We start from the raw sequence: 61,349 nt of genomic DNA, 5'->3' as shown, positions 1-61,349 counted from the left end.
GCTTGAAATGGTGAGGTTATTTGTGGGAGCAAACTAGCAATTGCACTCTTCGGTGACTTTGGTCATCAAGCATGGGTTGAGTTTTTATAATGGTGTATGCAATGCTCTTCTTACATCATATTCTGAGTGTGGATCGCTGGAACGTGCTGAGAAGGTGTTCTATGGTGTTTTTTATGTGCATGATTTGGTAACTGGAAGGGAATAACATGTTAAGGCGTAACTTCTGTATAACAAGGAAAGGCTTGCTCTTAAATTCTTCTTTAATATGCAAAAGATTGGTTTTGAACCTGATTTATATACATATACTAGTATCATCGGTTCATCACTGCCTGTTTTGAAGAGTCATTTTAGGTGATAAATGTTTTCGTTGCTTGGTATTAAAGTGAGGGCTAGAGTCTAGAGAGTTCTGCGACAATATCAAATTCTTTGATAGCTATGTATATGAAGTCTAATGAAAAAGTCATGGTTAATCTGCTGAGGTTGTTTTGAATAAATAGACCTGAAAGGTTCTGTCTCGTGGAAGTCTGTTTTGACTGGTTTTTCACAGCATGGCTTGAGTGAAGGTCCCATAAAGTTCTTTGGGGAGACGCAATCACATGATGTTGGGATTGATCGCTTCTCTTATTCTGCAGCCTTGAGAATGGTGAGATCTTGTGCTGACTTAGCAGCCCTGCAATTGGGTCAATAAATTTATGTGTTGGCTCTTAAATCAACATTAGATCAACTGAGCATGTATCCCTGAAATGGAATTTTGAATTACGCCTCTGATTTATAAGTTCCTATAACATAGTGTGTTCTCCTGGATAGTTTCTGTGGTTGATTGCTGATGACTCTGGCAATGTCCTTGCGGCTACTTTCTGGAACACAGTCACAGATAAATATGTAAGTTAAAGCATGCATATATCTCACATAATGTGCTTTGAATAATATGTCAATCAATTGATCTTTATATATGAGTGATCTATATGAGATTTACATGTTAGTGGCATGATAAACTGTGTCATAACTTGCAATATAATCAATCAATCAAAGCCTTAATCCCATAAGTGGGTCGGCTACATGAACCAAATTTGATTATTTCGTGTAATCATCAACAAAGATCCTTCTCCTTGGTAACTTGCAATATACATTATTATAAATATAATTGCTATCTTACTAGCCTAGTTCGAGACATAAACATCACATACAAACAAATTTTCTCAAATGTTTGTAATACTATTGAATAATAGTTAAAAACATCATTATTTATGCTTTTTTTTTTTTTTTTTTTTTGTGTGTGTGTTTAATTTGATTGTATTGATAATGAAATGCATTTATTGTGGCGCCCATTTGATGAGTATGTTTAATAAAGATGATTAGCATGAGTTTCAAACTTTATGTAAAACTAAGTCAACATTGTTAAGATGGATGTTCTTTATGCCATCAGCTACTGAATTCTGTGTCTGGTGGAAGCTGTTTTTGCTACCTCAATTATCATGAAGGTTGGCTGGACGGGTTTTTTGCCTCATGTAAATAGCATAAAGTGGAGATTTATGATGCTCATCCGAGGCATAATATGGTTTTTATTTGTAGTATCTATTCTTTTATGGCTTTTATTTGTAGTATCTATGCTTTTTTAGGTTCTAGGTGGATTTTTTGTATAGGAAATTTTTTAGTTGTTTGCTGCTGCTTTTTATTGTTGTATGTTTTTTTTGTTGAGTTCATGCTTTTTATAGCTTGCTGCATCTCTAAATTATCAATCAATAAGGACATGATTCTTGAGTTACTACTCGTACTTTCTGTTTTAGCGGGTTTCACATCTCTATGAACTATAGGCGGGCTGCAACCATGATGCAAGTAATCCAGTCCTATATATAGAGTTACACAACAAATTTTAATATACTGAGTGATCTGATAAAAAACTGTTGCCTAATTACGAACCTCAATACTAAATTGCTTATGGGCCTCTGTCTTCGAGAACACCTTAACTGCTAATGACATCCCAGAAATGGTGGCAACTTAGTTCACCTACAGTGCATGAATCTGGTGCTTTTGATCATGTCTTTTGTCGGTCAGCAATCTTTTGACTACTACTAAGTTCTATTTCTTGTTGGTTATTTAGCTAGTACTTTGTTATATTCTTGGGTGCTATTTTGTTTCAGACTTGGAATGTTTATCTTTTGGTAATGTGGCTATTGCCACTATAAATTAATAATATTTTCCTTTCTGTGTAAAAAAAAAAAAAAAAAAAACTTCTTTGTTGCCATCTTTTAAACAACCATCATCTGTGCGTTTTGAACTTTTCTCATGTTGATTGTGGCCTTGGTCTATTATAATTTATAATTTAGTTCAATTATATTTCTATTATTTTTTTCAATTTTACGTGTAGGTGCATGAGGAGTTAAATGCAGCGGAAGAATAGTGACTAGCCATCTAATAAATGGTGCATATATGTTGGCGACTCTTATTCAAGTTCCGGCTTTGTGAAGATTTAGAAATTTCGGCTTATATATATATATATATGTTGACAATTTGTATTTTGGACGATTAAATGCTTTATATAGTATGTCATACCAAAAACAAGCGAGTAATATTTTGTAATGTACGTATTTCGCATTATAATTATTATATATAAATGATACTTTATTTTGTTTCTGTTATTATATTTAGATTTGTACTGACTAATTATACATATATTATATTACCATTCCATCCCAACAAAAAAAAAAAAGATCAATCCGTTGCAGTAGATACGTACTCCTATCATTGTATTAATTAGCTTCATCTGTTGCAATAGGTTCAATTTCATCATAATAATTAGTCAGTACTCTATTACCACGGATAAGTTATGCCGTTGCAACAGGTATTGGTCTATTGCCACGGATCAGTGGTGCCGTGGCATTAGGTGTCATAAGCTGTTGCATTAGACCTACTGCAACGCCAGCAGATGCCACGGTACATGGTCGTTGCATTAGGCCTAATGCCACGGATTTTGACGCCTAATGCAATGGATTTGGGGGTTGCAATAGATAAAAAATGTAGTAGTGATTTGTGGAGTCGTTTTGGGGGAAATGATATTTGAATTCAGATCAATTTTACATTAGTCAATTTTACTTTACATTACAACTATTTTAATGCAATATGTTTTTTTTTTTTTGTTTTTTTTTTTAAATTTTCATGTATTTTAAAATCTTTTAGTTTCATGTAATTCCATTATAATTCATTTTTATGCATCATCTATATTGCATTACTGCATAATGTGAATTTTAATATTAAAATATAATATGTTAAAGGAAAAAAAATAATAAATTTTTTAACGAAATCTAGAATGAGTCTTAGGGATGAAGAGATAAATCTGATTGAGTCTTAAGGAGTCTTAGCATAATTTTAAATTAAAAAAAATTAATTAAATTTAAGTTAATAGCAAATGTGGCAATAGATTTAAGTCTTAAGACTACGCTAATCTTGCTCTTGTCAAATGTTAATAATTAATTAATAATAATTATTAATAATGATAATTAACTATTAATAACTAATAACAAATAATAATTATTAATTATTAATAACTAATCATTAATAATTTTTAATTTTTAATTAGTAATAATTAATATATTAGTAAAATAAATAATTAAGGTAAGTTAATTAATAATTGTTAGCTATTAATGAGTAGTAATTATTATTATTATTATCATTATTATTTGCAATGTGTATTAAAAAAATAATAAAATATGTCAATGCCTATAAAACAACCAACAGTCAACTTTACCAAACATATTTAGCTCTTTGGCCAAAACCATAGCCATGTTAAAACTACATGGATGAGGGACTTAAAGAAAGAAGAGCTTTATCATTTTTCCAAGGGAAGCATTCTTGAAAATTATCCCTAAGTAGGCAAGGTTCATTACTATAAATATACCACCAACAAACAAACCCACATGCCCTAAGATCTCTTTCATCAACATATATATCAAACCACTTAACCCCCTCATTTTCCCAACTGAAACTACAATAGTATAGCGTTGTTCCCCAGATATTTCTATGGAATGAAAAATGCCATGCATCTTGATAATGAATCACTTGTTCACCAAGATCATCGTCACCGGATTTGCAATGTAAATTCAGATCAATTCCATTGCCTATATAATTAAAGATGGTTACTGTTGACGTGGGCTCTTTAAAAATTGGATTTCCATTGCAAGTTGATGCAACAACAAAAATTGTTGCAATTAAGAAGAATATTTGAGCACCTGAATTAACCATTATATCGAAGTGGTTTTTCTTTTTTGCTAAAATAAATATGATTCTAGATGCAAAAAATCAATAGGAACATGAAAAAAAGGCGAGGTCTATATATTGAGTACTCATGTTGGGAAAGCTTACAAAACATTTGTTCTCATAGAGATAACAAGGATAAAAAAAAAAGGTAGGATAAGATATGCAATGAATGAGTAGGATAAGGACAAAATAAAGTGTTTTTTTTTTTTAATTTTTACAGTAATATTGTTATACTATATTTGATATAACTCAGGGATAAGAATAGAATAGGTAACTATATCCTTCTTAAAGGTAAAATAAATATTTTTCATAATAAATTCTTATCCTTTCCTCCTTATATATAATAGCTTTTTTAGGGATAATGGGGTTTTTAATCCTTCTCATATCCCTCTCATTAGCTCTCTAATCCTTATCCCTAAAAACAAACATAATATTTTTAATATCCCTTCCTTATAATCCCTATACCTCTCCTTTTATTCTCATAAACAAACATAATGTAAAAGTGTTAAGATTTATAAAACATAAACCAACTATTAGAGATATTACTATACATCTCTTGATATATTGATTTTAATGGTATATAATCATATTACATTATTATTAGGCAAGTTTCTTTGATATTATCTTTTGTAATCATACCTATATTATTCGATTCATTTATATTTTTAGTGAATTATAGAGATTGTATTAGGTTGAACACTTGGTAACACTGTAAATAGTCGTGTATGTCATCATGTCATGAATATAATTAAGCTTTCCAACACTATATTTCTCACAACTAGCATCACCATCTACTTCTTCTTCTTCTTTTTTTTTTTTTTTTTTTGAATAAATCACCATTTACTTAAGCTTAGTAATAATAAGGGAAAAACAACTACCAATAGTAATTAGATTAGTAGTAACATAAGTTATTCCCTCTATTTTATATTTTGAAAAAATTCCCTTCATCTTTTTTAAGTGACATTGTTTAATTACGAGTATTATTTTTTTTCACCACCTTTCTTCTAGCAACCTACTTTTCCATCTGTCACTTGCCTCACTTTTGAAGTTTTTTTTCCAAAATTGTACAACATTCATTAGTGTATCTAAATATTTCAACTTTTATCACTCCAACTAATAAACATTGACCAATATATACATAGAGTTATGAGAAAGAGACTGTTGAAAAGCTTAGTCATATTTATGGAATGATTCAACTATATATATTGTAACAAAAGAGTATAAAATGGTAACAGATATATACATGGAAATTGTAAAGATACTAAAAAAGATTACAAATAATAATATCAAGGAAAAATTGATTTTAATAATCCTAACTTTTAATACTATCTAATAATTCGAACTTTTATACCTATTTGCTTTTAATAGGCCTAGGTGACCAGTTACCTACTACATGAGTTTGTTTTTTTTTTTTTTTTTTTGCATTTCTCCTTCCATGGCCATGGTTGGATTGCCTGTTGGCCACCACCTCTTCCCCTTCGTCCCTTCTTCACCCCCGCGTACCTGACTTGGCCTCCCTTCCTTACGACCCCTCCCTGTCCCTTTAACTTTCGGCCACCACATCCCTCTTGGCTACACCACCTCCCTACTTTCCTTCACATTTTCAAAATTATGAGTCCAGAAGTAATTTTTTTTTGCTATTTTTTCGATTGGGAAACCCTAGTTATTGTTTTGATTAATCGAAATTGAAATCGTGGTGGCCGATTGTGTTTATTGATGATGATGTGGAGTGGCAAATGTCAGTGGTGCAAGTGGAGTTTAGTGAGGTGATAGTGATAGGGAAGCTGAAATCTGGGGGGGTTAAGTGATACGCAAAAATTGAATTTTGATACATGTACAACTAATATGGAGGAATGTCTCGGTCATTTTGGACATCCTGAGCTTGCCGGAAGTTAAGGGGTAGGGGAAGGGGAGGTTGTGGCCGGAAGTTAAGGAAGAAGGAGAAAAAAGGAGGCATGGAGGGGGACGTCGGGGAAGGTTGGGAAAAAAGGGAAGGAGAAGGGGAAGATGAGGTGGTAGCGGGGAGGGGGTGGTGGCTGGCAGCCATGGTCATGGAAGGAGAGAGAAAGGCTATGGGATGGGGAGAGAGAGAAAAAAATGATAAAAATAAAAGTTTAGTCCAATTTGAAAGTGACACATGGCAAGTTTAACCTATTAAACTGGTTATTAGCAAGTTAAGGCCCATTAAAAGTGAATAATTATGAAAGTTTGGATTATATTAGATAATAACCAAAAATTAGGATTGTTAAAAGTAAATTGAATAAAGTTGGGATTATTAAAATCAATTTTTTCAAATATCTAAGCAAAGATCTAACTTTTTTTTTTTTTTTTTTTTTTTTTTGTGAACATCAAAGATATAACATAATATCCTAAAATACCAAAAATAACAAGATAGATATTAACAATAATGATACATAGAGATATCATAACTCTTGAATCTTGATATCTATATGATCTCTAATTTCCTCTTTGAATGATTGCAAAATGTTACATCGACAATTTAACACAACCTTAAAGAAAATTTAATAGAAAATTAGTCAAAATAATTAAAACACCGGTATGCGCTCATGGATACAAATTGTAAATATAAAAACGGGAGGAAGTATGACCATGTAAACAAAAAGCTTAAGCCGATGGTTGAAGCTCATAATTACTTTATCTACTCTATCATATCCCTTCACATGAGAGCCCTTTGGATTCAAAATATGGATGTATGTAGCATGAGTCTCCTCATAACTACTGCCAAATATGCCACTTGAACGTGAGGATCGGAGTGAATGAGTTTGAACTCGTGACTTTTGTGTCACGTTGACTCCGATACCAAGTTAAAGAATCATGTTAACAAAAAATTTAAGTTGATGGTTGAATCTCATGATTAAATTTCATACTCTATTAAAGTATCATATTCTAATTAATAAATGAAAGTTGTTTAATGACTATTATTCCAACTTACATTTTAAAAAAATGTAGCTACCCAATATGATACTTATCCTCCGGCCTTCAGGATCTATGAAACGACCCCGAAACAAATAAGAAACGATCCCGAAACAAATAAATTCATATGAAGTATTTATCAAACTTATTCCAAAAACAATAGTCTAGTGGAGCTTTATCGTCTTTCCAAGGGTAGCAATCCTGAAATCTATCACTAAGTAGGCAAGGTTCATTTTTATAAATGTACCACCAACAAGCATACCCACATACGCTAGCATCTCTTTCATCAACATATATATCAAACCACCTAACTCCCTCATTTTCCCATTTGAAACTACAATAGTACAATGTTGTTCCCCAAAAATTTCTACGAAATGAAAAATGCCATGCATCTTGATAATGAATCATTTGCTCATCAAGATCACTGTCACCGGATTTGCAATGTAAAGTCAAATCAATTCCATTGCCTATATAATTAAAGATGGTTACAGTTGACGTGGGCTCTTTAAAAATGGGATATCCATTGCAAGTTGATGCAACAAAAATTGTTGCAATTAAGGAGAATATTTGAGCCTTTGAACTGACCATAATGTCGAAGTGTTTTTATTATATTTTATTCTATTTTTTTGGCTAAAAAGGTGAGGTCTATATATTGAGTACTCATGTTGGGAAAGCTTATGGGAGTTGATAAGAAGGATAAAAAGGTAGGATAAGATATGCAAAATTCGATAGGATAAGGATAATTTTTTTATTTTTTTTGCAGTAAAAATCTATAATCTATAATAATAACTTAATACTAAAACAGACACCAGGAATGACGACACGTGTCACTTCCTGATACTGTTTTTTCCCTCCATAACTTCTCCCATTTTAGCAAAAAAATCTTTTATTTTTGGAATATTTGTATAATACAACTATAATAATATTGTTCCAAATCTCATATATTATCTTTACATAAAATGTATTTCTTTTTATTTTGTGTCCTTAATTCTTCCATACAAAGTTACCTAAAATATTATTCTAATTCTTTTTTATATTATAGAAAAAGTGAGCCACTAGTTTGGGTACAAGATAATATAATTACTGTCTAGACTCTTTTAGACGAAGTATTACTGAATTCTTCCCAAAAAGTAATAATAAAATTGATTCATATAATTGATATTAAAGAAATTATTTTAAAACATCACTTTAATTTTGTTTCTTAGACTAATGGAGTATTAGATATGACTATAAAATAAATGCTGTGTTCGACAACTATATCATATGTCTAAATCTAAGAAAATGTGAAATAATTAATTTTTTTTGCTATCATGTAAATTAATATCTTAGTAAATACAAAAAAAAATTATATTATCTTTTGCTGAAATATTTGGTTGGGATAATAAATTTATTACATTCGACATTCTAAATAAGTTGCATAGTAAAAGATATGTTGGACGTAGTGACAAGTGACATCTTCTTGTGTATCCTTTTTTTCGATAAATAGCTATCATCTACGAACAAACTTTTAAGGCAATAAACGAACAATGATCAAACTACATTTATTGGATAGCTTCAAATGCATTTTTATATAATAACAAAGAGCGACCATATCATGTAGTGTATCAATTCATAAAAAGAATATGTACTATTAATAATATAAGTTAGTGTTGCCTTATTGTGGATTATTACTGCCTTTAATGATCCGAATAGTATTTATTTCCATTGAAATTATTTTATTGGATATAAAGATGATATATTATCTGTAATTTATATATTTACATGTATGTTGTGTTAATAGTTTTACTATAGATTTTATTCTGTTGTTTGATTAATATTTTCATGTTTATTAAAAAGGCGTTTATAGATAAGTCTTTAGTCATATAATCACTAGATTGTATAGTTTTATTGGGAATAATATGCATCATTAATGTAATAAAATGTATACTACTTTAAAATATTTTCAACACAACTAATCAATAGTATATATATTTTTTTTTCTCAATTGTTGTTTTTAATAATTTTTTCCTTATTATTTTATTTTTCTATATGCATTATTGCATTTGTTTATTCCACATGAGTTGTCTCATTTCTATAATATATCACAATTAATTATGAAAAAAATATTATTACTGACAAGTTAAAGTCGTATCACCTAATCAAAAGTAATTCCTAAAACCACAAACTAAAATAGATAGGGAAGTAGGGTCGAATCCACAGGGAAATAATGTTCCTTTATTACTAATAAATTATTATAATCTAAATTATCAAGAAACGAGTATTTTTTTTTTTGAGAATTATAGTATGACAATAATTAAACTGAGGGAGTAATCAATAAACAAAAAAACCTAGGGTCATAGGTTCACCAATAAATAATATTCCAGATGAAAGACAACAATCAATTATCAACGCATAATTTAACCAGATTATAAAGGGCTTTCGCTATGTATTACAATCACAGAATTAATCTAGCGGTATTAAATCACATCTCTCGAATCTTGACTTAACCATTTATAAATTAACCTGCCTATTGAAACTAAGCCTTAGTATCAATTTTCATTTGTAATCTTGAATCAATATTGCGTAACTCATACAATTAAACCAGCGCTAATCTAATTGCATAGCATTATATCAATCAATAGGAAATTAACCCAAAACATTAACAATCAACAATAATAAATCATCCCTTCATATTATTTACGGATCCCCAAGAAACCTAGAATTAAACTACTCACGCATAATTAAAACTAAACTAAACAAAGCAATTAAATTTAACATAATTAAAAGTATAAAACAATAAGTGACTAAAAGCATAAAATATAAAAACTAGCTAAATTAATAATACGAAACAAAAGTGACGGAACGTAACTACAATCAGCAAAAATAAAAGTCTAACTAAAAGCAAGTTTTTTCAGAAATTAAAAAACTAAGACTAAGAAATATAAATTAGCTAACCTCTCCCCTAAAGCTGGGCATGGGCCGGGGTGGCCCGCGTGCCGCCCGGCACGACCCGCCATTTGATGCAGCACGGCACGGCCCGACCCCAGGCCCGGCCTGACACGCCCACCGGAATTCGTGCCACGGACACGATTCTGGTTTTCCAGGCACGGCCCAGCACGAGCACGGCCGTGGCCCGGTGTGCTGGCTCGCCGTGCTGGCACGTTGGCCCGACACATGGCACGGTGTGAAGCACGTCACACAGGCACGGCCCGCCAGACACGAAGTTTGTGCCGGCCCGGCACGGCCTGTGTGCTTGTTGTTAATAACGGTAATATTACCGTTTTACAACAGCCATTAACGGCGAGTTAACGACTATATTTTAGCCAAATTGCTCCCCAAAATTTCTATAAATACCCACCTCCATTCACTTCCCAAATCACAAAATCACAATATAATATCTTCTTCTAATCTTTTATATTCTCTAATAATCCTTAATCTCTTATTCTCTTATATTCTCTAACAATTCTCTAATTATTTTCTTAATATCGGAAAAAATTAAAAAGTTCGTAATCGTAATTAGTGGAGCGTTGAAGCACGGTTGTAAGATCTAAACTAATCTTTAATTTATTATTGTTTTTATTGTTATTATTAGAATAATCTTGTTTAATTACTATTGTTGTTAATTGTTATTGTTATTGTTATAATTGTTGTTATTAATTATTATTATTGTTACACTTATTGTTATTATTTATTATTGTTGTTATTGTTATTGTTATAATTGTTGTTATTAATTATTATTATTATTGTTATTTTTATTGTTAAAATTGTTGTTATTAATTATTATTATTGTTAATCAGTTTTTTTAAAAATCTAATTGTTAATTATGGCATCGAACAACCCATCATCTAGGAGGGGGGGGGGGGAGAAATGCCGACTTGGCCGTAGTAGTAGTTCTAGGGAACCTACGAGCCATTTAGGCACGATGGTACTTCCGGTTTTCCCCTCGGGCTACGAGCCATATAGGCACGATGGTACTTCCGGTTTTCCACCACCACCACCAAACCAATCCACCATCAAACCAATTTCAATCACCACAACAATTCTTACAATTCGGTCAATTTCCACCTAATTATTTTGGTGATCGACAAAACTATTATTCTAGCCAAAGTAGCCAAGAAGATACCCAAATTCCCTCCGGTTCTACCCCTTCTACTACTACTAACCCAAACACACATCATGAATGGTTAACCGAAAGTGAGATGCTACTTTTGAAAAACCGAAAGAGTGATGTATGGCGTCATTTCCTCCTAAATAAACCCCAAACACATGCAAAATGTAAAACATGTAATAGTGTATCCTCAGCACTATCCAAATCCGGGACGGGACACTTAAGTAGGCACATGAAAACTTGTGCACAACCAGCTAGTGATCCAACCCAGCCAAAAATTTCCCAGTACCATCCATACGGCTTTACCTACAACTATGAGAGGGATAGGGATGAACTAGGGAAAATGATAGTACACGCCGAACAACCTTTTCTTTTCTCGGAAAGTGACCCATTTAACACTTACATTAACAAAGCACTACAACCCCAACATAAAAGAATCTCTAGGAAAACCGTTCGTTCCGCCGCCATGAAAAACTTCCTAGAGTACAAATTGCGGTTACAAGCCGAATTGAGTAACCTTAACTGTAGAGTGTCTTTGACAGCCGATTCTTAGGATAGTGGTTATAAATATCACTATTTATGTGTGACTTGCCATTGGGTAGATGATCAATGGTTATTACAAAAAAGAATAATACATTTCAAAATGCTGGAATACCCATACACCGGCATTAACGTTGCTCACCATTTAATGCAAGCAATAGACGAAGACAACCTTCGAGATAAAATGATGTCTATGACTTTTGACAATGCAACCTCTATGACATACACAGCTAATCTTGTCAAACAAAACTTAACCGATGTAATATTAGACGGTGATACTCTTCATACTAGATGTGTTTGCCATGTGCTTAACTTATGTGTACAGGATGGAGTTCGGGCAATTGGCCCATACTACAACAAAATCAGAGATGCTATTATGTCTGTTAATAGCTCAAACATGAGGTATCAAGAATGGAAGAGTTTTCTAAGACAACAAAAGATAAGAGCAATAAAAATAAAAACCGATTGCCCAACTAGGTGGAATTCCACCTATGACATGTTAACCAAGGCAATTGAGTACAAGAATCCGTTAACAATATTTTACAACAAAAAATTTCCACAAACTGCTTGATATGATGATGATTGGTGTAATTGTGAAAGATATATGCAATTTTTACAGTTATTATATAACATGCCGTATTGTTTTTCTTCTGTTTACAATCCTTGTGCTCAAAACTTTCTTTCTAATGCATGTTTACTCGCCCAACTTTTCGCTGATCATCGCAGCCAAAGTGATTATGATCAGTATCTTCCAGCAATGGAAACAAAGTGGCGTAAATATTATAGTGAAATTCCTTTGATTTATAATTTTGCATCCATATTAGATCCTAGGCAAAAGTATGAAAACACATTTATGTTAGTTGACATTTATTTTCAATGCATGAATCTTGACGATGATGAAGAAACCTATAAGACTCATGTGAAGGATCAGCTTTTTGCTTTATATAGAGTCTATGAAATCAAATATGGCACCGTTCCTCGCTCAGGCCCTTCCCAGCCATCCAAAAACGTAAGTAAGAAGGACAAACATTTATTTTCACAAGCTACTAACTTGATTTCAAGGTTTTCAGGTGATTCATTAATCAGGAGAACGCAAAGCGGCGTCTCGGAGTTGCAGATGTACCTGAGTTACGACTTCACCAAAGGCATGGACGACGATGAGATAAATAGCCTCGACCTCCTTGCATGGTGGAAACAACAAAGCACGAAGCATCCAACTTTGGCGGCAATGGTACGAGACATTCTTGGTATCCAAGTCTCCTCTGTTGCCTCCGAACGAGCTTTCAGCGCATCCGGAAGGGTTCTGGACGATAGAAAAACAAGTCTAAAACCCGAAACACTAGAAATGTGCGTGTGTTTCAAAGATTGGTTGGATGCGGAAAATTGCTCACAAGACCGTTCTTACGAGGACAACGACAACGATGAAGGAACCTCGGCTTCCGACTGTTCGGGTTCGGCTAGTTCCCAATCTATCCAACTAGCCGATGAAGCAGAAGCCGACGACGAAGACGAAGACGAGCAACAAGAAGAATAGACAATTTTTGTATATTGTACGATTTTAATCATTATCGTTTATCAATATTATCATTATCCAATTTTCATTGTTATTGTTGTACAATTTTCTCAACTCAAGTAATAATAATATGAAGTATGCATTATTCACATCCAAAATTTGCCTTTTTTCCCCGTTTGTTATAATTTGTATATTAATATAACAAAAAGAAAATTATACCAATTAATAATACAAAAAAACATTTAATAAATCATAAACATTAAATTTTAAAGTAATATTATAAACTAAATATATAAATATAAATATTGAATATAAAAAATAATAAAACATAAATGTTCAACTTAATTTATTTTATAACTTATAATTTTATAACTTATAAGTTATAAGTTATAATTATAATTTTATAACTTATAAGTTATAAACTTATAAATTTATAACTTATAAAAGTTATAAACTTATAAATTTATAGCTTATAAAAGTTATAAGTTATAATTATTTTTATAAATTATAGGTTATAAAATTATAATTTATAAGTCATAGTTATAATTTTATAATTTATAAGTTATTAACCATTAACAAAAAATAAATTAAAAAAAATATACACAAGGTCAGCCCGCAGGCCGACACGGCACGAGCCCGCCAGGCACGAGGGCCATGCCAGGGCCGTGGATTGGCCTTTGAAATTGGCCGGCACCGCACTACACTGGGCACGCCGGCACGCCCGGCACGGCACGCCGGTGACCGTGGCCCGCTAGGCACGGCTCGCAGCGGCCCGACACGGCATGATGCCCAGGTCGCCCCCTCTTCTTACGTACTACTACTATTCCCTTTTATAAGAAAAGACGAGTTTTGCTGCCAACTCCTAATCCCACTAAAAGTACTACTCCCCTAAACCTAAACAATGAAAACCGACCCAAATAAAGCCCAAATCAGCAACAACATCACATAGCAGCAGCCTGGAACTGGGCCGCCTGTTCGGGCCCGTCAGCTTCACGCCCAACAATCTCTTGTAAGCTTGGATTGTATTTTAGGCTTTTCTTGGTCCGTTAATTCATAATTATAATTTGGAGCTTTGGACCTATCTCTTCTCTAATCGAGCCCTTAATCACCGAACTCAATTTCTCTAATTCGGCCTTGGGCTTAAATATTCGATCATAAAATACGATCCGACTCAAATGTCTTCATAGTGGTTAATAAGCTCGAGAATTATCATAAATCTTCAAATTCCTACAAAATAATACCAACTCTACAAAAACACTAGGAAACGTATATTAGTAATAAAAATAGCTCCGCAGAGCTCAAATAAGCACAAATATGACCATGGGACGGGGAATAAAAAAATATATATATATATAATAGACTCATCAATTACTACTGTGCATCACACGGGCACTAATCTAGTTATAACTAATATAATTATTACTGACATCATTAGTATCCACATGTCAACCTCTCATTAAAATTTTTCCCGCCAAAACTATTAGTAACATCATTATTTTTTTCAAGATAAATAGAGGTTTGAAAATGGTAAATTAATTATACATTTTCTAAAAGATTTTTTATATTTAAATTGACTAACAACACAATTTCCAATGGAGTGAAAATAAGGTGGTTGGACTATTTCATTTTCCTATAAACATTATCTTTCCTCATACTCCGTATATTTTATATAGATTGTATGAATTTGGGGATTTCACAATTTTTTAATTCATCAATTTATTATATTTTACCTAAATTATTTATAATTAATACGATTACGTATTACTAGAGATGTTAATGGGGTAGGGTGGGGCGGATGTTGGCCTTCCCATCCCCATCCTCACCTAATATTTTGATCTCCATCTCCATCCCTGCAGCGGGACCAAAATTCATCCCCATCTCCGTCCTGGCGAGTACAATTACAAAACCATCCCCGCCCCACCCCCACCTGATCCCCTCCCAAGACTCGCCTAATCTCCACCTCCTAAATACACAATCCTACATAATTGATATAAATTTCAATAAAAAAAATCATTATTAATATTACACACTTTTTTTGTTTATAGTATAAGTATATTACAAAGCACTATATTTTACATAATTTTTGTATAAAATAGTATAAAAGTACATAATTTTGGTTTAAAAAGTATATAGATGTGGGGATGGGGCGGGTATGAAGTGGGGCGGGGCGGGTACAACCTAAAATCCACCCCGTCCCATCACCCATGGCGGGTATGATTTTTATCCCCAACCCCACCCCACCACCCGCCAAACCGATACCCATCCCCGCCCCACTAACATCCCTACACACAACTACACAAGATTGTATAGGGCGGGTCTCCTACGACAGTCCTACTTGTCCCGCTCCACCTACATCCCTACGTATTACGCACAAATAAACCAAAAAAATTATTTTTGAAATCGTGCATCGCACGAGTCTAACGTAGTTATACTATATTTGGTATGAGTCAGGGATAAGAATAGGATAAGTAACAAAATTAATATATTCTTACTATATATATACCTCTCTCTCTCTCTCTCTCTCTCTCTCTCTCTCTTTTTTCATGCATTAAAGGCAAATATATCTTTTTCATGAATTAATTCGGTTTTGGATTTTTGTAACCGAATCCAAACCGAATTTGGATTTAGTTGGTCCAATCCAAATTGTATTGATTCGGTTTTTCAAAAGTGAATCCAAACCGAACCGAAATTTTTGGGCATGTGTTTTTGGGTCTAGTTTTTGGGCGTGAACATATATTACTTATTACAATAAACAAAAGCTTAGCAAAATAATTCAATAATTAAAGTACAGTAGTCTAACAATGAAACAAATGTGCGAATAATATTTAATAAATTTGCAGATTATAATTGACAGCATTAGTAGCATAATCCATATAAGCATTATGGGCCCAAATTCGATTTCTTATTCGGTTTTCGGTTTTTTAAAACCCAAAACCGAATCCAAACCGTAATCCATATTTTTTTATTTTTTAATCCAAACTAATCCAAATTTTAAAAAAATCCAAACCAAATTGTTCATTCGATTTGGTTTGGTTCGGTTTACGGTTTTAATCCGTATTACTTTCACCCCTAACCACCCTTATTTCTGATTTTGGGGGGAGGAATTTAACATCCCTAAAACTTTCCATATTAGACAAAAGGATTAGACGTAAAGCTTTGACGTACAATTTCATTCTATTGTTCTTAGCTTTATTTCTAATCCTATTCTAGTAATTCAAAGTCCAAAACAAGATGCGAAAGTTCTACCTTTTTGACCAAGGCGTGAAGGTATAATCCCGAGGGTGATATCAATTTTTCTAACTCTTTAATTTCTTTCGATTTATATATTTTATTGAAGTTTACTAACCGTTTATTGATGATGTAGTTGCAAGGTTTCGCAATCGAATTAAGTAGATTTAATTTTTCTATCTTTCGTTTAATTAATTCTACAATATCTATTCTTCCTAGCATCATATTTATGATTTATTTTTAATTATTTGTATTATGTTTAGGCGTTCATTAATCTTGTTAGTATCATGCCTAGGATTTAATTAATAATTATTTATTATCATGTTTAAGATGCTTTAAATTCGTTTCTTTAATTATTATTTAGTTGCTTCCAATATTTTTTTATGCATGATTATTATCTAATCTATATGATTTATTCTATATTTGTTTTGATCACCTATATTGCATGTTTATACTACTACATTTGTTTATCTATATTTATCTATATTTGTTTTGATCACCTATATTGAAAAAAAGACACAAATTCATTTTTATATTACTACATTTTCATAGTTGGACCATGGTCCAGCTAAGCTAGATGCACCAAGGATCATGGTCCATCTAAGAATTTGCGTGTAGTAGAACCTGATGTATAAAAATAAACCTTATGTAATATGGCCCATTATCTCAATGTAGAAACATTGAAAATCAATCAGAATGTAATATGAATGTATGATGTATGCTCGTGTTACAAAATATTAATGTATATAGTTGGATACTTGGGTTTTTATTAGATTATTCATCCAAGATTATAAACGTATTACTCCAAGCTTTCAGAATATGATATTTCACCTCTAGGCTTTCAGAATGTCATAAACAACCCAAATCAAATACATTTATTATTTATTAAGCTTATTCCTAAAACAATAGCCAAGTTAAAACTACATCGATGAAGGACCTAAAGACTAAGAGACTGGAGATAATTGATCAATCATTCCAATCAAAGCTATTTTCTTCGTATTGACCTTTTTAAAACAATCCACTTAACATTCTCGCATTCCCATTTGAAATTACAATAGAACAATGTTGCTCTCAATTAAAAATTATAAAACCACGGACCTTAAAATGGAAGCAATTCCTCACCAAGATCATCATCACTAAATTTGCAGTGTAAAGTAAGGTCAATTATTCACTCACTTAAATAATTAAAGATGTTAAAACTGTCTTGATATCAAAAATCATTAAATAATAAAAAACGAACTATATTTATTCATTATTTTTTATCACGCTTATTCCTAAAATAGTTGCCGATGAGCTAAAAAGGACTTAAAACTAAATCGACGAGCTAGGGATCTAAAAAAAGTGGAGAACGACTATCATTTTTCCAAGGGTAACATTTAAAATAATCAGGTCTAACTAGACAAGGCCAAGTTGAATAGATATACCACCAACAAACAAACCCACATACTTGTGCATCTCTATCACCAACATATATATCAAACCACTTAACTTCCTCGTTCGCCCATTTGAAACTACAATAGTACAACGTTCTTCCCCACCAATCACTACGAAATGAAAATTGCCATGCTTCTTGATAATTAAGCACTTGCTCGCCAAGATCATCGTCCTCAGATTTGCAGTGTAAAGTAAGTTCAACTCCCTCGCCTAGATAATTAAAGATGGTTACATGCGTTTGGACGCCATTGCAAGTTGATGCAATTAAAGCAAGTGTAATTAAGGAGAATAATACTTGGGCTCTTGCTCTTACCATTATTATGTATATGATTTGGGAAGCAAAAAAAAATCAATGGAAACATGAAATAAAAAAAAGTGAGGTCTATTGTCTATATATTAAAGAACTCATGTTGGGAAGCTAAGGTTTATGAAACATGAACCAACTACCAAAGATGATTATTGATTCTTCATATTAATGATGGGAAAGAGTGAATGAAAAAATCATGTGTTCTTTATCTTTAATATATTGGGAGGAAAATATATAATCTATATGATTGTCTTTTATTGAGATATAGGAATGTGTAGGTTAATATCATATGATATTATTGTGAAAAGATATATGTGATCTATATTGTAATAGATTTAGGAAGTTTTAAGATATTTAGGAATACTAGTATAGTGCCGCGATGCACGATTTACAAATCATTATACTAATCTCATCGTATAATACAACATAAATAAAATTAATTCAATGATTATTCCTAAAGTAATAGACTCCTTTACATTAAAAAATTTAAATTATCTATGTGGGTTCCAAAAAAATTACTAATAAACTTAGAGTAACAATAGTATTTTAATTAAAATAACACTTTGTATAAGAAAGGTAGAATCATCCTTTTACATAACCGTAAAAGTTAGCGGTCTAGCGAGTTACAAAATCATCTGAAATAATTTTTCCATACAACACTTATTTAAGTAGGCATTTTAATAATTAATACTCATTTTATTTGTCGCACTCACCAATTTATCCACCCAAAATAACAAATTGTTTATTCTACCCACGAATGGGTATATTTTTCTCTAAGCATTGTGCCATGAACTATTACGCAATAGTCATATAACTAAATGAACTGATAACATCTAACTAAATATAGTTAGAAAATTGAAGAAGTACTCGAGTTCAGGTTCAAAAATGCTTACTTAAATTAGATAGTAAAAATGATTTTATCTCTTGTATTGATAAGTTACCAACGTTTATTAAAACGTCTAGTTTATCCTTGCTTAAGGAAAATTGGAAGGAAAACAGTAACACAATACGGTGCATCACGTAAAATACCCTAATTTTAGTTCACTAGATTACGTTTTGACACCAAAATATATTAATGATCTATTTTTTTTTACTTCGTATTGTTTTGTTGTGTTTATTGTAAATTTTGTAAATAAAAGGTTTTACTACTTTTACGCTATGCTTGTGATGATGGCGGCTTGGTTGTGTGGTGGCATTGGTGTATGGTGTGGTGGGCTGGTGGCGTGTTAGTGGTATGTTGTGGACAAAAAATGGTTATATGTTGGTATATGGACATAAAGTACGCTGCTTAGCCTAAAGCCGGTTACTAATAATTTAGCAATAGCATAGTGATATGCTCGTTACAAATACTAATTACTTTCGTATTAGTATCTTTTACCTTGCGTTGTTGCATTTATAAAAGTCTGTTCTATCAAGTTACTAATGATATTTTTTTCACTCGTGGTATTAGCTTATCTTATAAATGGAGTCCTAAAACTCTTCGTTCTTCACTCTTCAGATTTGTGATTGTATATTATGCAACCAAATGGATTTTTAATCTTTCCTCGGCTCCATACCAAAGAATTCTACAAGCTCAGCTTTTCTATCTATATGTCATACTCTGAGATAGCTTTAAAATGTATTACTGAATTGACCAAAAATTGGTTTTTTTTTTTTTTCTTGTCATACTCATTTTATATAGAGTGCTATAGTTGCAATAACTTTGATATAAATGGGGGTAGGAAAAATTTAAGCACATTATGTATAAACCATGTATCAAGAAGAGAAAAATAACACTTGCATAATGATATTTGTAATGATTGTCCTCCTTTTACCATTAATCCACATCTCTTACAATGGCTTTTGCATAGAGAGATATATAATGATGAAATGTATTTATTGCTTAGCTTATTTGTAAATCTTATTCATAAACAGTTGATTGCCACATGTTAAAATTACATTGACGAGGGACCTATAGAAAGTGGAGAATCATAACCTTTCCAAGCATAACAAGTTAAAGCACCAGGTGTAACTACACAAGGTCGATTTGAAAAAATGTACCACCAACAAACCAACCCGCATACTTCAGCATCTCTTTCATTTACATATATATCAAACCATCTAACTTCCGCATCTTCCCATTTGAAACTACAATAGAACAAAGTTGTTCCCCAAAAATTAGTATAAAATGAAAAATGCCATGCATCTTGATAATGAAGCACTTGCTCACCAAGATCATCATCTTTAGATTTGCAGTGTATAGTAAGGTCAACTCCTCGGCCTCCTAAACGTAAATAATTAAAGATTGTTACCACTGTCTTGAAATAATATTCATCGTGATCACCGTTGCAAGTTGATGCAACGAAAATCATTGTAATTATAGAGAATACTTGAGTCCTTGGTCTCACCATTATATTGAAGTGTTTATTTAGTAGTAATATAAATTTGATTGTGGAAGTAAATAAATCAATGTAATGGAAACATAAAACTTAAAAAAAGGTAAGGTCTATATGTACTTCATTTAAGGTTTATGAAACATGAACCAACTACCAAAGATGATTAAATCATCACATCAATTAATCAATGATGGGAAAAGAGAAAATTTAAAAAGCATTTGTTTTTTCCTTAAAATACTACGTATAGTTTTGTTTAATATAGTGGGGGTAAGTATATAACCCTATGGGTCAGGAGGATCAATGAGAGGTTCTGATTCGGTAGGGCCCTTCTCCTTACCAAAAAAGAAAAAAAAAGGTACTTCCTCCGTTGTTTTTATAGTTACAACAGTTTGACTTTTACACTATTTATATGTTTCACTTTGACTGACTTTGATAATTTATACTTAAGTAAAAATATAGTCATGTGGAATCTTGTTAGATTCGTCTCGAGTTATACTATTTTAATATCAAATGTTTATAATTTTTACATATTAATAATCAAAGATGTCAACGATTGAAATCACGCATCGACAAATTTGAAAAAAAAAATAAGTGTTGCAACTATAAAAGGTAAGAAGAAATAAACATTAGGAAGCCCTCCTCACGGGGGAAATTCCTAATGTGTCAGAAGAAAGAATAGAAAACAAACTAGAGTTACTACCAGTGGCGTTACCAGGATTTTCGAAGTGTGGGTTCGAAACTTCGGAAATTTGAAATCGTAATTAACAAAAGAAAAAAAAATATAATAATTAAATATTCAGTACATAAATAAGTTCAAAATATGGATTACAAATAGATTACACATAGGAAAATGAAAAGAAAAAAAAAAAAGACTACAGAAGCATTCTTCGAGTCTTCATACTTTGGAAGCGTTCCAATACATCATCATCACTAACTCTTGAAAATAAATCTCTCTCAAGAAAAGTGACTAAATTATCATTCAATAATTGATCACCCATACTATTTCACAACTTATTTTTTACGTATGTCATTGATGAAAACACTCGTTCCACGCTTGCAGTTGCAACCGGAAGGATCAATGCTAGTCTTATAAGCAAGTAAACTAAGTTGTAAGTAGTATGCTTATTTGTTTCAACAAGCATCATAGAAAGCTCATGAATACCCTTCAAGTCTCCAAACCTTGCATCTTGGCGCACATCATTAATATAAATTGAAGCTCATGACGAAGTGCAGTAATAGGAACCTCATCATCGTTAGGAGACACATGTTCTTCTATTGGAGGATCCCTTGAACTAGGTGAAGAACAAGTTGAAGACTTTTGTGACTTCCCGGCACGTTTCCAAAATGACTTTAAACTCATGATATATATGCTAGTCTGCTACATACACAAACAAACCATTTACAATATCAAAAATCTATATTCAAAATTAATTTAGCATCACCAAATTAATAATAGAAGCAACCTACTATTACTTCTATTAGACCACCATTAGTACTAAACAACAAAATTCAACACAAATGACAAATCCCAAGATTAATCCAACATCCATAATCCATCCAATCCAACAAACAAACAAAAGATAACACCAAATTCAAACAAATTCCAAATCAAAGTTAATAAATTAGCTTAAAAGCCAAAACAAATTACCTTGAGGGCTTGAGAAAAATCAGCAAGGTAAAACATCAAAACGAAGAGAAACAACATCACTGAAAGTTGCATTTTCCACCATTTACAATATCAAAAAGCTATTCAAAATATCACAAAAAAAATCCCCAAATTGAGAAGTAAATTACATTAGCCAAAAATAAATCCCAAAATTCACTTACCTAGAGTCCTAGACGAGTAGACACGGGCACACGGATGTCGGGCTGTGACTGTGACTTGCTGACTTCCGCCAGTCCGCCACTGGGTTGAGTGGTTGTGGCTTGTGGGTCTGCTTTGCTTCGCAGCTTCGAGCCTTGGCTAGTCAGCCTGCATTTGCGCCGGTGGGTTGCAAGAAAAGGAGGACGAAAGAGAAGAGAGAGAGGAAGAACAGGAAGAGAAGGAGGAAGAGGTTAGGGTTTTTCAATTTGGGGGAATGAGGAAGACTGGAAGAGGAAAGGTTTCGTTCTTCAGTGTTAGGAAAACAGAAAATGAAATTTTAAAAAAAAAGTGTGAGTTATGGGTTTTGAACCCACAACTCTTGTGTGATGGGAGCTAAAAATAACCACTGGGTTACAGCTTTACTTTTTGTCATATATTACACGAATATTCTATCTAAACCTATTTTGAATTTTTTTTTTTTTTTTTTTTTTTTTTTAAAAAAAAGTTTTTAATTTTGTTCAAAAAATCAATGGGTTCAATGAACCCACTTGAACCCATGCTAGTTCCGCCCCTGGTTACTACAACCATCAATATCCATACTACTATATACTAAATGGCCTACATTAACTATCCAATCCGCTGCGCGATTTGCCTCTCAGTAGACGTGCTGGATACTCCAATTGCGAAATCGAGAAAGGAGAGAACAAGTGTTTTCGATAATATGTTCAATCTGTCAAGGTACTACCCAAATGTCTTTTATTGAGTTGATGACTAATAGGTTGTCATCTTCAATTTCAATGTCCTAAGTGCAAAGGCTGCGCTATACATATGTATGCAACTAATGCAAGTATATATGCAAGTATGCAACCCACAATTTCCAAGCATATGCCTAATTTTAGAGCCACAAATTAAGCACAAGTCACAAATTTTTTACCAAGCTAAGTCTTCATTTATTAACAACTTCGTCAGGTCACTAGGGGAGGTGTCGAGGGCAATATGAGAGCACCCTAAAAAATACAAGGGCGGGCAGGTGTTGTTAGATTCATTAAAGTGTTATTAATGAGATATTTGCTAATTATATCACCTTAATAAACTTGCAATGTAGATCAAGTAGCATTTACATGATGGAATCAACAACTTTTCATTAAATATAGGTTTCACTCTTATAGATCTTGTTATGAAAATGTCATATTGATTGGATAAAGTTGTTAACTTATTCACAAAACTACCACTTAATTAGCATTTTTTGTTTATCTTGTTGATATAATGGGGCTTCATTGGGATACACTTGTACTACTTTTCATAATCATAAGGGTCTACGATATAATGTTTATATGTATGTAATGACTAAAAGATAAGATCATTATGAGCATAATCCTTTGCCCACCCAGTGGCGGATCCAGGATTTGATTAATAGGTGGTCCCATCATCGTCCATCGACCGCATAAAGTATCAAAAAAAAGTCAAAGCTTGTATAATGAACAAAAAAAAAATTACATAAAAAAGTTCATTCCATAAAGTAATGCAAATTCGTATTACAACTAAAAAATTATTAATTTTATTACAATTGCTCTCAACGAGTTTTCATATTTTGATAACGATTTACAATATCATCCATGCTAACATTCAAAAACAAATCTCTTTCTAAATAAGTAATCAAACAATCATTCAACATTTGATCTCCCATGCTATTACGCAATTTATCTTTCACTTGCGTCATTCCGGAAAATACTCTTTCTACACTTGCCGTTGCAACAGGAAGAATCAACACTAACTTCAAAAGTAAGTAGACTCGATCATGAGTTTCAAACTTTCCCGTCTCAACAAGTTTCGTAGAAAGTTCACTTAGACTTTTCAAATTCCAAAATCTCTCATCATTTCGAACATCAACAATAAAATTTTCAAGTGAATGTTCAAAAAATAATAACTCAGAGCTTGAAAATTCATCGGGATAAAATTTGGCAAGTTGAACTAACTTTCTTTTGTCAAAAGAATGAAATCGATTTGCAGGATTAAAGCAAGACATACACACAAGTAATTCCTTACTTACCTCGGGAAATCGATTTTCAAGTTCTTGTAATTTAAGATCAATGACACTTAGAAAAACTTCAACTCTAAAATGATGAAGATTAGTCACTTGTGGACCTTTACCTCTATACATTCTTCTCCCAGGAACCACATATCGCCCCTCCATGTTTGGAACCTCAATGCCATATTTAGCCATAAAAGAAGTGACTTTTTCCATATGTGAATCCCATCCTTCATCTCTCAATTTTTGCAAATTAGTCTTGGTTACATCAACCATGACCATTGCATTTACAATATCTTGATCATGTTTTTGCAATGCCACATTCAACGCATTTGTAATTCCAAATATATCAACCATCAAGTGTGCCACAAACACAAAATCAAATGACATCAACAAGTGTGTAATAGATTGTGCTTTATTCGAATCAAGTGTATCAGATACTTCTGCAATGGAATCAAGTGACAAAACTATTGAAGGATATAAATCAAGCACATTCAAAATGGTTTTAAAGTGAGATCCCCAACGAGTATCACAAGGTCTACATAAGCCACGTTCTTGATTCAAACCAGTTCCCGATTCAATTTCACCCAAAGATAATGCTTCTACAACCCCTTGACGTTGTTTTTCTCGAAGAAATTCTTTCCTCTTAGGTGAACCTCCCACAAAGTTCAAGAGAGGTGCAAGTACATCAACAAAAAGCCAACCACAATCTGAGTTTTTCTTAGCAAGTGCAACTTGTGTCAATTGAAGTTGATGAGCAAAGCAATGAACAAAGTATGCTTGAGAACATTCATTCAAAATTAGAGTTTTAAGGCCATTGATTGAACCTTGCATATTACTTGCCCCATCATAACCTTGACCTCGAACTTGAGAGAAAGTTAAAGAGTGTTCCATGAGTAATGACTCAATAGCAGCTTTGAGAGTCAAAGAACTAGTATCAGGAACATGCACAATACCAAGAAAACGCTCACACACTTCCCCCTTTTTATTAACAAATCTCAAACAAAGTGCCATTTGTTCCTTATCGGAAACATCGGCAGATTCATCAGCAAGAATAGCAAAAAATCCACCATCAAGTTCTTCCAATATTGCTTTAGTTGTTTCTTTAGCACAAGCATTGATTATATCTTTTTGGACACTTGGAGAAGTAAGTTGACAATTACCAGGGGCCATTTTAAAAACAACTTTGGAATACTCAGGATCATGGTTTGAAAGAAGAGTTAATAACGAAAGAAAGTTACCTCTAGACAATGAACTTTCCTTTTCATCATGACCACGAAAAGGCAACCCTTGGAACAATAGCCATTTAATGGTTTCAATTGAAGCTTCTAATCTCTTACGATAGGCACTCATGGTTTCCGTTGTTTGTTTTGATAAAGCGGTGGCAATGCTACTCATTTGATTCATGAAAAAGTTCATAGCAATCACAGCATTATTGTGAGCACTCTTGTGTCCACCAACATGCTTTACAATTGTGTCTCTTCTATTCCAACATCTGAAACCTCCATTAACAAAAGCATCCACTCCCGCTGTGTTACCATCCTTAAATAGATAGCAAATGAAACAAAAGGCAGCATCTTTCTCAACACTATACTCAAGCCATGTTGGCCAAGTATCAAACCAATTAACGTTAAATCGACGTTTTTTCGGCCCAAAAAGTGTTTGAGGAAACGCATGATCTTTAGCTTGACATGGCTTTCTTTGAATGTATGTTCTCCGCACTAAATCCCTATCATCGGGATGAAAATCACACATCCTTCTTCTTTTCCCGGGGTCTTGTGGAAGATTAATAATATCAAGTGCACTTAACCTTCCTTCACCAATTTGAGCACTAGGATCCGAACCACCTTGGGGAAAAGATTGCCCATCTTCATTTTGAGGGAAATTGTGAGATGGGGAAGAATGTTGTTCACTAGCATGATGTAAAGGAGAACTTGGTTCACTTTCTTGAAAGGGTAAATCATTTTGTGGAGGAGGAGTATCATTTTGTGGAGGAGGAGGATTTAGAGTACACACTTTTTTAGTAAAAAAACTTGAAATATCTCGAGTTGTTTTTCTTTTCATTCTGATATTGAAGTTAAATGTTGAATTAGATAAATCATACAAGAAGGTAGGGTTCTCTCAAAGTTAATAAAACTAATAATATTATCAAAAGAACGCTCATTAACCTCAATTTCAATCCATCCTTCAACCCCAAATCTCTAAATTAGCAATCACCATTCTCAATAGCTAATAAGCAAGTTGGACAACTATTATCATTTATCAATTAAACAGAAATAATACTATAAAATAATAGGGCTCAAATGGTCAAATATCGGCCACAACTCACATTCACAAATCACAACATTCAACCACTAATAAAATCATACAGATAATCAAGTGACGATAATCAAGTCATAAGATTCAAGCTCTAATAAAGTCATACAAATAATCAAGCTCTAATAAAATCAAGAAATTTCACCAAAAAAAAAAAAACAACTCATACAGTAAATTCGTGAATCGTGATATACATATAATCTGATAATTTTGATAATTAAACATTTAAACTGATGATTTGATATAGAATCTAATCAATTTGCAATGTAATTATGTAAATTAAAAGTTTAAAACTAACCTCAAAACAAAATTGAATTCACGGAGTACGGAATGAAGACCTCACACTCACGCCTGAGCAGAGCCTTGCTGCGGTTGCGGGACGCCGGGACAGACGACTGAAGTTGCTGGCGAGGTCGGCGACGGGGTTGCTGGCCAGTGGTTTTGCTGCGGTTGCGGGCAGTGGACTGAACTAAGTCTCACGCTGCTCTGTTCTCAGTCTTCTCACGCTACGCCTCAACGCCGCTAATAGGACGCCGCGACGGTGAGAAGGAGCAAGAAAAACGGCTGGTGAGGCGGTGAACGGCGACGGGGTTGCTGGAGTTTGGGGATTTCGATTTAGGTGAGTTTGGGACTTAGGGTTTTAATTTGGGGGAATTGGGGTTCTGACTTATGTTTTCATTCTAAAGCAAAAAAAAAAAAAAATTGTGAGTAATGGGATTTGAACCCACGTCTCATGAGTGGTAGGATGGGAAAAAAACCACTAGGCTGCAAGCTAAATCCTTAATACATAGTGTTTTTTTTTATATATAATAATAGGTGGTCCGCGGACCCACTATGACTACACGTGGGTCCGCCACTGTGCCCACCTTTGATTGCATTACCATTAATCCACTTCTTTCAATAGGCTTTTGCAAAAAGAGAGAAATTGATCAATTACACTTATTATTACATATTAATCGTATTCCTAAAATAACTTCCTATTAATCTTATTCCTAAATTAATTTCCAAAATATCACTCATGGAATTACATCGACGATGGGCCTAAAGCAACCAGAGAACTATAAGTACTCCAAGGGTAACATCTAAAAGTATCATCTACAGCTAGGCAAGGTATAGTTGGACGAATGTACCACGTACAATTTGTCTCACACACTTTAAAATCTCTTTCATAAACATATATATCAAACCACTTAACTTCCTCGTCTCCCCATTTGAAACTACAATAGAACAACGTTGTTCCCTAAATATTAACATTAAATCAAAATTCCCATGCTTCCTTATATCCAATCACTTGCTCATCAAGATCATCGTCACGCGATTTGCAGTGTAAACTAAGGTCATTTCTCTCACCTATATAGTTGAAGATAATTACATGTATCTTGGGATCAAAAGCATTGCCATGGCCAATGCAAGTCGATGCAGTAAAAATTATTGCATTTAAGGACAATACTTGAGCCCTTGATGTCTTCATTGAATCCAAGAATTTTTATTGAAAACTAATTTTCATAGCAAAGAAATTAATGGAAACATGAAGATATAATTTTAAAAATGGAGGTTGTAAGAGGTCAATATATATTAAGGAGAGTACTCATGTTTGAGAAGGTTAACGAAACATGACCCAACTACATACCAACTAAATAGACCTGCAAAATATAGATAATTTTGATCAAATACACTTATTAATCTTGCTCCTACTATCCAATAGATCACCCTTGAAATTACATCGATGAGGGTCCTAAAGAAGACGGAAACTTAAGAGTATTCCAAGGGTAACATACATAAACAACGGGTGCAAATAGGCAAGGGCCAGTTGGTAAAATAAACCACGGGCAATGCATCCCGCAAACCCTCACATCTCTATTGTTAAAATATATACTAAACCACTTAGTTTCCTCATCTGCCCAATTGAAACTACAATAGAACAATGTTGTTCCCCATATATTCGTAGAAAATGTAAAATACCATGACTCCCTAAAATGAACCACTTTTTCTCCAAGATCGTCATCCTTGGATTTGCAGTGTAAAGTAAGGTCAATTCTCTCACCTATATAATTATAGATTATTACCTCTGTCTTGAGTTCAAGAGCACCACGATCACCATTGCAAATTGTAGCAGCAAATATAGTTGCCATTGAGAATACTTGAGCCCTTGATCTCACCATTGAATCCAAATATTTTTAACTAAAATTTGATTTTTTGGATGCAAATAATCTATGGGAAACATGAAATATAAAAAAGGGACATCGCAAGAGCTCTAAATACTTCATATATCATACAAAGTATTAAGGAGAGTAAGGTGACGAAACATGAACTATCAAATAAGATTGATTCATCAGTGATCAGGGGAAGAGAAAATGAAGAAAGCATGTATTCATTTTGTTGAGAATGGTTTTCTTTTTAACATGCTAGAGAGGTAAATATATAACAAGCAAATTTAAAAGATAATACCATCGCAAGAAAGAATTTCCTGGGCATGAAGGCTGCTAATGTAAGTGCATGCAACCCGCAAAGTAAGCACAAAGTCACAAATTTTGTACCAAGTCTTCATCATCAACAGCTTCCTCAATAACATTGATGCAAGAGCCAATAGACATCCCCTTAGACATGGCATCAGCAAGTTTCGCTCGAGCTTCTTCATGGCGGCGTAAGAGAAGGATAGTATTCAGGACTGCCCATCTCAACTGTGAATCCGCTTTCTTGTGTGTGAACCCCAAGCTCTTGAGCAAGCCATCCAACTTTTCAGAAGGAAAAACAATTCAAACGTTAGGAAAAAACAGATATAAACCCCAATAGCACAATAAAATCAAGGTTTATGAGTTAGTTTGATTTAGGCTAACAGGATCTGTTTAATTTAGGCCAACAGAATTTTACTGTGTGTTCATGAAGGAATGACAAATGCATAACAGTAAAATCGGGGGCACTTTGTTCACTAAAGGGGGGACTTTCAAGACCAATAGGGGAATCTAAGACATGATGATTAAATCAATGAAATGACCAGATAGATGAGTAGGATGAACCTTGTTAATATCAGCTAAACCTCCTTCTGCATATCCATATAATAAGTACTCTGTTGCTACACCAGCCAATGCTATACATGAGAATCTGTTCAGCATCTAATCAAAGACATAATACTGTCATAATCATAAGTAGTTTCCTGTTAATTAACATGAGGTTTCTCCAGAGAAAATTAAGTACAAGGGAGCCTCATAAAAGCTTGCACCAAGAAGAGACCATACCGTAGATGACATTTTCCCTGCGTTGGTCTGCAAATTACAGTCACAAATTGATTCAGAATTTCAAATTCAAGCAAACAAAGCTCATAAAAAATAAGCACGGAAAAGACGTTCAAACGTACCAAAGCATAAGCTAGTTGGACAAGCTAAGACAGTAAGACATGATAGTTCAGAGAGAGTGTTAAAGGGAAGAGAACTCAACAGGTCATAGAGAGAATAACTTACTTCCTCGACAAACTCAAAGTCAACAAAATTTGTTCCTGCTTGAACATTGAGAGACCCTTCTTTGCTCAAAGCTTCTAAACTCGAAAGTGTATAACTTTTTGGAAGGATGCCAAGCAAGTAGGCAATCAAAAAGTGTCCAGCTTCATGCTGCAGTTGAAAATTGATCTTGTGGTCAACTCAGGGATAGCAAAAACTTTAAGTGTGACGAAAACTAGAAAAGGCCACCCTATAAGGAAACATCTACCATATTTATACATTTAAAGATAACAAATCCAATAAGACAACACGTATTAGCTCCAGGAAACGAGAAAATGAACCATGTGCTTACTTGAATAACCCGGTTGTGGTACTTTTGACTGATGGCATGGCCAATCGTATCAAGAGCCAAGCCGGAAATTCCTCCACCAAAAGAAATCTGTTAGAAGCCACAGATTAACACATTGTTTAAATGATTCAAAGCATTTCTCTAAGCACAAAAACTTAATACAGTGACTCAGTCCATGAACAATATTTTCATGAGCCTCAACCATTAATGTAGGAAAAAATTTCTCAAGTTTGACAAAGGAAAGAAAAAAAAAAGTTACCAGATCCAATGTCCACAAGAACAACAATCCCAAAGAGATATAAAAGAGTTGCTAGGGGCTAAGTTCAAAGGCGTTCCAAGCAGCAACACCACCTAAAACCGCAGCAATCTGCAGGTTCCTTTCAATTGAACCAAGAGTCGTGTCCACAGGCGACAAGAGAGAAGCAGCTTCAATTCCATTCAGCTTTAATTCATCCAAAGTATACAGTCTCTGAGGCACCTGCACTGCACATCACACTTCCACTTAATAACACAATACTAAAGTCCAAATCCATAACATCTCAACTTCGAGACAATAATCATGTCTGTGTAGGGATCCAAACATGTCTGTCCAGAAAGCACTTCATAACATTGTTCAAATTCAAATTGTTCTAGGCTTCAAACACTCACACCCTTATCCAATGTATCATGTCAAGAGTCGGACAAAGGCCATACGGGTTACTGAAGCTCGACACAAAGATTCACATGTTCAAAAGCTTGAAATTAATGCAAGTAATACATGTGTCAATGACATATCTACAGAACCCCCAGCAGACAAAACCAAATTGAACTAACAAACTCCATGTTGAAGGAACATTAAAACTTAAAAGTCTATCATGAATCCCAATCTATTTATTATCAGGAATTCAACCTACAAAGTCTGAGGTTAAATTGGAAACACAAATCTTTTGCAATCTCATCTTTAATTAATCATAATCATATAGAGCAGCTCCATCCAATTAACCTCAAAGATGTACAATTTATACAGTATGATTGAAAATAAAATCCATTTTTTATAATGGACAAGATTCCATCTTTTTAAAAATTACACAATTTTGTTACACAGCATAGATATATACCATCATAGTTGTAGAATATAGGGAGGCATAATCTTGATTTGTATTGCACATTAATCTCATACACCAACCAGACAATTAATAGTGAATGAAATAATCAAAATCTTCAGCAGAAATTAATTCTTACAAAATCATAGAAAAATCAAAATTTAGAGAAACCCAATAAAAGAAAACAAATTAATTAACAAAAGGGTAATACTGAATTGAATTCATAATGATCAAATATAGTCGAAGTCATAAAATTGATTTAGATAGAGGGTAAAAAAGAACCTGGCGAGCAGCGCCGAAGCAGCGGAGGCCACCAGGTTGGGTAAGGGACTGTTTTGACAAGAGAAGGGCGGCTCTTTCATCGCCTTTGGCTAATTCATTGTCGAGTTTTTCCAAAACTCGCTTTCGAACATTAGCACTTCCTCTGGTTTCTGAGGTGGGGCCACATGTTATTGTGAAGTTTATTAGAGTACATGACATTGTGAATCCCATTCATTCGTTTCGTTTCGATTGTTTTCTTCAGGCCATGGTGATTGCGGGTAGAGTAAGACGACTTCTTGGTTTATCCACAAGACCAGTAGACCACAATAGATAAAAGGCCAAATTAGGACTACTTCTGGTTCTAACTGATTTTAACCATCTTTGCTGCCCAAAAAAAAAAAAAAAAAAAACACTTTTACTCTACGAGTACTAGTCTAATTGTATTTTTTTTTACTCTTGTGTTTCTCAGTTTGTTTGCAAATAATACGGTGTAATCATGTACGATTGTAAGTGTTACTCGTAGCATCATTTGAAATTGGAGGTGGTATATTGTTTTTAATTTTCCTTTTTTATTATGTGTGTTGGGCAATGATCCCTTTTTATACGGAGAAGTTCATTTTTATTTGGTGATTGTTTTGGGGCAAGTAGTATACTCTTTATCTTATGCCCAACTATAAATACTCCTTTATGAAGCTTATTTATTTTGACTTTTGAGGTGCCTTTTGCCGTGAAATTGGATGAGCAACAAAAAAGTCCTTTGTTGGCTCACTTGTAAACAATAGAATGATATTGAGAGAAAGAGAAAAACACATAAGGTTTTCAAAGTGCAGCTACTTCATGTTTTACAGTGCGAGTCTCAAAAATTACCTCTGATAAAAGCTCATTATCATGGTCCGATTTGGTCCAATTTTGACCACCTGTCAAGACATCAAGGGCTTCATCTTCAATGGTGTAATTTGTCCTTTGCTGCTACGGTTTGTGAGCTATAATTACTATGCAGAACTCTGTTTTCTAGTGACATTTTCTTAATTTCTTTCTTTATAGATTAGCTCGTATGAATGTTTTTTTTTTTTTGTGTTCCACCTGGTTCACCCTTTGGACTAATCCGGATTTGAGGCTCAGTTCTGAGTGGTTAGGTTTCAATTCCCTTCCAATTGTTATTGCGGGGATCGAACACGCGATCCCTCCTACCCTGTGCAGCCTCAATCACCACTACATACATTAGTTAACATCCAAGAAGCCTGATGTGTGATATGTAAACTAGTGAGTAAGCTCCACATGTATGTCCATTTACCCATCCACGTATGTCCATAATCAAACATCCCAACATTTACTCCGTATTTTTTTTTGTTAAAAAAAAAAAGAAAGAAATAAAGAAAAACAATTCCCGCCAGTTACATTTTCCCGCAAAAACAACACTTATACAACCCCTCCCCAAACAAACCGCCGAAAAAAGCCCTAAAAACTCAAACCCTTGTCTTTCTCTCTCCTCGCCGGCGGCAATGGCGGCGTCAGATCAAATGACAGAGTACGAACGCAAGCGGCTCGAGAATATCAAGCGCAACTCCCAAGTTCTGGCTTCTCTCAAAATTCACTCTCATGTTGCCGATCTTTCCGCCACTTCCAAGCGTTTTAGGTCTTTCTCTCTCCTTTGATTTTTAATTTATTGCCTTTTTTGTCGATTTCTTTGGATTTATGCTATTTGATGAATTTTAGATGTTTAATGTACAGTCAGGAAAGTTGGTGTATCTTTCAGTTTAATTGAAAGGTTACTGATTCAGCAATTGCAACGCGTTTATTGAACTTCAAATTTGAAATTGCGGTTATTTTCGGTTTTGTTGAATTTGAAGTTCTTTTTTGTTGCTGCCATTTGTCTGTTGATTTATTTGGTTATTATGCTTTTTGGTGAATTTTGTACTCCGTAGTTTAATTTGCATGTTCAATGAGGAAAATTGAAGCCGTTTTTAGTTTAATTTAAAGGAAAGGTAACTAATTAACATTTAAGTAATTGCAACATGTTTATTGAACTTGAAATTGCTATTATTTTCGGCTTTGTTGAATTTGGATTTTTTTTCAAATTGATGTTCATTAATTCTGTTTTTGATTGTATGATATTTCTGTGATAGTTGGATTAATAGAAATGTTATGTATTTCCTTCGGCCCAAAATTAAAGGAATTGTGTTGAAATAACAAGCTTTTACATCTTTATCATGGTGCAAAGTAGTTTTCTTGTTGGTTATCATTGTGGGAAATTTGGATAAGTTAAACATTAGCAAAGTTAATTTAGAAAGTGTAGTACTTTTTCTTTTTATTGTTATAATCTAAATTAGAAATGTGACATGTTTTAGATTTGATATGACATTAAATCTAAGTGAAATACAAATACTTACGCAATATACTCACTATTGCAAGAAATTGAATTATACAAGTATTAGGTAATACTACCTCTGTTTCAATTTGCAACGATTTGACATAAAGTGTGAGTACAAAATGTCTCATCATTGCAAATAATATGAAATGAAGGTAGTACTAGTCTAAGTTTCTCTAGCTGGGCTATGGTAGGGGTTATTAGTATTTTGTGTGGTTTGTATGGGTTTTAATATGTGAAATGGTATATATCACAGAGAGGAGAAGTCATACAAGCAGAGCTCTGAGAAGAAGCCCAAGCCTGATAGTAGTCCAGTTGTGATTCGTCGTTCCCTTCGCACTCGAGGAAAGCCTCCTGATTTGTCTGGCCTATCTGAAGGTTCTATTGATTCACCTGCTAAACCCTCTAGGCTATCCAGGTCGCCCGAATCAAATTTTGTGCCTGTGGAGGCTCCTAGTATGGAACAAGCCTATGAGGGGAAAGGTTCACCCCTGGCTCTGGTAAAAAAACTCACTAGACTTACAAGAAAGATAAAATCAGAAAATGAGGATGACCATTCACAGTGTGCCAGAAAGATAAAATCAGAAGATGGGGATGACCATTCACAGTCTGCAAGAAAGATCAAATTTGAAGATGGGGATGACCATTCACAGTCTGCCAGAAAGATAAAATTAGAATATGAGGATGACTATTCACAGTCTGCCACGAAGTTTGAAAGGGTTAAGCTGGAGGAGCCTTTTGCTCCACTCTCGCTGAAGTTAGAATATGATAACATAGCCCGTGTTGTGCCAGGGAGGATATTTTCTGTTCAGTTTTTTCCGACAACAGAGATGACTATGGTTGTTGTAGGGAACAAGTTTGGGCAATTGGGATTTTGGGATGTTAAACCACAAATGGGGGAGGAAAAAGATGTGATTCATCTTTATAAACCACACTTGGCTCCTATTTCTGGGATTTCTGTGCACCCTTTTGCTCTATCAAAGGTAATCACTTGGCATTAATGTATTTTATTTGGATTAACAACATGGTCATAGTTATCAATTGTTAGTCGTCAGTCTTTTGTAATTCCCATCAATCCCTTTTTCATGCTTGATTTAAGGTTCAAATCTACTATTTTTAGCCATAAAATGTTTTACTCATATTTTTTGTTAATGCATACATGCTATCGTAGAGTGTGTTTCTAGATTTCCAACATAACCTATTATATATTCTGTTTTTTCAACCAGTTTGTAGGCTTTTATCTTGTCTATTGGAATTTTTTTGCTAAGCTTGTGTTGTACTTAAAGGCAGAGTTATTCATCTGTATTCTGATTTGGGATCTTCAACTTTATCAGTGTTTGAACCCTGTCTGTTTTGTAATGGTTTTTGATATTTTTTTCCTTCTCATCCCTGCACATTATCTATCTATAAGGGAGATACCATGAAAAATGCAGACACCATGGATGTAGCTTAACCAACTTCTTCTGAAATTTTGTGCAATTGTTTCTAGTAAAGGGAAAATATAAATTCCATGTTGAAATTTTAAATTTGTGCTTCAATAAAATGATATCATGTTGATATTGCATACATTGTATGTTTGAAACTTGAACCTTTGACTTTTGACTGATCTTTGGGATGATTTGTGTCATTCTCCGATTCTGTATTTCAATTGAGTTTTCTTCATTTGATTTGTTGATTTGGTAATGATGTAAGTTTGTGTGCAGGTATACTCTAGCTGTTATGATGGGTTTCTACGGATGATGAACATTGAGAGGGAGAAGTTTGAACTTGTATGCTCGAGTGCTGATGGGTCTTCTTATTATTCACTTGCACAACAGCCACAGGATGTGAATACTGTTTATTTTGCTGAAGGTCCAGGGGGTCTAAATATGTTTGATGTAAGAGTGGGGGAAATCTCGTCCTCTTGGCCATTACATCAGGGAAGGATAAATTCCATTGATTTTAGCCCATCAAACACCAATTTCATGGCAACTAGTTCTACAGATGGATTTGCTTGTCTATGGGATCTAAGAAATATGAAAGTCAAAATCGAGGATAAACATCCTGATCACAAAGCTATGTGGACTGTCAAGCATACACGAGCTGTACATTCTGCTTATTTCTCTCCATCTGGTCGTTGCCTGGCAACAACAAGGTATTTGACCATTATGTTAATTGTTTACTTAGTTATAACAACTTTTTCGCAAAGTATTCTAAATTTTTTATATTTCATGCTTTAATTCTATTATGTGGAGATATTATGCATTATGTTGGCACAAATGCTATTTATGCTGTTAATAAATGCTGCGACTCAGTAGCTGAAAGCTAATTGACATCTCTACTGAAAACTTGTCCTTGTACTTAGTTACATATTTAAAGGTTATCCTGTCTGATTTGCAAACATTTTGGCTTCCCTGATGTTGGAAACTCGACTTAACTTTCTTTTTTGTCAGATTAAAGGTCTCTTCCCGATTCTTGTCTCAGGAAATTAGCTGAGTTTTGAAAAATCCCTGTTGTTATTCCATGGAGTCATGGACCATTAAAATTTAGCTTTAATACTTTGGTTTGTTTGAGTGTATGACTTGGATGCCTGTTTTCTGGAGCAAGCTGTTTTATGAAAGTGTCAAGTACCTTGTTAATCTTGTCAGCTTTGGATAATATTTGTTGCTCCTTCACTTCTTATGTCTTTTTTTTCTTCCCTGTGCAGTGTGGATGACAATATTGGTGTGCTTACCGGTGTAAATTTTGAGGATACATACATGATTCCCCATGATAATTGGACGAATAGATGGATTTCTTCTTTCAGGTATAACATTCTTTCTATCAGTACTTCAGTAGAATTGCTTGTTTTAAAAAGCAACTCTTTTTGCTGTACATTTGCAAATTTTGCCCATAAGCTGATATATATTAATTTGCGTGATATGTGTTTATTTGATGTTTAGTAAGTCCATGCATGATGCATTAACAGAAATTGACTTTTCTTCATGTAACTGCTGCAACCTGTCCTTTCCCTACTTGTATTTCAAATCATTAAAGGTAAAATTCTAAGTATATGAACTCTTATGCTGTGTGATTTGAGCAGGGCTGTATGGGGCTGGGATGATACACATCTTTATATTGGAAATATGAAAAGAAGAGTCGATGTGCTATCAGTGACACAAAAAAAGACGGTACATTCATTGGCAAGCTCTCATATGTCTGCTATTCCATGTCGGTATCATGCTCACCCCTGCAATGTTGGGATGCTGGCTGGTGCTACTAGCGGCGGTCAGGTTTACATATGGACAGCATCTTCATGAACAACCTTGTTCAGAAATTTTGTACGTAATCTGTTTGTTGTAACTCATGGGACTATGGGACAATTCCTGTGAATGATGATCTGCTGTAACAAGCACAATGCCCGGTTAGTATTAAGTTATAACCATTGTTGATTTTATAGGGGAATTTGTTTCTGTATCTTAATTCCACTAACATATTGTTGTTTGCTAAACGAATCTAAAGAAAGAATGTTAAATTAGCAAATTCACTAACAATGTTCCACATTTGTATCCATCTTTACATTTTGATTTCAATTTCGTTGTATATAATTGGTCCATTTTCTTAATTAATGGAGTCAATGGACTGAGTATCCAATCTTAAAAATTGACTTTGACTTTGAGATATTTTAAAAATAACTATGTACTTTGTATATGAAAAAGCTTGGCCTAGTAGTTGGGAAAATAGTTGGTGATTTGACTTTGAGATCTCACGTTTAAGTCTTCTCTTATGCATATAAAAAAAACACTATAGCGGAAAATAGATACTCTGTAGGTTAAACATAAAGTGTACCGATACACGTTTCTTATCCCCTCAATGAGCTTCAAGATAAAACGATAGAAACCAATAAAAAAAAAAGGATGAAGGAAAGCACTAATAATAGTAAACACTAATCGCATTAGTATTTTATATGATGGGTAGAGCACCAAAGTAGGTCTAGTGTGTAGTCTCTTTGATACTACAAACTTTGCTCATTAGTACAGCATTTCTTTTCTGAAAAAACGTGGCTAAAGGACACTGTATAAATTCTTTCGCAAAAAACATAGCATGGCTTATCTCATAAAGTAATTTTATTTTTTAGTGCTAGGGAACTATAATGGCACATGCACAACAGCACAAAGTTTTGTTAAAGATAAAATACAAGTATCTCTTTTTCAAAAAGCTTATTACAATTTTCTTCATTTTTGTAAAATATAATTGGAATAAGGCTGTTTATGTAATCATTTGTTTTAACTGTTATTAAATCTGGTAATTATTCCATGTTCCAAACTGTTTGATCTACTAGCGTATTGAGTCACGAAAGACAAATAATGTTGACTGGTGTTTTATGACTTTGATCACTGAATACAGAGTACCATCCTAAACCTATTGATCAATTGAGTTAGTTGGTATCCAAATGTTTACAACTGTTTGCGAACTTATCTTTTTGGGCTCCAGCTAAAGGAGTCCCTAGTTGGACCCGATCAAAAACGCGCTAGTCCAATAATTGGTGAAGAGGTACACTCTACAGAGCCCAAGATGGATAGATCATCGCTACTTCCACTTCCACCATAGACCTACTGGCTATGTTACCATCAATGAATTTTCAGAATGGTCCATGCAAACTATACGGAGTACTGAGTAGTACTCTCTAGGTCTCATATTCTTCCTACTTCGTGCATTAACTTATTAAATTTTGACGGTGAATTATTGTTTGTATTAAGGAGATATTATTAATTTTTTAATCGTATATTTTCTCTATTTTATTAAACTTGCAACACGTTAACTCATACGAGTATTATATTTTGATCAACTTTGACAATTTATAATTGAGGATTAATATATTCACGTTCGATTTTGTTAGATTAGTTCGATTTATACTTTCATAATATCAAATTTTTTTATTGGTTTTTTTTTATGATTAAAGATACCAATGATTATACTAATGCATATCGTGAATTGAGAAGTGTTATATGTAAAAAGAGATGCACGCTGAAAATGTATTGTTAAAATACGTAGTATTCATTTTTCATAAATTTAATAAAACGTAGTAGTAATAAATATAAAAATGGTTAATTATGTTTATTAATTTCATGCGGTGGAAACCATAAAGATTTCTATGTTAAAGAACGACTACTCCCTTTGTTTAAAATTTCTTCCCATTTTAACTACTTTTCTTTATTTCCTCGACAATCAGCATTGTGGAAATTGCAGCAGGGAGATCACACCTCTGCTTGGCTTCGGACGGTCCTTATTTCGGAGTTGGGTTTGACGATGAGCGCAAAGACTTACTATAACTTTATTATAGTGGAGTGGGGACCCAAATTGTATCTCGGCTTCCTACTAATTTTTTATAGGTTGTATGACTTTGTCTATTTTTGAGATATAAATTATTATTATTATTATTATTATTATTATTATTATTACTATTATTACTCGTATTTACATAGTGCTTTTTATTCTTGAATTAAATCAAAGTTGATACTATAAACCTTTAAAATTCTAATGGAACATTTTATTTGAAACCGAAGACGTAAACATAATTTAATTTACATATATTCAATTCATGAATATTATGAGAAAATAAAATAATACTTGTATTTTGAAAGAATTATATCTCTTAATATTATGAAGTATAGATTAATCGAGGATTTTTTATTGTGGATTCATATTAATAATAATAATTTGACAATGAATCCCATAGATAAACTATTTCATTGGTTCATTTATTGTTAAAATGACATCTATCAAAAAGAGATATGCATGTATTTGGATGATGTGACATAAAATAAAGTTCTTAACAATTTGTTTTATTACTATTGTCCTTATCTTCATGAACTTTTTAAAATTAAAAAAAAATATTAAATAAATAATAGAAAATAAAAATAAAATAAAATTGAAGTACAATTGGTAGTGGTATGGTAGTAGGTCCACATATGGTTAGCATGTGGAGAACAAAATTTACTACCATTTGATTTTTTGATTGCTCGTTTTGGGTATTCTAGATTTGTACCTTTGTGGTTTATGATCATAAATCATTAAGTGTGTAGTAGCAACTAAGAAGGAGGCTATCACGTGATCTAGTTTAATCAATGATTCAATGGTGTCAATGTCACGTGCAGGCAATTAATTTTTGGGGTGAGCTGTAATTGAGGAGACAGTAAAAATCAGTTTCTTTACAGACTTTTTATTTATTTATTTTTTAAGCACTTGCACAATTGAACGATTGTACTAGAGTTATGAGTTTATGACCCACTTGGCCGGGAGCTGATACACATAGATTTAGTCTATGTGTACACATAGATTTAGTCTATGTGTACACATAGACACCCAATAGATAGAAGACAACTCATTATTTTATTATAATGAATGGGAGAGAGTTGAGCGGGAAAGTTAAGCGGAAGAAAAACTTAGTAATTCCCGCCTAAGAAGAGAAGAGCGTTAAAAATTTAATGTTGAATTAGATGAAAAAATTATGGCGCCATTTTCATGAAAAATATTACATCGTCACGAGCAAGCTATTTCTTTTAGTTTTGGCAACCATTTGTATGACAAAGGCAATGGAAGTTCAAGATGTTCCCATAATTAAAGCTAGAGATATTAAGTCAGGTAGTTAATCTTGTTGTTCGAAGCGTATTTCGGGTATCATTGAAGGAAATGTTGTAAAAAGCAATTGAACAGGTTGAATTCCTATAATTGAACGAAAATGTCTTATTAAATTTGATATATTTGATGAACTTAGTTTTTACAATGAATTACTCCACATATAATTGATTTTAAGTAATACGATCGAAGAAGATACTGTTTTCAGTTTTATAATGAATTTGTAATTGTTGTTAGATAAGTGGATTTGATATATGTCGATGCATTTGTGTGGGAAGATAAGGGTTTGTACTGTGTTGATTATCAGTGGTGGGTAGTAACTAGATTAAAAGATTAATAATGTATATGATTTAGCTTATTAGTGTATTTAGAAATTATATTTAAGTTATTTAAGTGAGGTGTGATTTTTTTTAGTATCAATTTCATTATAGTGGTTTTAAAATATGTATAATTTGCATAACTGAAACTTTTTTTTTTATTTTTTATGTTGTGTTAAATTGGGCAGGTTGTAAGAGGTATGATATTTCGTAGTATCAAATTCATTATTGATGTATCTGATAGTTTTTTTATATGTTGTGTTAAAGTTGTAGGGTTGTAATTTAACGGAAAACGTGGAGGGTGATTCAAAAATGAACATTGATATTAATGAGATTTTTATGAATTTTGAAAAGGAAGATCCTCAGGTAGCAAATGACCCCGTCCTTCATCTCGAATAACCAAATATAGCTAGGTTCACCTAAACTCGATCTAACCCAACCCAACTTAGTACTCGACATTCGATCTATTAGTGCGCGACAGTACTTGGTTGTACCATAACTTTCCTTAATTTAAATGGTTGTACAGATGATTTTATTGTCAATCAATTCTGATGGAGTTTGATACAATTGATGATGATGAACTAAGTTTTGCAATGAATTGTAATTGATTTTACTTTAAGTTTGATGGTGATTATTGTAAAGTGATTACTTGCACCGGTAGTTGAAGATAAGGATTAATAGAGTATCAATTTATAATGATTAGTTGCATCAAAATAAAAATAAAAATAATGGTTAGTTATATGAGATTAATTTATTTTAGCTTAGCCAATTGTGTATTTATAAAACATGTTGCAATTATGTTAGTGTCACACATGAATTTTTTTAGTATCAATTTGATTAATGTGAGTATAATTGTACGAAATTTTGTATCATTAAGAGTTATATTTATATGAGCGACTTAAGCTTTCAAGTGTTTTGTGATAATTGTAGAGAATTTTTATCTTAATGAAAATCTTAAAGGCAATTTGTATTGGAAAGGACCGTGCATTATTATTATATTGATCTGAATGAAGTTGTAATGGATAGTGAGGAGGAAGAGGAAGATATTCAAATAGCATATGCCCCACAAGTTGTAATGAAGTGTGAGAAGGAGAGGGAGAGTGGTCGGCCAGTGATGGAGATGGGTCGCTGGGGGTGGGGGGGGTATTGAGTGGCGGCTCTGGTGAGGGAGAAGGGATGTTGGCAAGGAGGAAATGGTTGGCTGATGGAGGTGGTGGTGGTTTTTTTATAATTTTTTTATTTACAAATTAATTTAATAGTTAAATAATTAATTAAGTTAGAGGGTAATTAGAAGAAATAGGGGAAATTAGAGGATAATTAAGTGAATTAGAGATTCTTGTCTTCAACAAAATAAATTTACAATCAGGTTTTAACTTGCCAAAAAAAAATTATAAGGTTTATTCTGACAATAACGTTGCTATAAAAGATTTTTTTTGACAAATTTTCTTAATAAGAAAATAATATTGTAATTATAAATAAACTAATAATATTAATATCGTATTTAATATAATCATATTAGACTTGAATGGAACTTTTTAGACATGACTAAAACTTTAATGGAACTTCATTATACCTTATTTGACTGGACTAAAACTTATTAGAAGTTATTAAACTCACTAAATCTGATAAAATCCTATCTGGATTTATTTGAATTAATTAGACCTAAAACTTATTTAATAAAGGTGAATCTTCTCATAGTAGTCCAATGAAATCTCTACTCTACATTGTAATCACTGCCTTGATTTTTGTGCTCAAAATCTTCTCAATTTGTGCGCCAAGAAAATTTTATACACCCTCCATTTTTTAAAGTGTTACACTTTGACTGACACATATATTTAGGTAAATTAATTGAATTGAATATAAAAATATGTAAATAGGGTAGGGAGTATTAAATTAAAGAATTATAAGAAGAGATAGTTTGGTTAATATCTTATTGAAAAATAAAGGATGTGAGAAGGAAAACATTAACAAAAAAGTAAATGTGAGTTTGAGTGTGGACGATAAGTGGAGGGAAAATTAATATTTAAATGGAATAGGTTACCAAAAAAAAGAAGTGTAACACTTCAAAAAAACAAAAGTACATAAGAAAAGTGTAAAACTTAGAAACACGGTGGAAGTAATAGTTTACTCCCGTAGTATTTTATATGTGCTCTAATTTTATTTTTGAAAACTTATAATAATATTTTACTACTTCACTCTCTACTAGTGGTCTCCTCATACCATATTTTAACATTTGATAGATTCTCTCTCCACCCCACTTATACAAATTATTGGTTTATATATATATATATATATATATATATATATATATATATTAAGGTTTTTTTAGTAACCTATTCCACTTCAATAATAATTATTTTACTATTCTTTTTAAAAGGTTTCAATTCCCTAATGTTGACTAGTGTCACGTGTCATGTCCTGGTTGGCACTTTTGAGTGTTGACCCAGGGGACACGTTTCACCATCACATTGGACCACGTGTCCAGGGTATTTTTATCCTAAACAGGTATGTGTGAGGATTGAGAACTATAAGAGGAAAGAAATATAATATTAAATAGTATTCCTTCCGTTTCGTAATAATCACAATAGTACGTTTTGCGTAAAGTTTTAGGAAATTTATATGATAGGTATCATAGAATGAATTTTATAAAGTATAGTTAGTGGAGATATATTTAATTGTTAGGAGGAGAGAGAAATAATAATAAATAAAAAAAAGTAATATAAGTGAGAAAAAACTTGTGTGGACCTGATTCACAATAATATTATTGTGGACCTAAGTCCATACATGCGCAACTGATGTATTGTTGAAGATAGTGACCCTAATTTTAACATAGTACGAGTAACCTTTATTAAAACTTATGTGACTTTAATATTATTGCGAACATGAAATACGCACGTGTCAGCCGATGTTATGTTGGACATAATATCCCAATTTTAACATGGTGAACTTTATTATTCATAATGACTAATATATCAAAACTTTCATTAAAAAACTTAACCTCTTATGACCTTTATAAAAACACAATGAAATTTAATTTATTTTAATAAAATAACTTTAATTACATTGTGACCTTTAATTAATAAAATGGTTATAATGTCTCTAATATTAGTGGTCCATAATAAATTAATGCAAACCAGATGTTTTTAATAATTTGTAGTATAAGTGAAGATAGTAAAAGACAAAAACTATAAAATATTTATGCAAGTGAGGTTAGTGGGAGAGAGCAATGATAAAATAGTAGTGATCTGAGTCTTTACTAAGATAGGAAGTGTTCCGATTATTATGAAACAAATGTAAAAGGAAAGTGTTGCAATTATTACTACGAAATGGAGGGAATATTTTATAGTGAAGTCATGTTCAGTTTACTTTATTTTTACTTATTTCAAATCAGATCCAAAAAATTAAGGCCAAGTCAAATTAGATAAAGATAAAAATTAAGTCATATTTAGTTAAATTTGTGGTCACTAATAAATTGGAAAAAAAATAATTTCAAAAACACTTCGATTTGCTAGACAGTAAACAAACATGCTTGTACCAAGACATATTTTGTTACACAAAATGAGGCGTTTAAGATATAACTTTACAAATTTCACCTCAACTTGGATTATTAGGGGCCAAAACCAACATCTTAATCGAGCAATTTTATCAACATGCAAATTCAGACGTTAATCATGGTATTTTTTTAATTTTTGCAAATGTTTAACTTAGATTTCTCCATTAAAGTTTAAGATAACCCCCAAAAAACTTAAGTAATCAAATTTCCCTGCTAGATAATAGAGTCACGCAAAATTGAGATATTTCATAATGTGCAAGTGCAGTCTTCTTAGTAATTAATTTTGGAAATATTTTCAACAATAAGCTAACTTTTGCGCAGCTAGCTCCAAATAACTAAACCTTTTTATTAGCTAAAAATATGTTGACTTTTAAGGATACTTTTCTTTAAATAATTTATTTATTTATTTATTTTATTTTTTTTACGGGCAGTTTTCTTTAGATAAATCAAATGACTTATAACACACTTGACTGTACTTATTGTATTATTTAAATATTATTATAAACTTAAAATAACCACCACCCCCACTACATGGAAACCCTCACCCCCATCCACCGTCGACCACCAAACAGACCAGGCCACCTCCCTCACGCTTGAACCGTTAAACACACGACCTTGCGATTAAACCGCCCATTATCCGTCCAACTTCCACAATTATCCGCCTTAACTGTTGTTATCTCATTAATTACGGTTTAATTACGGTTTAAATTCAAATTTTTGGATTAACTAAATCATTCACTTCCCTCCTTTTCTGATTAAATCAAACCCGACCCGTCATGCTTCCAAATCGGGTCTGGGGGGCAAGTTGTTTGGGTCCAATTTAGTCCAATTGGGCTTAGGCATTAAATGATCCAATTAAAAGCCCAAGGTCAAGGTTCATCTCTCCAATTGTGCTAAAGTCAAAGATCAGTCCTCAAGGCAAGCCAATTGGGCTAAAGCCCAACTTCTCCATGTATGCAGAGGTATAAAAGCCATCAATATTACATTTTTACATTCATTCAAGCAAAGCCTCAAGCAATTAATTCTCTTGCATAGTGTTCTCTTTCTACACATTGTACTGACTTTAGCATCGGAGGGGCCTTCCTCGGCAGCACCCCCGAGGCTAGTTTACGTGTGTTTACTGTGCAGGAAACCTTCGGCCCAACATTTCTTGGATCGAATCTAGTCTTCACCACTTCATCGGACCTTCGGCAAGGTCCCATTGTTTTCACCCGAAACAACTTGACCCTTTTATATTCCCCTTGGCCGGCGGCTGACCACCTTTTTGCCCACCCAACCCCTCCATAAACGCCACCCGAGACCTAACCAAACCACCTCAACAACCCACCTCGAAACCCAAACCCCTAAATGGCTAAACTCATCTTCACCACTCACCTCAAAACCTAAATTCTTAAACCCACCTAAACCACCCAGCTGAAACCGACCTCCAAACCCAAATCCCGAAACCCGGCCACATGAACAAACGACCTTGAAACCCCATACGTCCAACCACGGAACTTAAAAACCCTTCCTAAACGTCGTCGGCCTTCTCAGTTTTATTTATTCTTACCAAAAATAATATTAATTTGTTCATTTTTGTAGAAGATGATGTTATATAACTTATACTCCGTACTATGCATTAGTTTGATACCACATCTAATAATTTGATACTAATTTTATTATTGAGACATCTTTTACAAAATCATTTTTGATACCAAAAATCCAAAATAATACAAATGAAACTAAAAAAAAAAAAAAATTCAACTCCATTTTTCGTACTAAAACAATATAAATGAATAATTTACTCAGGTTTCTCCTGCTGAAATAATCGCTTGACCCACTACATTCAACCACCTGAACTCCGTCGTTTCTTATAATACCCCGTATTTTATATGTATTTTAATTTAATTAAGTATTTTCTTAAAAGTATTTAAATAATTCGAAATGAATTATTTAGGGTTTTCATTAATTTAATAAAAATGACTTTGATTAAAAGTATATTTTAATTATTAAATAATCTTGAAAATATTTTATTTTATGATTTAAAAATATTGGGGCATATTATTTTATAAAAAGATAATTTTTAAAAGTCAAAGTTTTAAAGAAAGTCAAAATCTTAATTTGATTAGGAATCCTAGTTTGAGTAGGAAATGGATTATTAAGGGTAGTAGGTAGGAGGTTATGAGAGAGGGTATAAATACCCATCATATGCCTAGGGTGGAGTGCACCCAAAGGTAATTTTTCTCTCTCCTCTTATTTTCTTTTCTCCTTAATTTTTCCCTTCCCCTTTATTTTTAATTTTAACGTTTTAATCACGTTTAGATTCTAACTCGTCCAATTTTTACAAAAAAATAGTGTTTTTTCGTGTGTAAACAACGTTTGAATCAATTCTCACTATCTTTGGTAGTGAGCACCACCCTTTCGTGGCCAAATTCAGCCTTTAAATATGGTTTCGGATAGTTTTTGATTTTTAACGAAGGTTTAATGTTCTAATATAATTTTCAGATTTAGTTTTTAATCAAAAAGCCCCAAATTGAAAACCCTAGGTTTCTAAATTACTGTATATTGATGGGATTTGATTGTGGGTGATTTAAATTATTGAAATAGGTGTTTTAAAACATAATTACAGCAATTTAAGATGTCAATTTAAGATGTTTTAATAATGCTGGAATTTTTATATATAAGCTATAATTAAGTTTCTTGAAGGGATTTTTAATTACCCATTAATTGGGAATAAAAGTAAGGGTTTTAAATTAAATTTCAGATTATTTTAGAGGGTTTATGAGTGATTTAAAGAGTGTATATATTGCTGTGTAAAAGAGGTATTAATACTTCTTTATAATTTTGGTTTGTAGGAGACTTTCAAGTGAGTGATTTTATTAAGTCGTGGCGATTGTGAGATCATATTCAAGGTACGTTCGTGTACTTAGTAATTATTTGAATATGTAGAGGCATGCTAGGCTTAGTTTAATTAATTCCAAGTAGTATCATGATAGATGTTGGTTGGAATTTGTTGATTGGGTTGATGTTGGTGAATGATTTGTGATGTATTATGAATTGTTTATGGTGAATTGGTGATTGGAATTAATTATATTGGCATGTTAATTATGAACCACACTTTTATTATTAGCATGTTAGAAAGCATGTGTAATTAAACTAAATGTTTAATTTGGTTTGGAATATGAAAAGGGAATTTTATGATGGTTCATATAATTTTTATTGATGCTATAAGCATGAGGAAGGAGCTATTTAAGTGCCTATGTACACGAGGATTAAATTATATTTTGGTGCCTATGTGCACTTAAGGTGTTTTAAACACCACGGGATAAGATTTGCGGCGCATTATGCGTTTAAGGTGTCTTTGACACTGAGGTAGATTAAAAAGGGTTCAACTATTAAGTTTATGTGGACACTAATTATTCAAGAATTAAATTGGTATATTTGATTGCTTGAATGATTTATTATGATTGATTGATGGTTTGAGTGTCATCCGTATAATAATATGTAAACAACGTAAAGTGAAAGAGATTACGCACCAAAACTCTTGGAACATATATACCTTGAGTATGAACTTATGGGGGAGTTATGGGGTTTTATATTTAACCATAACGTCTACTGGGATTACAGGACGCTGTATATTCCTTTTTATTATGCGCAGGAATTCCGCCACTTATGAGTGATTTATTTTATACTGGCACGGTTAGCTCCCGTGTTAGTACCCCTTTATTAGGGCAGGTTAGGGGGAAACCCATTCGATGCGTAATAAAATTAAATGAACATTAGTATTTGTCTAGTTAAGTGTTGGGTGTCTTGTATTCTTGTGAACTGGTGCAACAAGGTAAGTTGTGTGTTGATAGGATGAAAGCATGTTAGTGTGTTTTATTACGCTTATGTACTCAGCATTGCTGATTGTGTGTTTGTATGTTTGTTTGGCCTTATCTTTACCTTAGCCCTACGACGACCCATTTCTAATGGCGAGTAGTGGGGACAAGTAGAGAGAAGCTTTCAGGTGATGAAGCATATCAAGCATGATGGGTTTGAGCGAAGAGGTTACATGTTTTTTTGTTTGTTATTTATTGTATTGAATTATTTATGTAATTGTTGACACTAACATTAGTTAAAGTTTATATTTATTTTGGTTTTAAAGGGCCTTTAATGGTTCCAAGTTATTGTTTTAGTGTAAGTTGGTTTTAAAATTTGAGTTGATTTTATTAAACTTTATTTCATTTGAGTTTTTAAAAGATAGTCTTCCGTTGTATGTCTTTGATATTTGGCTTAGCCATTTTCACGGTGGCGGTAATGTGTTAGATTTTCCTTTTTCGTATATTTAAAAAGGTCAAAATGGGTATTTTAAAGGAAAGGAATTTCTAGGGTATTACATTTCTTTTGCTTAACCTTGCCATAGTTTGGCTCTAATTTTGCCCATCGTCGTTGCTTACCCTTCTCTTGAACCACCTCACTTTCCTTGATTTCGTCCTTCGTCGTTGCTTACCCTTCTTGGACTACCTCCTTCTCCTTTTTTTTTTTTGGATAGAAAAACAGAGCATAATATTACTCCAGGCTAGGTAAATCTAGCAGCACAACATTATAAGCATTATGGGGTACTTCTTCTAACCACACTCTCATCTCTACCTAATTTCTGCTACCTCTAGCTAATAAACGAGCTGCACAATTGCCCTAATTACTCCTTAATTACTCTGATTCTCATTCACCGTCATCATTCAATTTTCAAATTTGAAATTTAAATTTTCAATTCCAAAATATTTGAAAGTGAAATTTACAGAATTTTTGAGGTGAGTTAAGGTGGGGCTAAACTTTCAACCAATAGAAATTCACCAAAGTGACTGTCTATGTGGGGTATACATAGACTATGTCTATGTGTACCCTTTCCGCACTTGGCCACTCTATTGGACTTGGGGTTTACTCTTTTTATGCACGCATTCGTACTAGCCAATTTGAATTCTCGGCTTGAATACTGATCCCATACTTGATATAAACTCGATCTTATTCGCAATTAGCTAATTTTGAGCTAAATCCATCTTGATTCATTTTTTCCTAAATTGAGGAAAATTTTTGTGTAAACCTAGTCCACAATAATATTATTGTGGAGCTGAGACTTATACACACGTAATTGACATTATATTGAACATAACAACCCTAATTTTAACATAGTAACCTTATTTTTAATATAGTAACCTTTATTTAAACTTGTGTTACCTTTAATATTATTGTGAACCTGAAGTACGACGTTACGTTGAATATAGTAACCTTAATTTTAACATAATAACCTTTATTATTTATATTGACCCGTGTATAAAAAAATTCATTAAAAAAAATAAATTAATCTCTTATAGCCTTTATAATACCAAAATGACTTTTATTTCAATATAATAACCTCTATTTAAATGTAGTGACTTTTTTATTTATTTATTTTTTTTATTATTATTATTAGTAGTAAAACAACCATAGTGTCTTTAATGTTAATGATCCACAATAAATTAGTGTGAACCAGGTCCATTTAAGGGTTTGTACTTGATCGAACAAAAAATATTAGTTTATTGTTACAAAAAATGAGATAATTAGCGGTTTCATGCACAATACTTCCTCCGTCCTAATAATAGTGCAACAAGGATGAAATTACGCATCCCAACACACATTTTATATGTTAAATATCTATAATTGTATAAGAGTAAAAATTATAAAAAGTTGATATTGTGAAAGTATTTTATGAGACAAATCTAACAATATCCCACATGACTATATTTTACTTAATGTATAAATTATATATGGTCAAACAAGAGTGATGAATAGTGTAAAAGTCCAATTGTTGCAATAATAATGGAACGGAAAAAGTATACACTTGCTTAATAAAATCAATCTAAAAAAAGAAAAAAACAATAGGGTTTTGTAGGATTTCATTGACTTAAAACATCATTTGGATTGTTGGATTTGTTTAAAATTGCGATTTTCATTATGATTTGTTATTTGACACACTTGTACTCTTTGTGACTTTTTTTTTTTTTTTTTTTTTTTTTTATCTTCATAGTTTACGTTACCAAACCACATTAATCCACTCTTACTATTCTATATTTACATTACTTAACTACTTGTATTATACGCATCCATATGCTCAAAATAAAATAAAATACTACCTCTATTTCTTATTATGTGCAACAAAGGGAATATCTCTAGTTTTTATTATGTGTAAAAAAGGGGTATTATTTGTGAGATATAAAATATTCATTTGTTACACATAATAAGGAACAGAGGCTGTAAAAAATCTAACTAATTCTTCCATTTTCCTTGGCAATTGTTTTTTTTTTTGCTATTGTAAATATGACCAGTATTCTAGACCCCTAAAAATTACTCCCTCTATTTCCTTATATTGATTCAAATATTTGATCGCAAATAACTTTAATCTCATACTAATAAAAATTCGATATTAATAAAGTATTGATCGAGATGAATAAAATTAGATCTTATACGACTGTATTCCCTTATCAAACCATATTTAAATTATTGTAGCATTTCCTAAAGATGTAACGTCCAAAAGACCACCATATTTTATTGTGACTTTCCCCTCTTACGGTACTCTATAAATTGTAAAAGTAGTGCACAAATTTTGTTATGACAGATGCAATAAAATTAAATAAATCACTTATTCTTTGATTTTTTTTTTTTTTAAACAAAAGAATAAGAACTTTTGATATTACACCTTTCGGCTTTCGCTAATGAATTAATTTTATTTTTTATTTTTTTTATAAAGGGTAAGGGGTGGGCCCATCTTGATTTCCTATTATAGGAATATCCAGGGATATTACCCACAGAGGGAGGGGGGATATGAGCCTCAAACCCGGGTCACTGCCACGGGAACCGAAGCCTAGCTCCACTGAGCTATGGGCTTCTTGCTCTTTGCTAATGAGTTAATTACGTTCGTCAAAAGGTAATAAATATTAAAGAAGAATTTTATCAATCTTTAGGATAGTATGAAATCTATGAATTACAAAATAGTGGCTAGGTTAAAGTGTTAAACCTTAAAGGTGTTAATATAATACTCCCACGACAAGAAGCCCCCCACAATAACTGATTTAAGACATATACGTACACCTATACTCAACATAGATAATAAACTTCAGAAAAAGTTGAAAATAATTGGGTCAAACTTTACTGAATTCAAAATTGACTTGACCCGATACTAAACTAGGTGAACTTAAGATTATGTTGTGGAGTTAAGCCATGTACCATCAAAATCAAATATTGGCCATTAGTTTCTCTCAAAACATACAATTAATGAAAGTGATAGAATTGGAAATTCAATTAACATATGTTAATAGCTTATTTTGTAGCAAGAAGCTACAAATCACTAATTCGTTATCTATGTATTTGAATGGAAAACGCCAAAATGTAATCACAAATCGAAACCGACAAATCACATAAAACAAAATCACAATAAAAGTTAAATCCCTCCCCAAGATTTTCATCGCCCATCGAATCTCATACATTCAACACAATTCGTCAATCTCTAACCCCCCTCACTTTCTGAACCCAACAAATCTTTAAAACCGTTCAAACTTCCCATACTTAGTCACTCCCCCAGTCTCCCCTCTCGACCCCCTCCCTCCTAGCTCGTCAAAACGGACTAGGAGGTCGGTATTACTCCTCAATACTCATCACTTACCAAATAAACAACACAAACAATTTAATAAAAAATCAAAACTCATATCGTCACCAAATTTGTTAAAATCTGAATTAATATCCAACTTTGATAAGACGCTACAAAAATAGCTTCTGCAACACCTCAAAAAATAAAACTTTTTTTTAAATTTTTTCTCCCCTCTTTGTTCTTCTTCTTCATCTTGTTGTTCTTCAATAGTGTCCAAATTCAATTCGCCCCACTTGCTAGTTAGCCGTGGCATATGCGTTGTCACTATTTTACGCCTCACGTTTTTATCCTGCACACCCTCTTTCTCTCTCCTCCCCCTCCTCTTCTTTTCTTCCCTGTCTTTGTCTCCTCTGTTTTGTTGCAGAACAAAGAAAGAAAAATTTAAACCCCTTTTTATTTTATTTTTCAAATTTTTATTTCTATTTATTTTTTCTCTTTAATCTTAAGTATCTTTACAAATTGCAGCTATTTCCACACTGGTTATTATTCTGCCCACTTTTTTTTTCTTCTTCTTTATTTATTACTCCTACTTTCAACAATTCAACCCCCATCACTTCTCAATTAAAAAAAAAAAATAATAATAATAATAAATAATTTTCTGGGTCTTGCTGCTTCTTTAATTTTCCTGTCCTTTTCACGCGGTCTGTGTTAGATTTATGTTGAATTTCTGATGTTATCTGAGTTGGGGCTTTGGAGATTTTATCTGGATTTTTGAGTTCTTCGCAAGATTCTCTCTCTATGGCTGGAAATAATGAAGTTAATGTTAATGAGTCTAAGGTAATTTTTCACCTTTTTCGTTTTTTTTAATCTTAATTTTGTCTTATTAATTGTGTTCTTATTTTGCCCAGATATCTTAATTTTTCTGGGTCTGATGTTATTTCAGTTTTGCTGGGGTTTAATTTGAGGGATAATTACTGCTATATTGCCAAAAAAAAAAATTGTATCTTTTTGTCTTTTATGCGTTTAATTTGTTTTTGATTATGTTAATTTAGTACTTTAATAGCAATTTTTAGCATTTGGGGGCTTTTAGGTTTAAGTCTTTCTCACACTGAATGGGTTCATTTTGTTGGTGGGTATGACTAATTATAGGGTTTAAATTCTGCAATTAAGTAATTATAGCAAGCAAGCTAATTTTGCTATTTCTGTACAGATCAATTTGAGCTAATTGGGTAATGCCTAAATGTGGAAATAGTTTTTTTTTTTTTTGGTACGATTAATGTTGAATTTGATTTGGGATTTTGTTAATTTTGTGTTCTTATGTTGATATATATTTGTTAAAATGGCCAGGGAAGTTGATATTTGTTCAATTGTTTGTTTTTTGTAATGTATAGAGGGTTGTACCACTGAATACATGGATTCTGATCCAAAATTTCAAAGTGCATTACAATATGCTTCGGCGTCCTGATGGCACTTTTAATCGTTACCTGGCCGAATACCTTGATCGTAAAGTTCCTGCTGATACAAAGCCGGTTGATGGTGTTATTTCCTTTGATGTTATCATTGATCGTCGTACAAGCCTCCTTTGTAGGGTATACCGTCCAGCCATAGCTGAAGAAGTAGAAGAAGAACAAGAACAAGACCAAGAAACTAGACCAGTGTGGAGTATTATTGATCTCGAAAAGCCTGTTGAGTCCGATGTTGTTGTTCCGGTGATAATCTTCTTTCATGGGGGGAGCTTTGCCCATTCATCTGCCAATAGTGCTATCTATGACATACTTTGTCGGCGGTTAGTTGGGGTTTGTAAGGCTGTTGTGATTTCTGTGAACTATCGGCGTGCCCCTGAAAATAGGTATCCTTGTGCCTATGATGATGGATGGACTGTTCTCAAGTGGGTGAACTCAAAGAATTGGCTCCGGAGTAAGGACTCAAAAGTACATATATACTTGGCCGGAGATAGTTCTGGTGGCAATATAGCTCACAATGTTGCTGTACGAGCAATTGATTCTGAAATTGAAGTTCTTGGAAACATACTTCTCAATCCTATGTTTGGTGGACAAGAGAGGACTAAATCAGAAGATCGTTTGGATGGGAAATATTTTGTGACTTTGCAAGACCGCGATTGGTATTGGAGAGCATTTCTTCCTGAAGGGGAAACTCGGGACCATCCAGCATGCAATCCATTTGGTCCCCATGGTCGAAGCCTCAAAGGATTGAAGTTTCCTAAGAGTCTTGTGGTGGTGGCGGGGTTGGATCTTATTCAAGATTGGCAATTGGCCTATGTAGAAGGGCTGAAAAAAGATGGCCAAGATGTGAAGCTTCTATATTTGGAGGAGGCAACAATTGGGTTCTACTTGTTGCCAAATAACTGTCACTTCTACACTGTCATGGATGAAATCCGGGACTTTATGGGTCTTAATGGGTAGCTAGTTCAATCAGATGACAAAAGAAAGGTTAATACAGGTCACTTTGGGGCACCTCGCTCCTTCCTAGTGTGCAACTTACTATGTGAGTAGTGCTAATTATTTTCTTTGATATCTGTTTAATACGTATGGGTAGATAATTAGTTGCTGCCTTCATTGGTCAAAGCGATGATTGCTGGGCTTTCTTGCTGGTGCAGAACGGCTTAAAACTGAATTTTAGTAGTGTCGTTTGATAGTTGTGGAATTGCTTAAAACTGGGCAGTTTCCATTACTGTATGAAGTTGATAGTAGTAGTAGGTCTTTACAGAGTTGTGAGAAATTCGGGGCAATTGCTGGTTGTTTCTTTTTGCTTCTGGCCGAAAAGGTGGAGAAGTAGATCACTAGACAGGCTGTGGTGCTCTGCCGAATGGAGCTTGCTACTACGCTAATAGTAGTATAGTACTAATTAAAGAACATGGGCAACATGTTTCTTCATAGATACTGTAAAATCTGTATGTGTATACATATATATATATCTTCAATATATTAAATGTAAAGTGTGCTGATCAATCTTATGCTATTTATCCTTCTACGATCAATTCTCTTGTTTGATGTTCTTGAAACTCTTTACTCGGCAACTTCTGTTTTCATGCCTATTTGTTGTACTCAGCAAGCTGTCATACCTGTATTTTGGATTTTGGAATGAATTCGCGCATACTCTCCCTCCCTAACACAAGGTGCAAGGGCAGAGGTGCAGGCGAGTTTTGAAGTATAATAGGGGATATTACTTGTCTGTTAGATCTAGTGAAGTTTCTTAAGAGATTTTTTGAATGTTATACTAGATTCTACTAGTCTACTCCATTAATTCTTTTCTGTCAATTTGGTCCTTGTGTATCTTCTCTGTTCTTTTTTCATCTTCTTTTGATTAGCAGTGTGCCTAAATGCAACCCCTGTAAGCACACAGTTGAGGCGATATTTTTATACCAGCCGACCTCTAAAGCTTTAATTCACTGTAATTAGAGCCAACTGCTTTGCATCCTTTTAGTTACACGATTCCTCGAACAGCATCAAACTCTCACATCCATCAGATCAAAAAAATCCAACTCCGTAAGTCCCGTAATAGACACTACTCTGTACGGAGTTCTCCGTACTGAGTATTAGCTAACCATTAGCTCATGGTTTCAATTTTATTCTTTTGGAACTTCTTATGAGTCTAATTGAAATGATTGGAAAAACAGACAGCAATTATTCTTACTTAAATCATCATCAATTTGATGTGATTAACATTTGTCACACTCACTTTTTTCGTCCTTTTTCCTCAATGAGGGAGGGAGGGCCTGAAAAGTGAATAGTAAATTTGTGTGGTCTATGAAAGCATGCAATTTGAAAGTGTGCTTTTAAACATACAGAATATGATTTGATTGTAGTTGGATTTTTTTGGCATAGTAAAGCAAATTGCCAAACAAGTTACATTGATTGGTTCTTTACTTAGTTGAGATTTTTGACTCCACGTTATACACTTCTAAACCTTGTAATAGGTAAATACAAGTTTCTCATATTGATAAACTTTGTAAGTATCTCTAAGGGTATGTTAGTCATTTCAGTCTGTTAATTAGGGAGAACATTGTAATTTCCTACAAACTTTGTAGATGTCATCAATAGACGATGTTAGCTACACGCATACACCGTTTCTCCTTCCCTCAACAGCAACACTGCAACTGTTAAAGAAACCTCAATTATTCAACAATGGAAGTCGAGGAATCATCAATTCCTTCGACAAAACATCTACCCTATTAGGGTTAACCTTTCCCTTAATTTCTATATTTTTTTATTAGGGTTTTCTTTAAATTTAGCGACCCGAATGTATAATGTTCTTGATAATGTGGGTAAATCTCGTTCATACGATGCAACTGGTTTTTAGCGCCATTGAAGATGGTTCTCGAAAATGGAAGATGATAACAAACGGCGTGAACTCTATGTTAATTTCTACTTTTCCAACCCATTAATACAGTCAGCAAAAGAATGAATCTAAAATAGAAACTCATAATCACAAAAATGCCATTAAAGATACAAGTTTCGTTTCTCTAAATGAGAAACTGGGGCTTGCCCCCTTGTAATAGTAGTATACAACACCCTACACTCCCCTTAATAATTTCATTATTGTTGGTGGTTGGACTTTGGATTTATTCATAGGACAATATATCTCCCTTTCTCAAATTGCAAACAGCTATTATAATTCCGTACCATTTGTTCCTTTGTCGTTGTCAATGCGAATACGACTATGCCCGTTACATTATGTTTCCAAATACACCTAAATGAGAACACGGATGGAATTTAATTGCACCCAAACAAGAATACAAGATGCATGCATTATCATTATCATCATCATCTAATTATTCATTATTATTGCATTGCAAAATTTACTTTTCATCAAAAACATACTAGTAGTAGTAAGTAAAACAAAATTAAACAGTCATTCTTTCATAGAAGAAGAAAACATCTTAGTTTTCAAATGTCAACTATTTTTGTCATTCTAAAGTTTTTTTAGCAAAAAGGATTTTCACTATTCACTCATCAACGAACCCTTGAAGCATAAGCAAATGAAACAACAGCAGCCAAAATTGTTGTTGCAGAAGAAACCAAAGTCCAGAAGCTTTTCTTCTTCCTTTCCTCTAACAAAGAGTATTGCAAACTCTCCATTTTCTGTTGCACCTCTCCTACCTTCTCATCCCTCTTCTTAAAAACCGACCTCATCGCCTCCAACTCTGACAAAATCGGTTTCAATTCACCACTGATGCTTCTTTCATTCGCCTTGATCCCTGCATCATCACCTCTCTTCTCGTTTTCCATAGACAGTTGGGTGACAGTGTTTCGCACCATAGACACCACCAACTCGAACATCTCAGTTTTCGCCTTCATAGTATCCTCTAGCTCATTGACTACCCCCTTGTGTGTGGCAAAATCCTTCTCAATCAACTCCTTATCTTCCTTCAATTTGTTATACTTGCTCTCAATCTCTTTCTTTTCTCCTACAAGGGAATCACTGGCAGTCCTTAAACCCTCAATCACCTTCGCAGTATCCTCCATTTTCTTCGAAATTTCCGATACCTTAACCTGCAAAGTCATCCCATTCTTCTTCTCCTCATCCAAGGTCTTCCTAACCTCATCCCTTTCCTTGGTAACTCGGGTTAATTCACTCTTGTGATCATCAATTTCAGAGGCTAATTTCTTGTTCAATTCGACATTATTCGTGTTCGATTCTTTCACCAATGACAACTCTCCTTGAACCTCTAACAACTCATTCTTCAACCCAGAAACTACATTACTCACCTCCTTGAACTTACTCTCCAATTCAACAAGTTCTTCCCTAACTTGTTTTGCACTCTCAAGCTCCTTCTCTAACTCTCCCAACCTCGCCTCGACACTCGATTTCTCACCCTTCAACCTCTCCATCTCCCTCTTCCTCTCATTCTTCTCCTCCAGCAAATCACTCAACCCCTTCTTAGCCTCCTCCAATTCCGCCACTGTCCCAGCATTACTCTTCTCCAATTCAAAAAACTTCTCCCGCCATTTCTCCTCATCCTCCCTAACACTCAAAACAACACCATTCAATTGATCAACTTCCTTCTCCAATTCATTGATTCTCACATTACTCTTCCTCCTCTCGTCACACAACTCATCATTCGCCCTCGAAACCGCCTCCTTTTCACCACTCAAACCCTCAATTTCTCCCTTCAAACCCTCACGATTCTTCTCCATCAAACCCAATTCACTCCTCATCCTCTCAACCTCCTCCTCCTTCTCCTTCACCACCTTCGCCGAAACTTCATACTTCACCTTCAACCCTTCCAACTCCTTAACAACACTCCTCTCTTTCGATTCCGCCACACCAATCTTCTCCCTCAATCGATTAATCTCCTCCGCTCGAACACCCAGCTCATGATTCAACTCATTTCGCTCTCGAATCGCTTGATTAACACCCTCCTTCTCTCTCCTAATCTCATTCCTAAGATCATTCTCCAATTTCTTCATCAATCCAATCTCATAATCACCATCAAACTTCGCCTTCTCCATCTCATCCCTCTCCTTCACAACAACCCCCATTTCTCTCTCCACTTCCTCCAATCTCTTCTCAACCCCTTCTTTCTCTCTCCTCAACAACCCCACCATCTCCGACTCCATGAAAACAGACACAACCTCCTTCACAACCTCCACTTCAGCCCCTTCATCCTTCACCCGAGTCAACTCAGCTCTCAACGCTTCAACCTCCGATTTACACCGAGTCAACTCCGAGTCAAGCGATTTAATCTCCTGCCGCTTCTCAACAGTCTCCTTAAGAAGCATTGCATTCAACGAATGCAAGCTTTTGAGCTTATCCTTGTCATTTGCAGAAGGGTCATCAATGGCGGCGGTAGTTTGGTGGTTGTTTTCCTCCATTTTTGTGGGATTTTGTGGGGTTTGAGTTTGATGGGTAGTTTTCTTTTTGGCCATACTAAAGTGGGTCTGAATCAAATAAGGCTCTTGTTTATGGTGGGGTGAAGACGATTGAAAATGTGAGGTGATTGGGAATTTCTAGGGTTTATTTGAACGGCTGATAAAAAGAGGAGATATAATAAAATTGGGAATTTTTTGAAAAAGAGTGAGAGAGTAGGAGGAGAGAGAAAAGAGGGGTTTAAAGGTGGAGTAGGGTTTTTAATTTTTGATTTTTGAAGTTTGGTGGAATTGGATGGATTCGATGCATTTCAAATTCAAAATGAAGTGCAGTTTTCGAGGGACATTTTGATTTTTTTGGGTGTTACAGAGAATCAAAAGAATGCCGGAAACAAGGCCTTGTTTCAAGCCACGTGTTTTCCACGTGATGGCCTCTTCGTTTGCCATTTTTTCTTTTTGAAAAAAAATAAAAATAAAATAAAATTAAAATTACCCTAAATAATTACTCTATCTGTCTTTGAATTATTGTCCTCTTATGCAGTTAAGCATGGACTTTAGAAATACTAAGACCCTATTCTTTTGAGCTACTATGTTCTATTATGCTCTTCTTTACTCTACTCTGCTAAAATTTGTTCTGCTCTGTTGATTCAATTTGCTCTGCTTTGCTTTGCTTCGGCTACCCAGAAGCTCAAAAGAATAAAGCCTAATTTGTTTTAAACTGATCGCACTAGTTGATTGACACACTTATTACAGTACAATTTTATCGTAATATTGTAATTACCTCTTTTTTTTAAGGAAATTTTGTAATTCTCTATCATGGAGTAAAATATAAAAAGTTGATACAATAAAAATATACCTAAAGACTAAAAACATATTACATAACAACATTTTTTTTTTACATATTGGTTAAAAAATAGTCAAAATAATTATATAAATAATACAAAAGTCAAATTGTTATGATTAATTTTAAAATAGAGGTTGTTGTGTAGGCACCATATAGGATTTTTTGGCAAATAGTGGAAAAGTATGAGTAAAAAAAAATTGATCATGAGAAAGTGTTATCGAAGGTCTCCACATCACATGAAATATGAAAAGAAAAAAAAAAGTGAGATATTTAGTGGGAGTGGGACTCATAGTGTTAGTTTCATATGTAGCTAGTCACACCGTGTGGTCGAGGTTACTTGGTCAGGGTTTACTCAGTCAGTCAGGGTTACTCGGTCACGCTTGCTACTTTTCATTTTGTTAGGAGTAGGTGATGCCGCGACAGGCTTTGATCAACTTTCTTTCGCTTGCTGAAGAGAAAATTCCTTAATACTGACTTTTCGCGGTAAGGGTTACTTGGTCAGGGGTTACTCAGTCGGCCAAGAGTTACTTGGTCAGCCAGGAGTTACTTAGTCATGGGTTACTTGGTCAGGTGTTACTTAATCATGGGTTACTTGATTGGTCAGGGGTTATTCAGTTGATCAGGGGAAACTCGGTCGATCAGGGGTTACCTGAGTCAGAGTTTTGATGTGTTTTAGTCGGCCACACGGTGTTGTCAACCACACAAAAAAAGCGTTGCGGCTCATATCACATGGGTTGAATGAATGGAGTGAAATTTGCATTTACGATAACAAAACAAGAGAAGTGACTAAAATAGTACTCATTGATTAGTAGGGCTGGGTTTAATGAATAAAGTTAGTTAGGAGAATGCATGACAAAAATTTGAGGACCGAAAGTGCAGGGATTTGTGACTTGATTTAATAATTACTGTAGTTGGATTGGATTTAGCCCAAAAAAAATCATATCCGAACATTGAATAGGATTGGACTTCTAGGACCAAAGTAGGCATTTCCGGCCAAGTTTTTTTTTTCTTTCTTTTTTTTCTTTCTTTTTTTTTTTTTTTTTTTTTGTTGACGGCATTTCCGGCCAAGTTTGAACCTCAACATAAGTACACATGAACACATCATTAGATTGCATTATATTTACACTTATCGGTCACTAGATGATCAACTTTTGGTGAATAACATAATAATCTTTAATCAAACAATCGAAAATTGAGTTCAATTCAAGATCCTTAATCAATTTTCTTTCCTCATTCTCGCTCAACCTTTTGAGTCGTACATCATTAGGACATGTTTGGTAAAATATAGTTGGGAGGGAAACTGTTAGTTAT

General features: G+C 33.5%; 4 protein-coding genes and 1 pseudogene across 4 annotated transcripts; 2 read left to right on the top strand and 3 right to left on the bottom strand.

The window, feature by feature from the left end:
• Positions 1-21,837: 21,837 nt before the first annotated feature.
• LOC110735938 (zinc finger MYM-type protein 1-like) lies at positions 21,838-28,983 on the bottom strand. Its single transcript, XM_021916111.1, has 4 exons — positions 28,888-28,983; positions 28,452-28,464; positions 24,527-26,520; positions 21,838-22,050 (listed from the first exon to the last, which is right to left on the bottom strand). Exons 1-4 carry the CDS (start codon positions 28,981-28,983, stop codon positions 21,838-21,840), a joined length of 2,316 nt encoding a protein of 771 aa, XP_021771803.1.
• Positions 28,984-29,171: 188 nt separating this feature from the next.
• On the bottom strand, positions 29,172-32,332 carry LOC110736978 (annotated as a pseudogene).
• Positions 32,333-32,917: 585 nt separating this feature from the next.
• Positions 32,918-37,903, top strand: LOC110736977 (DNA damage-binding protein CMR1-like). The gene is made up of 5 exons (XM_021917321.1): positions 32,918-33,583; positions 34,572-35,298; positions 36,019-36,449; positions 37,002-37,100; positions 37,377-37,903. The coding sequence occupies exons 1-5, from the start codon at positions 33,252-33,254 to the stop codon at positions 37,591-37,593; spliced, it is 1,806 nt and encodes a 601-aa protein (XP_021773013.1). The 5' UTR covers positions 32,918-33,251; the 3' UTR covers positions 37,594-37,903.
• Positions 37,904-52,146: 14,243 nt separating this feature from the next.
• On the top strand, positions 52,147-55,362 carry LOC110736976 (gibberellin receptor GID1C-like). Its single transcript, XM_021917320.1, has 2 exons — positions 52,147-53,201; positions 53,756-55,362. Exons 1-2 carry the CDS (start codon positions 53,163-53,165, stop codon positions 54,785-54,787), a joined length of 1,071 nt encoding a protein of 356 aa, XP_021773012.1. The 5' UTR covers positions 52,147-53,162; the 3' UTR covers positions 54,788-55,362.
• Positions 55,363-57,142: 1,780 nt separating this feature from the next.
• On the bottom strand, positions 57,143-59,812 carry LOC110736975 (myosin heavy chain, embryonic smooth muscle isoform-like). The gene has a single exon (XM_021917319.1). It carries the CDS (start codon positions 59,252-59,254, stop codon positions 57,338-57,340), a length of 1,917 nt encoding a protein of 638 aa, XP_021773011.1. The 5' UTR covers positions 59,255-59,812; the 3' UTR covers positions 57,143-57,337.
• Between the last annotated feature and the right edge of the window lie 1,537 nt (positions 59,813-61,349).

Source organism: Chenopodium quinoa, unplaced genomic scaffold (assembly GCF_001683475.1).
Source record: "Chenopodium quinoa cultivar QQ74 unplaced genomic scaffold, ASM168347v1, whole genome shotgun sequence".
NCBI classification, from domain to species: Eukaryota; Viridiplantae; Streptophyta; class Magnoliopsida; order Caryophyllales; family Amaranthaceae; genus Chenopodium; species Chenopodium quinoa.
The sequence above is the reverse complement of the archived record's forward strand: the minus strand, read 5'-3'. Positions and strand labels throughout refer to the sequence as shown.

What these genes read in the sequence shown, in the direction of transcription:
- LOC110735938 (XM_021916111.1), bottom strand. Translation starts at nt 28,983, where the DNA reads ATGGTGAGATCAAGGGCTCAAGTATTCTCAATGGCAACTATATTTGCT. An exon ending in TTGAAAATCGATTTCCCGAG is followed by an intron (nt 22,051 to 24,526) that starts GTAAGTAAGGAA and finishes TTGTGTATGTAG; the next exon opens with CAGACTAGCATATATATCAT.
- LOC110736977 (XM_021917321.1), top strand. Translation starts at nt 33,252, where the DNA reads ATGTCCATAATCAAACATCCCAACATTTACTCCGTATTTTTTTTTGTT. An exon ending in GCCACTTCCAAGCGTTTTAG is followed by an intron (nt 33,584 to 34,571) that starts GTCTTTCTCTCT and finishes TATATATCACAG; the next exon opens with AGAGGAGAAGTCATACAAGC. An exon ending in AGATGGATTTCTTCTTTCAG is followed by an intron (nt 37,101 to 37,376) that starts GTATAACATTCT and finishes TGATTTGAGCAG; the next exon opens with GGCTGTATGGGGCTGGGATG.
- LOC110736976 (XM_021917320.1), top strand. Translation starts at nt 53,163, where the DNA reads ATGGCTGGAAATAATGAAGTTAATGTTAATGAGTCTAAG. An exon ending in TTAATGTTAATGAGTCTAAG is followed by an intron (nt 53,202 to 53,755) that starts GTAATTTTTCAC and finishes TGTAATGTATAG; the next exon opens with AGGGTTGTACCACTGAATAC.
- LOC110736975 (XM_021917319.1), bottom strand. Translation starts at nt 59,254, where the DNA reads ATGGCCAAAAAGAAAACTACCCATCAAACTCAAACCCCACAAAATCCC.